Source organism: Pectinophora gossypiella, chromosome 20 (assembly GCF_024362695.1).
Source record: "Pectinophora gossypiella chromosome 20, ilPecGoss1.1, whole genome shotgun sequence".
Taxonomy (NCBI): Eukaryota; Metazoa; Arthropoda; class Insecta; order Lepidoptera; family Gelechiidae; genus Pectinophora; species Pectinophora gossypiella.
The window spans coordinates 1,223,291-1,295,379 of record NC_065423.1 but is presented as its reverse complement, the minus strand read 5'-3'; positions in this window follow the sequence as shown (position 1 = coordinate 1,295,379).

Genomic DNA, 72,089 nt, shown 5'->3' with positions numbered 1-72,089 from the left:
ACATAACGTAACATATGCCTACTGGGTACGACAGTGCGCTGTGTGTGTATCAGAGTTTATTTGTAGATCATTACAACTATTAAGCTACATTTTGTATAATGTTATAGATGTGATTCCTTTAAATGTTTACTGTATTTTTATTTTTTCTGTTTGAATGCGACAAGTGGGCCGAGACAAACCTCTGTGGTTTAACAGCATCATTCAAAACCATGTATTTAGGATTATTAAGGATACAATGAAAAATAAATAAAAAGAAAAAAAGTTACGAGTACATTAACGAAACGACGTCAGATAGTGGTCCAAGAAAATCACATGTACGACTCAGATGACATCGATAATATGGAGATAGTTGTCACTTCTAGTCTCTCTACCTAAAGAGAGAATAGAACCACACGTCAATTTTAGGCAGTTTAAAAAGCCCTTCCAAAATTTTACATTGGCCAATAATCCGATAGAATTAAGTTGACAGCACACGTCAAATGGGTTGCATAATATGAGCAAGATGCATATTTTATTCGCCCGGGTTATTCATTAATTTTAAAATTAAGAAGAAGAAGAAATTAACAGTTGTCAATCATCCGTCCCTTTCTTTATCGGCGGATAAAGAAAATGACAGGTATACTTAACTTAAAATAAATAAACAGCCTCCGTGGTCTAGTGGTAAGAGAGTTAGGCTCACGATCTGGAGGTCCGGGTTCGATTCCCGATGGGGACATTGTCGAAATCACTTTGTGAGACTGTCCTTTGTTTGGTAAGGACTTTTCAGACTTGAATCACTTGATTGTCTGAAATAGTAAGATGATTCCGTGCTTCGGAGGGCACGTTAAGCCGTTAATCCCGGCTATTAGCCGTAAAAAACACCAACCCGCAGTGGAGCAGCGTGGTGGAGTATGCTCCATACCCCCTCAGCTTGATTGAGGGGAGGCCTGTGCCCAGCAGTGGGACGTATATAGGCTGTTTACGTATGTATGTATAACTTAAAATAAAATAAGGATATGTCTGCAGGAATCGGAATTGTCTACTTATAAAGAAGGTAGATACGGATATTATGCTTCTACGAGCATGACATCTAAGTTTCTAACCATAAGTATGAAGTATGTTGTCGTCATTTTAAATTAGCAACACTGGAGGCACTAGTCTATTCTGTTGTTTGCTGATTGGTCGAACAAATAGTTCGCAAAAGCACCACTAGAGGTCTACGACGACGCGGCAAAATAACGGCTGAGCTTCGCCATTTTTGGCTAGGTCGTCGATCTAATAACTTGCCTGGAAGACCCCTTGTCGCCGAATTATTTAAGTTACGTATACGTAATATATATTTTAATATACAGGGTGTAACGGAAGGGGGGTATCAAGCCGAAAGGGGACAAAACTATACCTTATGTAGATCTTATCTTCAAAATTTCAATTAAAAAAAAACACTTTTGATATTTTTTTCAATTTCAGTTAAAAAAATATTTTAATATTTCCAGCATGTAAAAAACACGGCACAGCACTATTGAGGTCACTGTTCTTAATCCACTCAAATATTGGCACTACACAAATCTCCTAGCGCGTCCTGGTCGCCTGGTACTCGCGGCGCTCGCACGGCCGCGATAGGTACGAAATTCGAGCGGGCGGCGGCTTTGGCGGCAACGTCAAAAGGAGTCGGCGGCCGTTGGAACAATCCGAGTCGGCGGCACGTCGGCGACTGTAACAAACAAGAATGACACTAAAGCATCTAATAATTGGAGTCATTTTGCTTTGACAACTATTCTCACATTATTTTATGACGTGTAAAATAAGTTAAAATTACCTACTTGTTTAGGTAAGGTATTTAATTTAATAGTAAATAGGAAAAAAAGTGTGAAAGTGTGGGTAAGTAGGTAGGTAATTAATAATTAGACTTACGTTTTACAAGAAAGGTTCGAAATGTCGTCATCCCCGTTCGATGCACAGACCTGCCGCTTCATCTGTCCACAACACTTTCGAAGCAAAGTCTGGTGAGCTTTCCACTTGAACTCGGTACCATTCTCAGAATGCCACACGAGGTAAATAATCAGCAGGAATTAGCTCGGGCGTACGTTGCATGTGGTAAGGTTCGCGTGGTAGTCCTTGGGTTGGCTGCACGGCTAGTACGGCTTCTTCAAACTCCGGATCACGGGTCGCCGAGCGGCCAGTCTCGGATGACGCGTGGAAAGAGCCCGTTAAATGCAGTAGGCGATTGACCATTTTCCTGAAGCAATGCAGTGAAGGCAGTTGCCTGGCTTCATCAGCTGGTCTACCTTCTATGAATCGCTGATACAAGTTCCGTGCTTCACTTAAGTTGCCATCGCCGGCACCCACACACATCATCATTTCATAATAACCTACATTACTCAAAGATACCTCGAACTATCACTGATCACAGTTATCACAACAAATCCAAATTTCGAACTTCACTCCACAGACAGTAAACAAGCACTGACAAATAATTTGACAGTTTACTTTCGTGTGCATGTTTCTATCTCTTTCGAATGCTAGTATCCTGGTACTTACCTAAGGGTGTGTTATTTCTTTGTGCGCAATAAAATATTTTTATGGTATTGTTTGAATGAATGAATGTATTGTATTTTATGAAAGTAGGTACGTATTTTACTTTGAACCTAGAAAAGTAAAAAAGTCGTTTATCTAATAAGGATCACCCGCGCTCACACTCTGGCACTAACACAGAATTGCCACGTTTCTTCGCAAATATCCCGCGCAATAGCAGAAGGCGAAATTAATCTGTCAATAATAAGACATACTATCACTCTGCCCGTATCCCTAATGGGGTGGGCAGAGTCACAAGAACATCCCATTAGCGGTACGAGCATGATAATTATTTATGTACCTATGTTATGATTACTTGTGGCTCTGTCTGCCCCATAAGAGATAAAGGCGTGATATTATGTATGTATGTTTGGTACGGGCATGTAGCGATACGAGCGTGTAGTGGTAAGTGAAATTCCGCAGTCTCTGCCTACTCCAATGGGAAAAAGGCGTGATGTTATTGTTCACTGTTGGATAATACACGACTACAATTTAGGAAGGAAAAAAAATACAAAAAAAAAAAATATTTTTTATCATGGTTAATGATAACTTCCCCTTAACAGCACCGCCATTTTGAATTTCGGGTGCACTAGGGCTTGCCGATCAAAAAATGTCTATCGATAATCTATCCCGACCGAGAGTCGATCGATAGCAAGACTATTGATAACTCGGAAAGTGGGAACATTTTCGATTTTATTACCTAAGTGCAATACAATCGATAGTATCGTTGCGGATTAATAACAAACTATCGATAATTTTGCCCTCAGTCAGTAGTATTGCTACACTCCGATAGTATGGTTATTTTGAGTGGGCTGATTGTCTAAACTGAATTTCAATAACTCAAAAGTCCATGGATTTAGATTTTTTGAAAAGCTATTTTTTTATTTCTACCAATCAAAATCGTAGTTGAAAATGATTATGATCGATAATCGATACTGAACTATCGATAGTTTGAAACACTAGCGTGCCTTTTTCTATTCGCGAGCCCTGGCATCCTGGTACAGGGTATAAATCCCATTAACTGTCCCAATGCAATTTGCAATTCCGTGCTTCGGAAGGCACGGTTGGTCCCGGTGACTACTTACTCATGTAAGAAAGTAGTTATTACATGAGTCATGTCAGGGGCCTCTGGCGGCTCAATAGTTACCCTGACACCAGGGTTGATGAGGTTGGTAATCCACCTCACAACCCACACGATAGAAAGATTTAAAAAAATACTGTTATGTGTTTTTAATTCCTTGTACGCAATAAAGTATTATTGTATTGTACGAAAGTACTTATTTTAAGATTACTTTTACCATGTCATAGTAAAAGTAAAGTTATGTTAGGTAGGTACTTTACTTGAGAAATTGATTTTGTCTTTACTATGTTGTAAACGTAACATTAATGTCTCGTTAATAAGATACACAATCACTTGCAGCTGCTCGTATCCCTAATGGGGTGGGCAGAGCCATAAGTAATCAGAACATACTAACATAATATCACGCCCGTATCACTAAGGGGTAGGCAGTCACAACGGTACTTGAGAAATTTATTTTGCTTTTACTATGTTGTAAATCCCCAAGGAATTCTAAGAAGCCTCTGACGTTGCCGGTCGCCTCAGGGAGGCACCCCGTCTGGCCAAGGTGCCGGACCCGGTAGTTGGCGGCTCCTTCACACTCCAGTAGCACATGGGCCGCTGTCTCGTCCATGCAGGTTCTGCACAGGGGCTTGTCGGTGACACCTAGTGTAAACAGATGTTTGTTGATATCACCGTGACCACACAGCTACACCTGCTACCTGCAGCTGTTACCTGTATTAGTGGAGACCTCTTCACATTTAGAATTCTTTTGGAGAGACAACTATTGATGTTGGGTAGTGCCATCTTAGCCTGCCTGCATTTATTTACGGTGGTTCATAGTCTGGTGTGTTTGTTCATTCCCAAATACCCTAATACCGAACTAGCTTTATTTGCGGATGATACAGCCATCTATTCTTCGTGCCGTGGTCGAGTTATGATGACCGGAATTCTCCAACGCGCCAATGCCTTGGGCAAGTAGTTTCGCAAATGGAGAATCAAGGTAAACCCGGAGAAAAGTGCAGCGGTGTACTTTTCAAAGGGCTATTATAATACGTCACGGTCACGCTGTCAACTTAAGTCATCAAGATGTCTGGCAAGCCGATCCCTTGGGAGGAGCAAGTCAAATATCTCGGCGTAGTCTTAGATAGACGTCTTACTTTCAAGGCCCATATCAAACGTGTGCGCGATCGCGCCACGTTTGTAATGGGCCGTGTTCATTGTCTCCTTAACAAGCGTAGTAAATTATCCCTTTGGAATCTACACGACTTGCATCCGTCCGATCATGACCTATGCAGGGGTAGTTTTCGCTCACGCGAGTCTCTCTCAAATCCACCGTCTACAGGAAATACAAAATCGTTCGTGGTTCCATCGCAATGAAAATCTGCACATTGACCTAAGTCTGCCAACCATTGCCCAATGGCTCAAATTAGTTTTTTTGATTCTGCTCCGCACCAACCAAATCCCCTGGTAGTTGCGGCTTCCGAATACATCCCGCTTAGGAACGGTACTGAATAGCATCGGCGTCCGAAGTATGTAATACGATCCCGACGACCCGATTACTCTAGCCATAGAATCAGCCAATCAGCTCGCGACAACAAACATTTCAGGACCCCGATACCGACACCGCCGGCGTGGTCGACGACTTCCCTCAATCAGCGCTTATCGCTATCGACTTACTAGGGTCGTTTAATTCTTTCAAATATTTTTCCTCTCAGACGACGCCCTGAGCCGAGGTTCGCGCCCAACTGGGCACCCTCAGGCCTGTTGTCTTAAACGTTGTACCGGGTGAGAGCCTTCAGCGCTCCCCATTTGTCCGGCCAAGTAGTTAATGTCATTTGCGGCAAAACTTCGATAAGTCACGTCAAAAAAAGGTGTGTTTGTTGGCTGCTCTCGTTCGTAGCAGCGAGCGGACCTGTCCGAATGAGATCGGCAATATCGGTTCCGGACCGATGGCTGTTACCTCCCGTTCCCCTTCTGGCCAACTCGTCCGCCGCGTCGTTACCTCTTGAATCACTGTGTCCTTTGATCCATTGTAAAGTGAGGTGTTAGTATTTGCACACCTTAGTCAGTGATTGGTGGTAACTGTGTATGAGTAGTAGTAGTTGTTTAGGGCCTGCAAAACTCTGAAAGTATTCTAATGAAACTGTCCCGTACCTAGCTAGCCATGAACGCATTCGCCGCTAGTGTGATGCCCATTTGACCTGGATGACGGTGTTAAGGGAGCCTGATATTACGTAATCATAAAATAAAGCATACTACACAAGGAGACGAGATGCATTGTAAAGTACATTTCTTTATCAACTATTAATGTAGGTAATCGACTACATTTTTGGACAAAACTTGTACAACAAAGTGACTCTGCCCATCTCAGTAGCGCAGTAAGTGTGATATTAGATATGTGTAATTACTTGTAGCTCTGTCTGGTCCATTAGGGATAAAGCCGTGATTTATGTATGTTCACATCTTGTTCTATCCTATTGGTTGTGAGGTGGATAACCAACCTCGTCAATCCTGGTGCGAGGGTTATTATTGAGCCGCCAAATGCCCCTGACATGGCTCATGTAACGACTACTTATTACATCAGTAAGCAGTAACCGGGACCAATGCCCATTGTTTTTTTAACTATTGTGTCTGGAAATCTTGGCCTCACAAGGATGAAACAAAACAATTTAAAAAATATTGATTAATATGGCCATCACTGGCACGTTTACCCTTTACTAGGGCAGGCATAAATAAAAGAGGTGGTAGCTGTTCACTCAAAAGTTAAATACCTTGAACAGCTGATTGCTACGTAGTGTTGTGCAAATTTGAATTTATTACATGAAGACCTGGAATTCAATTGCTCATAACTAATGCAAATATGAATTTAGGCGGCCAATACTCTCGCATGTGATTTGTAGATAGTGACAGAGTAGGCACACTTCGGGTTGATACCCCCGTTCCGTTACACCCTGTATATTTATATGCTATGTAAATACTTTATGAGCCCAATAATTTTACTACAGTTTGGTTTATCGGGAAATACTTATAACCTTATTCTTAATGCTTATAAATTATACATGTTTAGCCTGTCTTTTTTTCAATGTAATTACTTACTTTATTACAATTAAACTTATCCTTACGTGTGTATTAATAGTTTTATTTCAAGTCCGAGCTCAACGTAAACTAGCCACATAATATAAGGCGATCTTACATCGTTACCGTGAACAGGTTTATAATTCCACGATTTATAAGACTAGACTCTAGTGATGATTCCCTCACGAATCGATTTTATTTCGAAACGATTAAAATCGAATTTGCTTGGTAGAGTGACTTTTTGATCGTTCTGATGTAACATTATGACGTGAAAGATAGGTCCATATGATTATCGTGGTTGTTGCTAATTTTATAATGACGAAGAAATGATTGGCAGGTGTGGAAGATATTGAATCAGTTGGACAGAAAGGTTTACTATGTGTTAGAAAGAGTAAGGGAAAGGAGAATAATATTGAGTAGAGTTATTGAGGACAGAAGAGACAAGATGATTGGACACATAGCACACGCTGAAAGAAAGGAAGGGGAAGACCATGAAGAGCTTACATGGAACAGGATAAATGTAGTAATACATACATATGTATGTATTAACAGCCTATATACGTCCCACTGCTGGGCACAGGCCTCCCCGCAATCAACCAGAGGGGGTATGGAGCATACTCCACCACGCTGCCCCACGCTGCGCTGAATACGGGCGTGAGTTTATGTATATATGGGTCATGTCAGGGGCCTTTGGCGGCTCAATCAACCCTGACACCAAGGTTGATGAGGTTGGTAATCCACCTCACAACCCACGCGATAGAAGAAGTAGGGTCTACAGTTAAAATTACTTGTATCAACATGTATCACTTTAGTCCCCTACTGGCAACGCTTTTGTTTATCACCCAAATACTAATACAAAAAGCACCTGATGTCGGTCTGTCTGTTAAACTCACAACAATGCCTTTCACATTGATTTGTGGGCATTTTTTGTTATCCCTAATGTGGGAATGGTAACGCCCACCAATCGACGCCACTTGGCATAAAAAAAGGTTAATTTTACGATTCAAATTATTGACATTTTCAAATTTCTTCACGATTTCATCACCTGCACTAATTAATTAAGTACATCAAGAGTTCAGTCACTGAGCTCAGCGAATTATTTGTAAACAGTGGTGAAATTATGAACCGTTACTTGTCATAATAATTATAAAATGTATGTTTTTGTAGGTGTTTTTGGTCTATTACAAAACGACATGTAACCGGGAGGTTGCACTTAAGTGCAACCACTTAATTTATTACTTTGCAAGAAACTGATTGGGCGTTTGCAATTTTAATTACTTATATATTATTTTGCTCGACTATAAATCTGGGCACATCAATAATAAAATAAATAATTTTAGTATTTTTTTCAGTCTCAAAATATAATTATTTGTTAAAATTATAATTGAAATATGTTTAGTAGTATTTTACATAGAAGATAAGTTAATTCAAAACTGATTTTTAGTTTTATCAATTCTATAAAGACATTGGTGCTAATTCCTGTAAACACACTGTCATTTTCTTATCCGCCGATAAGGAAAGGGATAACGGGTAATCGACAAGCAAACAATTTATGGACCACACGTCAATTTTAGGCACAAATCTAAAACAATCCTATAAAAAAATTGCATTGGCTAATAACCCGACAGAAGAAACTTGACAGCACACGTCAAACGTTTTTTGATTGGACTGGTTTATTCATTGATTTACTCATTCTTCTTAAAATTAAGAGATGTCAATCATCCGTCCCTTTCCTTTTTGGCGGATAAGAAAATGACAGACATAACTTAAAGTAAAATTGGGATGTGTCTGCAGGAATCGAGGCCGTCATATCCCCGCCTCAAAACACGACAGCATCCAAACCACAATACGAAAAACATCCAACAAAAGTTTCACAATAACTTCAACGCGATAATCCAACTAATTGACTACCAGATCATCTGTTCATACATATGACTTTGATCATCAATACACAACTCATCCCAAACAGACATTATGTACAAAATCATCGTACGCAAGTCTAAATCTTACCTCGCTGGGTTGTATGTCTAATTTTGCTTGTGTTTAAGTGGTTGTTAGGTTTATTAACGGTTGGTAGACGAGGTGACGGTTAATTACTAGTACATTTGACATCCGTTTCACGCACTGAGTCAACGACACTTGGAATAGTGTACGTTTAATTATCACCAGTAGTTATTGGTGCATAGGATTGGGTTTGGGAATAAACATAATTGTTTTATTTTTCTAATAATAGTTTTATTAGGAAAGCCGTACGCTTAAGTCACATAAACTCTTTATTTTTCACTTTCGTTCCACCGACTGTAATTGGAATACTATTGTATTTAAGTCTATAAATTATGTAATACAAACTAGATTTAAAAAAAAAATGAAAGGAAAACATGGAACAGTAGGACTAGAGCCCTGTGCTGGGAGGTTTTCTGGCCACGTCTTCCCTCAGCGTTACAGATTCCGATGTGGTAGTAGTTTTACGGCTAGTTACATAATATGTAAATTAATTTTTTGGACGTTCAAAAAGCGCTAACTTTGTAAGCCAATTTTGAAAAATAAATATTTTTGAATTTTGAATTTGCTTGCCTCTTTGAGGTTGCAACTTCGAATCCAGCACAGGCCTAAACCAATAATTGTCGATTTTGTTTTCGAATTTATGTTTGTATCATAAATGATTACCACGTGCTCAGCGGTGAAAGGTTAGTATTGAGCCGCCAAAGGCTGACATGACTCATATAACAACTACGTACTTACATCAGTAAGTAGTTGTTGTATTGGTTGATGAGGTAATCCACCTCACAACCCACACGATAGAAGAACAGTGGTGAAGGAAAACATCGTGCGGAAAACCACATTCTCGAGAAATGCATTTACGGAGGTATGTGATGCTCCAGGATTGGGTGAAGCAACCCTATTTTTTAGTTAGCCTATTCAAATAGTAACAACTATAAACTGGTCCTATCATAGTAGTCCATGATGTAGGGTTTCCTACGGTCTGCTCTCCTACTATATGGGGAACTGTCAAAGTTTAAAACCACTCAACAGTAGCGACACCTGATGGGAGATAAAGGCAGTTTTTCTCCTCATTCTATTAAAGTTTTTTGAATAAACCTAGCGGATAAACCCAATTCATAATTAAACATTTCTACAGCATCACCTACTTATGAATAGACACAGTTCAACCATAAATAAAAACTATCGCAAGCCACAAATCCTAATACAGTAAGATAATTATCATTCTATTCATTACTAAAAATGAAATTAATAGTCCATATAAATGTAAATAATAATAATAAATCATCAGATGTCTGTCTATACAATAGTTTAGTCAACCTCTATCTGTTGGTTCAACAAAAACTAATCTTGAGGACTTCAATACAATGGTAAGTAAAATAGAAATGGTACTCTTGGAAGTCGAATGCAACTCGATGTAAAAATTATCAGGTAAACAAAGAGATAAATCAAGTTATCACAAAGCAACTCATCATAATCATCAGCCCATTAACGTCCCCACGGCTGGGGCACGGGCCTTCCCTATGGATGCATAGGGAGATCGGGCCTTAAACCATCACGCGGGCCCAGTGCGGATTGATGGTAACGACTGCTAATGCAGCCGGGACCAACGGCTTAACGTGCCTTCTGAAGCACGGAGAAACTTCTTTTTTGTGGTCACCCATCCTATGACCGGCCTTTGCGAAAGTTGCTTAACTTCAACAATCGCAGACCGAGCGCGTTTACCGCTGCGCCACCGAGCTCCTCAACGCAACAACAAAGCAACTAACATTCTGTAATGAGCAACATTGCCCATTTGCTATAATGATGTATAAATTATACTACTGTAAAGTTTCATCAAATACAGTTCAGTAGATTTGTGCGTAAGAGTACCTAACATCCATAGATACTACAAAATATTATATAAGGTGTTAGTGACATCGTATCGAAAATCATGATTCTGAGTTGATATTGACATAAAAAAATGGAAATTATGTGATATCAAGAACTTTTAATTATTAGATTTTTTGCTTCTATGCTGTTCTGGGAGCAAATAAAAAACATAGAACACGTTCAGCTGCTTGTCTTCCCGGGCATGTCGTAAAAACCGACGGAGGGATTGTGTCCTCTAACATGATGGACTAATGTTATGGGCGATAGGCTGATCCCTTATCACCATAAGGTTCATCATATCCATCTTAGGACTTCGTATCAACAGTGGCTGCAAGTTGTCTTTGATTACTTGTGGCTCTGCCCACCCCATTTGGGATTACGGGCGTGAGTTTATGTATGTATATGTTTAATAATTAGAGAAATTAAATGGAGTTAACTGTATCGAGTCGACTTAACTTCGAGATGCAATGGTAACCCAACAGTCCTCAAAACACTATTATTTTCACCTCCTCAAACAATCAGCGTCACAAAGGACAGTGCAAGCTAAAAGAAATTCAATTCATACGGAATCATATCGCTATTGAAATTAGTGAATCGTACTGCGTGTGCGCACTGCGTTTTGTTATTTATTGTTTCTTTATGGTTTTGCTTGTGTAGGTGTTGTTGGGGTTAAGAATGATCGGACTAAGTTACATTATATAATAATATGTTATAGATATTTTCTTTCGACACACATCACAGCCTCCGTGGTCGTATGGTTAGAGATGTAGTCTTTCGATTTGGAGGTCCCGGATTTGACACTCCGTCGTGACATACATATTAGAAAAATAATTTGTTAGGTTAGAGGTATACCATTGTAGGCTTATCACCGAATTGTACGTAAACGATTTTTTTAATTATAAAAAAATAATAAGTACAGTTTTCGCTAACACAGTCGGCTCGACCATTGTAGACGGCGATACGACTCACCACTTACCACGTCGGTCTAACAGAAAGCTCGGTTAGGTGTTGGTACAGTAATAAGTAATATCATGTACCCACTTTAGAACCCTGTCTCTCTATCATATTTGACATTTAATGAGAGTTACGGTTTACATACATACATACATAAACTCACGCCCGTAATCCCTAATGAGGTGGGCAGAGCCACAAGTAATCAAAGACAACTTGCAGCCACTGTTGATACGATGTCTTAAGCTGGATATGATAAACCTTATGGTGATCAGCCTATCGCCCATAACATTAGTCCATCATGTTAGAGGACACAATCCCTCTGTCGATTTTTACGACATGCCCGGGGAGACAAGCAGCTGAACGTGTTCTATGTTTTTTTTATTTGCTCCCAGAACAGCAGAGAAGCAGTTACAGTTTAATTTGTTTAAAAAGTTAATGTGACATGGTATCAAAGTGTTTACATATTAGTACTCGTGACCGTACTTAGTTCATCCTACGATGTACCTCTGACTACCCCAATTGGAATATCATCGCAAGCTTATGTTAAATATCATTGCCCGTATATTTACGTGCAGGCCCTTCATTCAGTATGTTTCGTGTCGACTCCCACGCATTCGTATTGTCGCTGTGTGTTTTGTGTTCCACAATTTATGTTGTTATGATGACCCTGTCATTAATTGGAGGTGTTTTTACAGCTAATAGCCGGGACCAACGGCTTAACGTGTCCTCCCAAGCACGGAATCATCTTACTTTTTCGGACAATTAGGTGATTCAAGCCTGAAAAGTCCTTACTAAACAAAGGACAGTCTCACAAAGTGATTTCGACAATGTCCCCATCGGGAATCGAACCCGTTACCTCCAGATCGTGAGCCTAACGCTCTAACCACTAGACCACGGAGGCTGTGAAGATTTGACAGTCCGGTTTTTTACAGAAGCGACTGCATGTCTCACCTTCCAACCCGCGAAGGGAAAGCCAGCCCAATACAGGTTCGGTCACATACCTCCCAAACATTTCTCGGTTATGTGGGCTTCCTCACGATGTTTTCCTTCACCGCTGAGCACATGATAATCTATGATCCAAACATGAATTCTAAAACAAATTCGAAAATCATTGGTTTGTGGCCTATGCTGGAATTCGTATCTGCGACCTCAAATTGAGAGTCAAGCGTTCTGCCAACTGGGCTATCACGGCTCGTGTTTTCAAATTTTCACTCATTGGAAATTGCTGCATGAGCAATAAGGCCGCCTCTTGTACGTTTCTGTATCTGTTATCCTTATTTCTGTATCTTGTGGTCATTGTGCTCAATAAAGTATTTTATCTATCTATCTACGCCGGGAAGACCAGCTATTACACCATAAAAGGTCTACTCAACAGAACAGCGTCACATCCCTAGTTCAACCGTCATACATCATCCTGTTTGTGCGATATTTTTAAGTCCAGGGTACAGGGTTTGAGTCCGGACCCATTGTCCACATACAATGTAGTTCGCTAACGTCGCTTATAAGGAAACCTGAGTGTTTATTATGAGGGCTGGAACGTACAGTCATGAGCAATATAATGTACCCACTTTAGGACTCTGTCGCACTAACATATTTGACATTTAGTGAGACTTACAGTTCAATTTGTCAAAAAAGTTAATGTGACATGGTACCAAAGTGTATACATATTAATGCTCGTGACCGTACTGGCATGATTTAATTTGTGAATGTTGGTAAATGTCATTTTCTGTACGGTCACGAGTACTAATATGTATACACTTTGGGACCATGTCACGTTAACTTTTTTGACAAATCAAACCGTAAGTCTTATTAAATGTCAAATATGATAGTGCGACAGGGTTCTAAAGTGGGTACATGATACTGCTCATGACTGTACTCAAACACAAGCCTCATAAATATCTTTATTTATTCAATTTTACGCCAATAATTACGTTTTTTTAACAGACTTCAGCTTTTTTTTACATAAGTAAAAAAGTTACTCGAAGACGCGTGAATAGATTTGGAAAATTCTTTTTTATTCTACAAGGTAAGTATGGTTTCCAGTAGAGCTATATGCGCAACATGATAAATTTTCATAATTTTATCGATTCTGACGATATAATTTTACAATACAAATACACTTTATTGCACCAAAATAAAAAAAAAATACAAAAAGACTATAAAAAGAAGAGTTTTGTCGTTTTGTTGTTTGATGCTAATAACTGAACCCAAATAAGTCCTGTCGTTCTGTCAAAATACGAACCAAATCACGTGGCACGCATGTTAGGAAAAAAAAACAAAAAAAAATTAAATATGTAGATAATTTTATCAAGTTGCGCGTGTTAGCACTGCAGGGCACATTACCACCATGTCATGATCTGATGATGATCCCAGAGAAATCGAGGGCAACTCTCAAATCTTATAGGCACTTGCATTGTAATGTTGATTTTTATAGCCGTCCCCTGTGTTTAGGGAAACTGACAAAGAGAAAAATAGCTGCAAGAAATACTTGGGAGTTCCTGACATGGCTCACGTAACGATAACATAGTTCTTAAATATAATTAATAGGCGGGAGCGACCCTGCAAACGCGTGCCCTCCAAATCAAGGATACCCTTACTTTCGGACCATCGGGTGATCAGTCTGCAATGTCCTATCCAAACTAGGGATCAAAAAGTATTTTTTGTGATCATGTCTCCACCAAGATCTGATCTGAACCCGGGACGTCCGGACCATGAGCCTAAAGCTCAACCACACTATCAGGTTTTAGAATAAGACTAATATTCCCAATAACAGTTTACATTTTTCTATTAGAACTAGGGAATTATGAATATTACCAATACGGGCAAAAGGAAATGGCTCATCTTGTGCTGTGATGGAGCCATGCTATGGCTGGTTTTCAGTCATTTCCTCTTCCTGGGATATTGTGCAGAAGTAATTGTCAACGATTGGTAGACTGGTATGTTTCCGAGTTGATAAAATGTCATAGTATTTCGGAAACCAATAACTGCATGTCTGATAAAAATTAATAAGTACCATACGTACACGCATAACTTCACACTTCTTTCCCACTGGGGTAAGCAGAGACTATGGAATTCACGTTTATAAAAAAAAGAAATTTGCTTCGCTCAGTTTCAAATTGTTAGTAAAGCCCACAGTAAATCAATCATTTATATCTCAAAAACCTCTTAACACAAGACCTCTTTGCTCAATCCCTTCCATTCACATGAGACAAATAAGCCACAGACTAAATACGAATAAATAAAACACTGCTTTATTTGCATGGCAACATAAATCAATTCAACGTCTAACCTTTATGTGGAAACTGAATCTGTCACCGCTTCTAATCCTTTAAGACTTTTCTTGTGACTCTCTTTTTGACAGTATAAGTTAAATTATTAGATAAATCGTGGATGATTATAAAGCTAAGCTTTTGAATTTTATCCGTTTCCATTTTTGAACCGTGCTTCGAAAGGCACGTTAAGCCGTTGGTCCCGGTTACTTCTTACTGAGGTAAATAAGTAGTCGTTACATAAGTCATGTCAGGGGCCTTTGGCGACTCAATAGTAACCCTGATACCAGGTTTGATGAGATTGGTGATCCACCTCACAATCCACACAAGAGAAGAAGCTTTAGAATACTTGGGTCATATCTCACAAGGACAACATGGTCGCGAAAATACAGTCAAATATCTTGTTGGTTGCGTAATCAACAAAGACATCCGGGGCCTTAGCCAAGTTGCATAGGTTATCTATACAGGGTGTTAGTGACATCGTAACGAATACCGAGGGGGATGGTTCAGACCATGATTCTGAGTTGATATCAAGTGAAATTTCTTATCGGAAAATTCATGATTTTTCGTGTTTTTTGAAATTATTTTCTGTTCAATGCCTTTGCTACGAAAAAAAATCCACTTGATATCATCTCAGAATCATGGTCTGAATCATCCCTCAAAGTTTTCGTTACGATGTCACTAACACCCTGTATAATAACAGCCTCCGTGGTCCAGTGGTTGAGCGTTGGGCTCACGATCCAGAGGTCTCGGGTTTCGTATCCCCAAAAATCACTTTGTGATCCGACGCTTGTTTAGGACATTACAGGTTGATCACCTGATTGTCCGAAAGTATGAGTGTCCGTTGGTCCCGGTTACTACTTCGCTACTTCGGACATGTTTTATCTCCATTTTTACCTTTTACACCATTCTCATCCCACAGTAAACCCACTATGTTTACGTTCAATGACAATATCCGTCAGCGCCTCTCAATGTCGATTCAACCATAGTTTTTGTTACCTTATTAATACCATCAATCATATTCACAGCTTCTATACATTCTACCTTCCTTTACACACTTACATCGCCATGGTGATATGTCTCATTAATTAAAAGATTCACTTCACAAAAGGTAATCTTTGAATTAATTGAATAATTTAATTAATTAATTGGTTGGTTATTTGAATAGGAATGTATATAGCTCGTGGTTGAATCAAAATAATTTAAAGCTATGTGGTAAGTAATTTAGGTACTTATTTGAGTACAATGAGTTGTTACTAATCAATGTCTACTTTGAATTGAATAGTTGGAAGTAAGTCACAATAAATCTCGTAATATAATTAGAAAGTTAATCTGAAAAAAGTAATCAAAGTGGTTCAAAATTGTTATGCCTAAAATTTTAAACCAATTTTGTCATAAAAGAAAACATTTCTAGAAACGTAAAAGCTACATACATACATACATAAACTCACGCCCGTTATCCCTAATGGGGTGGGCAGAGCCACAAGTAATCAAAGACAACTTGCAGCCACTGTTGATACGATGTCGTAAGCTGGATATGATGAACCTTATGGTGATAAGGGATCAGCCTATCGCCCATAACATTAGTCTATCATGTTAGAGGACACAAAAGCTATGATGATCATAATCATGATGATGATAAAAATATCTATCTTTTCTATGTTGCGATTACTCAGACGTTTTTTATCATAAAAATGGTGATACAGATTATTTATTCCTTTCTTTCTTTCAGAAATCAGAAAACCATAGCATGGCCCCATCACAGCACAAGCTGAGCCATTTCCTTTTGCTCGTATTCGTAATATTCATAATTACCTTCTTCTTATAGAAAAATGAAAACTATTACTGGCAATAAATTTATTTTATTCTTATTTTATTTATTCTTAAACCATACGACTAACAAAACACGACAGTCATCATACAAACACAACAATAACAATTCTAAATGTCCCATAAGCAATAATATCAGAAATTAAAACGTCATAAAAGTAAATTCTAAACATCCTAATTCCAGAAAAGCCAATAACGACACGTCTCCTTAAAAACACTGATGATTGACTTCCTCAGCGTGGGTAGTATTGGAGACATTTGAATTTAGAATTAATAGCGCTTCATGCAGCGATATTCTTATTCTAGAAAATATTTAGGCAGACTATGAAAAGGTGGGACTTGTTGTAACAGGAGATTTTAAAATGCGAATCTAGAAATAGAAGCCATTTCCGAATTTGAATTACCAATTAAATAATAATGGGTACGTAGATGACCGTTTTTCTTGATGACGTCCACGGGCAGTATTTATTTTGAAATTTCGTAAAAAGTATCACGAAGTTGTAAGGGCAAAATGCACAAAAACTTTCGAATAATGGTCAAAAACTAAAAGAATTGCACATAATGAATTAAACAATTATATAGCATGATAAAGTGGTGGGTAACCTGTAAGTACCTGGGTAACCTGTTTTTTTTTTGTTTTTATAGCACTTACCCGTGCTTAGGCAAGAGCTGCGGGTTCAAGTCCCGTCAGAGTCAGATTTTTTTTCTAATTTTCTCTTTTTGAGTTCCTTCATTGTTCATTTAAGACCAAAAAAATATTTGCACCAGAATGCCTTTTTCTCCCATCAGATGTCGCTACCTCTTTATGTAAATGAACATCATTATTATAGTAATATTTTTAAAATGTGTTGTTGGCAGAACTGCGGTGATCACAGTCGCACCACTAACAAAATGTATCCAGTTGTCACCTGGTGAGTCCTAGTGAAATACATCCCTTAGGTACAACATAAAACTTCGTCTATAAGTAAACAAAACGATTATAAATCATACTATTATTCTCATCTAGATCCAGCCCTATCCAGCGCTTGAAGCCGTACACAGTTGCATGATATCGGATTAAATTAACAAGATTAGATTGGTGTTAATGGCTGTGAGACGCAAGAGGCGTCGATTGTCCATAATGAGTGACTCACAGCCATGTTTGACATGCTTCTGATCGAATTCACTTCCTAGAATGTATGCCAGGAATAGAACTTGCTTTGTTATGATTAATGGTCTTTGTTTGGAAGAATTTGTTGAAGAATTAAGAAAACAACGGGTGCAAAAGAAGGGCTTGAATGTTGACATTCAGAGCAAGATGATGAACCTGGATACTAAGAAAGCCTGTATAAAGAAGAAGAATGCGGTCGTTCACCTTCTCGTATATATTCTTTTGTTTACGCGGGAATCGAAACAAAACAACAATAAAGTAAGTACATAGTTCTAAATTCAAATTCTGATACACGATAAATATAGTAATTGATGAACATGGAAATTATGATTCGCTTGTATTCGAGAAGTATTGTCAAAGTCAGCAGAGCGAATGTGTCCACCCTAATTATGATATCCATTCACCGGGCCAAAATCCTGGAAACAACGTGACATCAATTACCTATGATCCAAACGAGAAATGAAACTCATCAAGTCAAATTCAGTGGTTTCGAGAACGAGCTGGAATTCCTACCCATGCGATATAAGTAATGCGTTCTCTAAACAGGGGGGTTAAAATGGCTACATCTAAGAAAGCAACATTGCTATTTGTTTGTTTTCATTTCGCACTTACTTTTATATGCGCAATATATGTCAAATTGCAATATTGCTTGCTTAGATGAATTGCTTCGATCTGGCCATTTTAACCACTATGTATGTGATTTTAAGTTACTAATTTGAATGTGTCTTGTCTTCGATACTTTTTAATTAAATGCACGCCAAGTTACCTGCATCTTCTCTGTGCATTATAACACAATCCAAAACCATCGGTCCATACAATTAGCCCGACACGGAAGGGTAGGAGGACCAATTTCCGTCACCTTGTCGCCCTTTGTGCGTTAACTGCCTCGTGTTAACATACAATGAGGGCCGAAATTGGTACGGATACCCTATCTGGTCATCTTGAAGATAAGTATATTGATGAGCTGATTAAGGTAGGAAATTGTCGGCTTAGAGTGTGTGGTCATTAAAGTCGATGTAAAAATGTTTATTTTTCTTTTTAGGTCGAAACCAATAACACAACATTATGTCTGCTATGGATTTTCGAATTAAAGTAGCTTTGCCCCGAAGGTTCAGTACTATTTACTCTAAACCGGCGCGGCGTGCGTGTATGAAACGATTGATGAATGTGGAGGAAGCAAAAGAAGTGTATCAGGATCGAAGTAAATGGAATTCCATGTGTATGTGTCTGGCCCGATAACGATGACCGCAATATCTATCGGGGTGAGCAGACTTTTATTCACGTGACTTTTTGTAGGTTTAGGTACCTCTGATGGCTTTAACTACTTGGCTGGACAAATCAAATCAAATAATACTTTATTGCACACAACATACAAAACAAATTTACACAAATGGACGAAAGATACAGCACAATCTGGCGGCCTTATTGCTAAGCAGCAATTTCTTCCAGGCAACTAGTGTAAAGGAAACATTTATGACAGTTTGGGAGCACTGAGAGTTCTCACTCACAAAATTTAAGATAACAGGTCTTTCAAATAAAAGTAAAAAAAAACCTGCACCTCAGCTATCTGTTAGACCAACGTGATAGGTGGAGAGCCGTGTCCCTGTCTACAATGGTGGAACTTACTGTGTAAGTGAATTAATAACTAATTATAACTCATTACTACAGCAGGGCGCATCGACAAAATAGCTTAACTGCAAAATACTCTGTTCTAAGACAAGGTTCTCCAAATAACAAATTGTTACTTAATTCCTTTAAACTCGGGACTTCGTCTCAGTGTGCGCAGTAGCAACGATCAAGTGTTGATACCTGCTACCGTAAGAATTAATCTTATTGATCCCACTGACAGCAACCAATCTGATATCCATTTTTTATTTTTTAGGATTCCGTAAATGAATGGGTTTTGGTAAGAGATCAGTTTTTTTTTTTACTTCTACACAATTTTTTTTAAGAGTGATAAATGGCTATAATAGTAATAAATATAATGTTATGGCTGTGTCTATGTCGTGGCCAGATCGTAAAATTGATCATTTCATGAAATCAACAGTGGCTGCAAGTTGTCTTTGATTACTTGTGGCTCTGCCCACCCCATTAGGGATTACGGGCGTGAGTTTATGTATGTATGTAATGGCCAACTTAATTTGACCATATCGTTGAAAAGTCAACGTTTAATGATATATCAATCAACATTTGGCCATATCGTTAATGTAGGCGGTGTCCATGCTATGTGGTGTAATAAAAGTGCGAATAGTCGATTAATTTCTTAGGTTCAAAATTATGTACCTATTCGATATGGAAAATTCAACATTCATCGATACATCGATTATATAATATCAATCAAGTTTTAAAAATATTCGACACCAGCGCCACTATCGGTGGATAATGTTACTAATTTTACGATATGATTACCAACGTTTGGCCATATCATGTAGTAATCATGCATTTAGTTGCTGATCAATTCTATGATCTGGCCACGACATCTGTCTAACTTACTACTTACTGATGTAAGTAGCCGTTACATGTGTCATGTGAGGGGCCTTTGGCGGCTCAATAACAGATACCAGGGTTGATGAGGTGGGTAATCGAGCTTATAACTCACACGATATAAGAAGAATTAATTTTACATTATTTTAATGTGGTTTTTGGAATAACAATATACCGCTGGCGGTATACTGTTACCCATATTGCTTGCGGCTTTACCCATATTGTCTTATGAGTGCTACAGAACCCTTTCTGTGTATAATCAATGCGTACTTGGCGGTGGTTATTTTCATTTTGCCATCTCATGACGTTTTAGGTCATGGCTGGTTGGGTGAGTTATCGAATTAGGCGTAATTTTTTTTGATATATTGATTTTGATTATCGAAGAACCTAAGGTCTTTGTGACGCAGTCCAGGTTTTTAAGTAGGTAATCACTTTTAATAGAAAAAGAAACTTACATTCATAATGCAAGCTCCACTAACCCACGATGGAGCAGCGTGGTGGAGTATGCTCCATACTCCATGCCCACTCTAGTTGATGGAGGGAAAGCCTGTGCTCAGCAGTGGGACGTATAAATATCTATCCGTGTCAAATCGAATTGTATGTTATATATTACTATACATAATTATTTGTGTATTTATTTTATTATTTATGTATCTATCTTTTATTATATTAAGAAAGAAGACGATTATTCATGTAATCGAAACAATCAATAATATGTGTTTTTTGAACAATAAACATTTATTCTATTCTATTCTATATTATAATATATCTTTCAATCTTTGCAACTTCGCTCACTAATAATTTTGACGCACCTGCTTATACAATATTAAATCTTAATAATCTCTATCGATTATGTGTTGTCTCCTTCTAATCGATGTATTTGTCGATAAATCCGTCCTTTTCTAACGGTCGACAGGAGCTGTCAAAACGTCAAATAAAATTACTACCGAAGATTAAGGAATTCAGATAGAGGCGTCAGTTGCTACAAGTATTAAGGTACAAACAAGAAATTGATTATTACAATGTCATTAGCATTGTTTTGGCTTCTGTGCTTAATTGGGAACTAATTAAAATATATAACTCGTTTAGCTGCTTATCTTTCCGGGAATCTATGCACGCCTATATCCCCGAATGGGTAGGCAGAGTTGATAATACACCTCTGCCTACTCCTCGCCAGCTATGTTTCAGTTCCATGAAATAGCGAGCGAGTCTGTTGACTTCTTCACTCAATCCAGCCATTCTTTCTTCGGGTTTTTTTTTATTCAGTGGCAACAACTTGTAGGTACTTTTTTACCTTTGATGGGTTTCTCTTGGCCCCAGACTTGCCTGAAGGCAATGACGAGGCCTAAGATGGAGCGAGCTCGCCCAGGAGATTTTACTTTTTTTATAATAACTTATTCAACAGAATTACTAAACAAAAACCTTTTACTGAGTTAAACTATAAAATGTCTTTGCCGCACTTAAGTGTAATTAAGTTTGATTCCTGATAGCGGTTACCTGGAAGAAATTACTTTAGAGCAAGAAGGCCGCCCAATTGTACTATATCCATGTATCATGTCTGTATGTTAATGTTAAGTTTTGTGTATTTAAATAAAGTGTATTTGATGTGATTATTTGTGTAAAGTTTTTATTTTCTAATTTTGTAACGTTTTTATTATGTATTTTATACTTATTTTGTACGATACATTCATACATATTCTCACGCCACCGAAGTAAGCAGAGACTATAGAATTCTATTTGCTTCGATCCTGACACACTTCTCTTGCTTCCTCCACATTCATCAATCGCTTCATACACGCACTACAATAATCATTGATAATATATATTATTGATAATAGGTACAGGTATAGGTAATAGGTAGGTAGGTTGCTTCTATGCTGTTCTGGGAGCAAATAAAAAACATAGAACACGTTCAGCTGCTTGTCTTCCCGGGCATGTCGTAAACACCGACAGAGGGATTGTGTCCTCTAACATGATGGACTAATGTTATGGGCGATAGGCTGATCCCTTATCACCATAAGGTTTATCATAACCAGCTTACGACATCGTATCAACAGTGGCTGCAAGTTGTCTTTGATTTCTTGTGGCTCTGCCCACCCCATTAGGGATTACGGGCGTGAGTTTATGTATGTATGTATGTATGTATGATAATAGGTAATAGCAATAACTTTGCTATTTTGTACGACAATAATACGTAATTAATCCAAATCAAATAAAAATATGTAACTTATATCGAAAATCGAAATTTGAATTTAACAAAAACATCTCTATCTTTTTACAAAATAGCACATCTGACATTTAATTCAGTTTTAATCTATGGCGCCTGATCAAAAATCGTTTATTAATTAATTGAGCTTAAAGCATGACAAACTTAATATTTTCCCGAGTTCAGCTGTGGATTAATTTTGCTTCCGAAGCCAATATTTGGGGGAGTTAATCGTTTACGGGTGACAATCTAAGCACTTAATTATTATTTATAAAATGAAGAGAAAATAATTGCCTACTCAAGAAAATACAAAAAAAATACTATGCCAGTTATCACCAGGGGTATAGCTAAGTTACTAACGATAATGACAATCAATTTTGAATTTTACTGAAAATTAATTTAAAGTTCATGTGAAGCTTACTTTAAGTACGTAAAAGAAATCAGAATCGTTTATTCAACGTAATTATCATGGATAAACTTGTAACATTTTTTATCTACATCATATCGCAGTGTTATGGCTAAGGAGAAGAAATTACAAGAAACTGCAACAGCAACGCAACTTTTAAATCAATGTAAATATACATGGAATAGTTTGCGATTTTTTTTTTCTTTCTACCTTTGATGGGTTTGCTCTTGGCCCCAGACTTGCCCGAAGGCATTGACGAGGCCTAAGATGGAGAGAGCTCGAACCCAAAAGGTGCCTGTTCACTCTGCCCTTGAAAGCACCCGGGATATATGCATTCGGAAATACAGAAGATGGCAGAGAATTCCACTTTCCACAAGCAGTGCGAATAATGAAGGACGATGCGAAGCGCGTTGTGTGAATAGTTGGGATATCCACCAGATAGGGATGGAACCCGGCCGTACGTCTAGAAGATAATATATCCGAAGATAAAAGGGGGATGGTGGAATGAGCTCGTGTAAATCGCGGACAAACTCCCCGAAGTGCAGTCTGTAGAAAGTAAATATTTTGAATTTGAATTACAAGTTATTTAAAAACTAGAGAAACATATTTAATACCATCTCTTCCATACAATCTTTTGGTATGGGAGATATTTAGTATACTGTTATTCATTCTTCTTAAATACAGTGAGCAATTATAACAATATTAATACAATATCAAAACTCGCTATTATTAATTTTGTCAACTCGTTACGGGTCATTGACCCCTTGTAGTTTATAGCTTTTGTATTTTTACGACGTATCTGACAGACAGGAGTCATCATTCGATGCCAGCCAATCTAACTTTCCCGGGACGTAGCAACACATAAATAGCGTTTAGACGTGTTGCAGGCACTTGTTAAAAGCGGGATTTTTTTGAAATGTCTACAATTTTTTTTATTATATTGTAACTGTTTTTTATATTAATAAATTGGCTATTTGGATTGGTAGGTATCTATCGTTTTAATTTTTTTTATAATCGATGAGAACGATACTTAATTCAAAAATATCGATTTTAAGAAATAAAAAAATCGGTGTTTTTTTTGGATCAAAGCAAATGGAATTCCATAGTCTCTGCTTACCCTGGCGGGAAATAGGCGTTAGTTTATGTATGTATGTATCGATTTTTTTTTTATTTAAACGATAGCTATACAGTATAGATAATGATTTTATTTATTAAAAACTAAGTATTTTACCTCAAGGTTTACAAAGCTTTTTCGTTTCCTTTAATTTAAGGGTATTAAATGATTACTATATTTATTTACGTGGGTATAGTTTTAATTGTGCGTGCAGTAAATAGCACAGTGTCGTGTAAATTTATTATGCAAATTGTTCATAAGTATATTGTGACTATTTGGTCTTTTCACACTTTTCCCTATTTTTACCAGCAACCCGCAACACAGTACAGATACAACTTATTTTAAGTTTTTAATGAAATATCCTTTGGCGGGGTTGATCTTGTGAGAGAAAGAATAATTTAGTGAGTTCTGAAGCCTGAAGTAACATTTCAAAGATTTGATTAGGTTTTCGAAGTTAGCTCTTAGATTATAATATTATGTCTCGGTGTTTTTGTGTAGGTACTAGACAGTAGACATTGTAGTTTGTACATTTAAAAAAAACAGTTATATACGAAGTGGACTGACGCAGTTAGGACCCGTATCACAATGCAATAGCAACTGTGTTAATTAGTTCTTGTCATTTTAAGTACCTACCTATAGCGAAATATGACTCAAACTTGGTTGGTTTTATTATTAATTATTTATTTTATAAATTTTATTTACCTTAAAAATTATAAAAATGAGCTAATAAAAAAATGAATAGTTATTATTTCACATTTACTTGTAAATAGGCACCTATGGTATTTATACTAAAACAAGACACACTAAAAAGCTCTTGGTAATATCCAATTCAAGTGTGAATTTTTAGAGTATTTATAACTAATCTAAGTAATTCTTTTTTTTTCCTTTTTTGTTTCTGTAACCTGATAGAGGGCAGCAGGAAAGTTATGCGAACTATCGCTCGATGGGCACGGCGTCCGACAAAGAAGTTAGGCACACATCACTTAGCATAATAGTGGGATCAAACGAGCGTAGCCCAGAGCATCACGTATAACTTAGAACCCTTGTCCAGGGATACGGGTGAAGACCTCAACGGCTGCAGTGGCAGAGATGGGAGCCATTGGTACGGCAATGCAGTACGTAACCTGCAACCGCATAGGAGCAGCACTGTCTGTACTATTCAGAAGCGGAGGACAGGTGTTCTAGTACGGCTTTGAAATAGACTACTCTGGACGCCATTCCACTCGCGTCATACAGAGTACTGCGGGGCGGAAAGCTAGAGGGAAACCATTGGCCTATTTTTCTCTAAAAAAGTAGCATGAAGAATGCTACACCGATAAAAGCATGGCTCTTAAATTATTGACGGTGAATCTAATTTAAAACTTATCTACGAGGTTTCTTAAATTTTCGGGCTTATAACTATTACACTGTTAATACCCTTCACTTCATTCGTACCCTTACAAAATAGCTCTCCGCCAATACGCCAATAAATAACAATAAAAAAACAAAAAACAGCATAAAAAACAAACACGGTAAGCAAATAAGCAATAACACAAATAAAAAGAGATGTAAATATCCCGATGTTGTCGAGTTCGCTATAAACGAGATAAGATACTTTGACAACAATCTGATTGCTATTTCGTATCATAGCTATATTCTGTCTCGAAGATTTACTTGTTTTTAGGATGTAAGAGTAGGACAGACAATCACTACACATGCCTATATTGGGAAATGCACAAATCACCAAAAGACAGACAAGACAGGTCTAACAGAAAGCTTGGTGATGTGTGGGGACCTACCTATTTTCTCATTACTCGGGGTACATGATTATATAAAAATATATGTAATATAACGACAGAGGCATATTAAAATAATTGTTGCTTGATATTTGGATCAGATACGTATAGAATTATGTTGCTACTTACATTTATTCTCTTTATTTTGATCAGAATAATAAAGGGTGGAAGATGTGTCGTGCCTGAGTGTAATAACAAGAGTCATCGCTTATACTCTAAAACAAAGATAAAAGATGCATATGTCTGTTATCCATGAAATTAGAAGGTTAAACGAAGACAACTGTACAGAGCCATTTACAGTGTTTTTGGGAAATGTAGACTGGTAATGTGGTGGTGGTGTGTGTGGTATCAGCACTGGTTGGAGGCCGAGGAAATGGATTCTGGTAGGGCTCTAGCTAGAACATCACCGATTGAGAAATTGGTCGGTGTGCTTCGGAACGGAGGGCGATTGGGGCAACCACCGTTCTACACGCCCTATCTATGGAGTAATGGCGATTACTCCACCGACAAGAGCGCAGCTCTTAAATAAAGAGAATGAGAGAGACTGGTAAGTCTCTCATTGGTAATATAGTCGTGTTGATATTTTTTTTCTGGAATTGACCCAACCAGAAATCAACCAGAAACCTGGAACCTCAATAAACACATCCCCTCTCTTATTATACCTACACTTCTCGTTTGCCCCTGTTTTGTTCGCCATTATTTATTCCTTGTTTTTATTCCCGAATCTTTGGGATACAATCAAAAGTTTCAGTCCTATCTCAATCAAACTTTTTTAAATGTTCCGCCTTTGCGCCCCTCGAATGTCATATTTCCTTTTTTGGGTACCGCGCGCAACGTTTTGAATTTGCTTCGTAGTACCCATGTTCGTACACCGATTTGGGCACTTTCAAGCTTGTTGTCTTAAATCTTGTGCCAGGTGAGAGACCTCAGTGCTCCCCATTTGTCCAGACAAGTAGTTAATGCCATATGCAGCATGTCAACAATAACACTTTAAAAAACGGACATGTCATAAGAAGACAATTTCCAGCCATACTTATGCTTGCTGTGTTGATGAAAACCAGAAATGTATTGAAAATAAATGTTTTATTATATTCTAAATAAACTTAGATGGAAAATACCCATGTCGTAAAATATACGTACACAGTCATGACAATGTAAGTATGTTAACGCCCCCCGTTTCAGTGGTTGGGATGTTGGGCTCACGATCCGGAGTTCCCCGTTTCATATCCCGGTGAGGACGAAAAAAATAAGTTTGTAATCCCTAGTTTGGTTAGGACATTACAGCCAGATCACCAGATTGGCCTTTTTTTTTTTGAATTGACTTATTGTAGATTTGCCGCAGATGGCATTAACTACTTGGCCGGACAAATGGGGAGCGCTGAAGGCTCTCACCCGGTACAACGTTTAAGACAACAGGCCTGAAGGTGCCCAGTTGGGCGCGAACCTCGGCTCAGGGCGTCGTCTGAGAGGAAAAATATTTGAAAGAATTAATCCACCCTAGTGGGTTGATAGCGATAAGCGTTGAATGAGGGAAATCGTCGAACACGCCGGCGGGGTCGATATCGGGGACCAGATTGTCCGAAGGTAAGATGATTCGTGCTTAGGAAGGCACGTTAAGGCGTTGGTCCCACTTACTACTAACCTGATGTAAGTTAGCTAACACCAGGGTTGACGGGGTTGGTAATCCACCTCACAACCCACACGACAGAAGAATTTTAAAAAGAAAAAGTTCTGTAATCTCATATATAAGCAATTGTGGATAATTGTATTTCGACAGAACCCTCGAATCATAGTCCGACACGCACTTCAAATATTTCTTTTCCTCTAGCAATAATTTCGTTTTGTGTTATCGCTTTTTTATTTTGCAATATAATACTTTTATTGGATGCCGAGGAAGTTGCGATGGAAGGCCCTTGTCGCTAGTTTTTTCTAATTATATGTTTCTTCAGCCCTCCTTTAATGGGTTTATTTTAACAGGAATCTTGGAGGGACCAAAACAGATGGATTGGCAAAGCTTTTGTGATGTTAAAGTGATATTTTATTGATACTAGTTATAGGAACTGAAACTGACATTGTGTTCGAATTCACATTAAGCCGTTGGTCCCGGTTACTACTTACTGATGTTAGTGCGTAGTCGGTACTTGAGTCACGCCAGGGTCTTTGGCGGCTCAATAATAACCCTGACAGCAGGGTTGATGAGGTTGGTCATCCACTTCATAACCCACACGATAGAAGACTATGGTGACCTAGTGAGACAGGGCCCTTAATAAAGGTGCATAACTATTAAAGGTTTTACCCTCAAAAGTAAGTATCTCTCGTAATGTAGCTACCTACTATAAATAGAATAAAAAGCAATGAAATAAACATACCCCGATACGGTCATTATGATATTCGAATTTGTATAAAAATAATTCGGATTCATAATTCTTCGGTTGTTTTTCGATGCGAGTTAAAGCGAAATGGCAAAATACAAATTACTGAACGAACGTCAGTATTGCATTCAAGCAATAATCGTCAGTTTGTTACTTAAATGACCTTTGGTGTGTGGCGCAAGTTATAAACTTTAACAATTACTAACAAGCTGGCGAGAACGGAAGCCATGAAATCTAAAACTGCACGTGGTAGGTAAAGAAACAAAAATAGACTTTCAGTTCTGTGAGAGTGATCATAACTCTGAACTATAGTATAAAACTAAAAATACTGAATCAATAATCATTTACTTGCTTAAAACATTGTATTTTGATATAGTAGCATTATAAGTAAGTAAGTTAGTACATGGTAAGGTATGCCTAAATACCGTGTCAGCACAGATTCTGCACATATCACGGAATAGAAGAAACAGGTTGGAAGGGCCAAGTAAGAACAAAACGCGCGCCATACAAGTAAGTATGAGCAAATAGTTCATACTTCAACTTTGGACTCCACTCGTCTGCAAACTTCGCGACGCACGGAGCTCCGCGATAGTACATTATAAGGTAAGGAAGATACGGTGATATAAACATAAGTTCTAATTTTGAAATCGTTACCGTACGAATGTTTTAACTAATCAAATAAGTGATATCTGACTTGATTTTGAATTTGGAACACTTAAGTTGTATAAGTCATCATCTTCCTAGCGTTTTGTCGTCGCTTACCTAACCTAAATATTTGACATGCCATCAAGAATACAAAAGACTCTTAACGAGGTACTTGGCAAATGGCGGCCTTATAGCTTAAAGCGATTTCTTCCAGACAAAGGCGAGGAAAAGGTACAGATTGAAATTGAAAGATTGCGGGTACAAATTAAACTTATTAACTAACCACTAGCGGGGACTAATTTATCCTAAACTAGCGACCCGCCCCGCATTCGCTCGGGTGCATTGCTGAGGAAAACATGAAATTATTTACGACATCACATTAAAAAGCTCAAAAATAACAGTATTTCTCCACTATTTAATGGATGTTATTATACATATAAACCTTTCTCTTGATTCACTCTATCTATTAAAAAAAACCGTTGCGTAGTTTTAAAGATTTAAACGTACATAGGGATATATGAACAGAAAAAGGGACTTTGTTTCATACTACGAGTATGTAGTGATGCACCTTTCTCCTTCCTCTTGACGCTTATGAATTAACCCACTCCCTTATTGTAATGTCCACTTTGAATTATAATTATGGCGCGCGTAATGTATGTCTTCTTCAGTTAAAGCTTTGGGTGTCCTTATTTTAGTTGTCATGTACTGTGGCTTCCCGCTGCTTCGGATCGGGAAATGTGTCTGAGGTGCAAGGTTCGATGCTTCGATACCAATGCCGAATGGCCATTGTTTTGTTTCCTGAATTACTATTTCGATCGCGCGGCCCATGTCAACCCAAGACCAGCGTGTTAATCACAACACCACCGGGTCCTCGTCCTAAGCATGACTTTTTTTCAATCTTTTTGACATTTAAAATAGAACAGAATAGATCGTTAGAGTTTTAGAGCGCTTTAAAAAGGCTACCTACATCAAAGCAATTCATCTAAAAAGTAATTCGACTTTTCCGCATATTAAATTAAGTATGCAACGCCCATAAATATCAAAAAGCAATATTGCTGGATGAGTTGCTTCGATGTGGTCCTTTTTAAACCCCCCAACCATGTTTACTTGTGACAGGTAAAAGTGAGTGTCTTAAATATGCTTTAAAGGATACACTACTCAACCGATCATAATAAAAATTTTGCTTACACGTTGTCAAAGGGTACCTACAGAAAAGGACAGATCGGGGTATATTTACTATCCACGCGGTATATTTTTTCTAATACCTAAGTAAGTATGGATGACTTATCCATCAACGACGGCCTTAATAGTAATAAAAAAGATATACAGGGTGTTAGTGAGATCGTAACGAAAACTTTGAGGGATGATTCAGGCCATGATTCTAAGTTGATATCAAGTGGAATTTTCTGTCCCAAAAGTACGGAAAATAATTTAAAAAAGCACTAAAATTTTCATGAATTTTCCGACAGGAAATTCCACTTGATATAGACTCAGAATCATGGTCTGAATCATCCCCTTCAGTACTTGTTTTGGTGTCACTAACACCTATACCTACTTTTATGGCTACCGTATATACTTGTATGCGGTGTAAGTGACATCGTAACGAATACTGAGAGGGATGATTCAGCTGATTATTCTGAGTTAAAATCAAGTGGAATTTTCCATCGCAAAAGTATAGAATTGAAAATAAGAAAAAAAATAATTTTGCGATGGAAAATTAACTCAGAATCATGGTCTGAATCATCCCCCTGATTATTCGATACGATGTCACTAACTCCATGTATAATGAGTGAACTGTTTGTTCACATATTTTTATTTGCCCATCGGAAACATTTGTTCCCGCGTTGTTTCATCGGAATGTGTTTATCCATCTTTCCAATCGGTCGAACATTGCTACTGGACTGGTCCAACCAATATCCAATACCAATTTACATTTGCTGTCGTAAAAAACATCTACTCTGAAACTTTGTTTTAGATCAACAATTTCAAAGACACAATCGTAACTTTGTTTTACTGTTGGAATATCAGAATTATCGACAAATACAATTTTATAATTGCCAACGTTAAAACAATTATCAGTAAAATATCAACCTTCGTCGTTTGGTATAAGACTGAGGTTATCGTTAACTGGGTTTTATCGATAGTTATTTATTTTCGATTATAACATTAGTTTCGATCGAACGCGCGCGTACGCATTCTACCGTGTGTGGGACGCGTCAATCGAATTCGAATTTTAAATTCAAACATGTCAATTCAACACTTTGTAAGATAGGTATGGGAGATAGGAATTAATGTTTGAATTATAAGAACATTCTTTTTCGCAATGTTTTGTAGCATAGTCCAAGTATGACCAGGGAAAAAGCAGAATATTGAATTTCAAACAATTAAGTATAGGTACTTTTTGTTTCTGTAATGTGGTACTAACATAATATAACTAAATCTTTCTTTCATTCTGACACGATTTGACCTAATTCTAAACCGGAATCAATTAGGTAACAAAAAATATAACTGATTAGATTTTGTTAAAAAATAACATCTATTCTCCCCTTAATGGACAAATTTATTACATTGTTGGCTGTTGAATGAAGCCATTAATTGTGATCGAGGTTTGGTAATAGGTAGACTGATGACGTTTGAGAACGATTGGAAACGCTGCATTTGAGAAAGGTAAAACGTGGTCCTCGTATTGGCAAGGTGTTAAGGCGGATTTATATTTGTCTGACTTGTTGTGACGTGACGAGTCAGAACGGTATCGGTTTCATACATTTAGTATAGTAACGTTCCTACTACAACACACGCCATCACAACACAATACGCATTACTAGTATGAACGTTACTATACTAAATGTATGAAACCGATGACGCGTCACGTCACAACACATCAGACAAATATAAATCCACCTTTAGGTTCGTATTTGACATAATAAGTTATATATGCGCATCTGATCTGAAAAAAAATAAACTTAAGGTGCCAGCAAAATCAAAATTCTTCGGCATTGTATGCGCTTTGACTCAATTTAAGTCAAAATTATATTGAATAATCAATTAATGATGAAATAGTCGTCGCACTATTGCAGGTACATTTTTTATGACGTACTTACTAACTTATATTGCTACCATGTCAAAATACAACGTTTTAAGCAAATAAATGATTATTGATTCAGTACTTTTAGTTTTATACTACACAGAGTTATAATTACTCTCACAGAAGGAACTGAGAGACGATTTTTGTTTCGTTAATTTGCATAAAAATGTACTATACCAACGTACAATAAAATTGTTTTCTGATATCTACATAATTTTTTTTCAAATTAAGCTGATGACTGATAGAAACATCCATCGAAAGATGAACTTAATACTCATGCTTCACTGAACATTATGTTAGATCAATGTGATAAGTATCCGCGTCGCAATTTTTTGTAATTTGTAGACGTAAGTTTTTTATTGATAGAGATAGATTTATATAAGAATAAGTACATAACCGACTTCAACACTTTATTCTAAGAAAGTACCTATCTTCCTTTTCAATGAATCTACCTCTAAGGTCAAACTTCTTAGAAGCAACGACCAAGCTCCTGATGGTAGATAGTGGTCACATCTCGATGTCACCGTCACGTACCGTCGGATGGTCGTTACCATCATGAATTTTAATATTTTATTATCCAATTGTTTTATTTTGAGCTCCTTGGAAATTGTTATCGTCGTGTCGTCGTTTCTTTTGATGTTTTCGCGCGGCCATCTTGGCTTGTTGACTGATTATTGAGATTGAGATTGGAAGTTTTTAAATGCAATACGAAATTATTTATTGCATTTAAAACATCACAAATGCATTTTCGGAAGTATGCGGCCTAACTTGTATTGGGCTGGTTTTCCTTTCGCGGGTTGGAAGGCTTGACAGGCAGTCGCTTCTGTAAAATTCGGTTCTGTCAAATCTTCAGGTTGGGTGAGCGGACCCTGTGAAAAACGGGACATTGCTAGGGAGATGATGATGACAATGTTAAAGATAAAGATAAAGATAATTTATTTGCTTAAACATGAGTAATATAAATACAGATGACAGTGTTCACATTATAAGTTCTTCATGTTTGCCTTGCGGCGCACAAAATTTTAAGAATCTAAATTCTAAAGTCGCCGCAACCAGTGTACTTCGCAACCTGCAAATGCTCCACAGTAGTTACTTATGACAACGGGTGGAACATGCAGTGTGACTGTCTTTCTATTGACACCGACTTCAAAATTTTAATTATTACATACATACGAAATGGTTCGATGACCTCCTTTTTTGAACTTCACATAGCTCAACACTAGATATAGCTATCCCAATAGGAGGGTCAGACGTAGATCCATCAAGATGAACTAAGTACTCACACCTCACCGAGCTTTCTGTTAGACTAACGTAATGGGTGGTTGTGAAGCTAGTTAAAAATATCATCTTATTCAATATTCCCTTCAATATCTCCAATACGATTTATCAAGCCCACAAACACAAATCTCCTGGCAATTTATAGGTGCAGATAGATCGCATTGGCCTGACATGTTATTATTTACGCCCGGCTTTGCTTGTCCTGCGGAACCCACGCACCGCGGTGTAAAGAAGTTACGTATTAATGTTGGTAATGCTACATTAAAGGCTGCAACTGGAAATGGCAGTTTTATCTTAAAATCTGGTAGAATATTGGCAAATATTGGGTAAATATGTATACACTTTGGTACCATGTCACATTAACTTTTTTGACAAATTGAACTGTAAGTCTCACTAAATGTCAAATATGTTAGTGCGACAGAGTCCTAAAGTAGGCACATTATATTGCTCATGACTGTACATCCATCGCAAGATGAACTGACTACCTACACCTCACCGAGATTTCTGTTAGACTAACGTGATACGAGGGTTAGATATAGAGGATGATTACACTTAGTTATTATCGAATGAGTTAGGTGTCACCACTTGTTTGAACAATTAGTGAATGCTATCTGAGTCATACATACAATAAGACTTTGAGAGAGTGGAAGAAACGAAAGTTAGGATCGTAGTAGTAGTTGAAAATAAAATGTATGCTGATTAGTCATATATAGCTGTTACTATAACATTATTCATCAAATCTTATCTACTCTTGACCCTTCTATTGGTTGAAAACTTCCCGAGCTCCCAATATTGTCGGATCAAGTAATAAAATTTACATAACACAGATTGAAACTTATGATTTCATGTGCAATAGACTGATTCTCTACCAATCCCTATTCGTGTTGGTCAGTAAAAACATTTTGTTTGATTTAAGTGAATGCGAATTAGCAGTGGTCAATTTTTTATCGAGCATTATTTAAATGTAGTCTATTCCAGCGTCTTATTATCTTTGTGTAACACAGGGCGGTCGCATGTGACCACAGTCCTTTTATTCAGCTCTAAGCCCCATTGTGCTATTAGTATTAGCTTTTGTGCTTCTTATGAATTGATTATAACTCCAAATAGCCGCTTAATTCTTTGAAATGGTCTCAACTTGAGGTAATGTTTCGTTTTGTTTGTTGGTCTGTTTGTTTGTCTTTGTGATATGTTTTATTCTTCTTCTTCTTCTAATCCCTTTTTCCCCTGTTGGGGTGCAGGGCTCGAATGATAGATTTCCACTCTTTTCCATCTTTTGCAGCCTCTGTGGCTTGCTCCTATGACATGCCAAGAGTTTTTCTTTTTATTGTTTTTTTTTTGTATCCCACTCTATTTGTGATCGGCACTAGTTTTCTTTCGTCTGTCAGTCATCTCAGTACCTTTAACACATATATTCTCTTCACGCAATTTATCCACACACACACTTTCTTAGGTCGTCCCCTGCTTCATATCCATGCACATTGGTACTCATCACTTTCCTCACTATAAACCTTTCATCTTTCCTCATCACGTGCCCATACTATGCTAACTTGTTGCTCTTTAATTTTTCAGTGACCGGCGGTACTTCCTGGTTTCTTCTAACGTGAATCTAAATGTATAGCGTAATATCACGTTACAAGATTTGGCTCTACATAAAACCTAATAAAGACCACGACAAACTTAAAAGAAAGTAAAACAAAGACAGGTAAAAAATAAAACAAAATATTTGAAGTAATCACATTTAGCATGTTTCATCTAAGACGAAGTTTCATCAGTATTCACTACAATTAGAAAAGAACTACATTTGATTATGACAGATACTTTGTGTGGCAGAAGCAAACCTAAACTCTTCTGTATTTTTCTTATAACGTCATAAGATGTATTATGACCTTAATATCTCTGGATGGCATCCGACTTTACCAAATTAGAAACGAAATAAAAATCGACTTTTCCTGTTCTGTGATAGTGATTATAATTCCATACAAATCTGAAAATTCAGATTCTGATGTACTTTCAGCTCAACTCAGATTCATCCAAATCGTATCGTATCCGCCTCTTTAAAGGTCTTACCACATCGATATCGGGTCGTCTATTGTCAAAACACCAGCCTCGTGTTGGGTCGGCAATAAATAAATATCTGAACGGTTGACAAATGAGTGGACACTGCCTTTATAGCGGCGGTTTGTCTGAGCTTTGGAGAGTATATTAATAAAAATGTACATATCGTTTTGCTGTGGGTTTAGTTAATTTAATATATTTTTTTAATATTGGAGAGATTGAGTGTAATGTGCTGAGGATAAAAATATTTAAAATATTGCTGAACCTTTGTAAATAGGATCTAAAACTGAGACGAACATTGTGTAAGAATTAATAACTAATAATCTCATAGGACCATTATATAGCTTCATAGGTCCACTCAGAGTTTATAAATTGATTTATTTATTAGTTTTGAGAAAGGCTTACGGCTATAAATATTTCACAATACAATTGGCAGATATAGCTGCAGAGTCAAAGTTATAACGATTTAAGCCATTTTAACAAACTAAATGTTGTAGCCACTTGTCATATCCTGACTAAGGTTAACGTGACTACTATCGTACTTAAGCACTCTGGATTAAAACTTCTACGATCTTGAAACGCTCAGAAAAACTCTACCTCAAGTAGTTAATAACATTCTCCATAGCTGGTTTGCCGATCACTTTCAATCACCAAAGCCCATTAACATAATAAACACCCATAAATCGAAGATACAAACGACCATAACGCGATACAAAAACACCAACACCATTAAAATCGTACGAACATATCAGATTTTATCAGACCACGCACAGAATTCATATTAGCCGATTAATAAATTCTCAGAAGTTGGATTAAAACATAAATTTTATTAAAACACACCATAAAACATTATCGGTGCCATCTTAACTGTGGGTAGTCGTGTCTTATGCATTGTCTCAGGAAATCCAGAGATTGAAGATTGTCATACGCGTGATGCTGAGGATATGCTTGGAAATGTAGATGATTTTATTGGGAGTAAGGTCGATGACCAGATAGATGGAGGTATTGTAGTTGTGGGTTTGGTAGTTTATAATATTATGACGTAAAGTACTACAGAGAGTCTAGAAAGATCACATTTAAGTAATTCATCTGAGAAGCAATATTGCAATTTGACATTTGCGCATGTAAAAGTAAGTGCGCTTGTCAACAAATTTAATGTCAAATAGCATAAGCTCTCAAACTTTACATGGTTTGAGATACAGTAGTATATTATTGTGTGCACTTATTATGTCATTGCAATGTATGAAGATAAAATGTGCAAATCTATTGGCACAATTTTTACAAAATTAACTACTAATCCGCGTCGGCACCAGATCACAATAGAAAATAACAAGGCAAGCGAATTCTCACAATTATCAACATAAGTCGATTAGCAACCACATCTTAAGATAATCAAAATAATAACAACGAAGGACCACCGCATTTCGATTTCATTCTAATTAATGCTTCAGATAGAGTGGAAAACGTCTGGTGAAATTACGAGAGCCCTGAGGTCTGTATCACTGTGAAATCATGGTAATTGCAGCACCTACTGGTCTTACGCCAACAATTCAATGGCGACATTGCTGTCACTCTCTTTCTTGTCTACAAGTGTATCTCTATCTCTTTTTGATTTTTAGATTTATAAAATTTGGTCTTTAGCTAAAACGTCGTCTGTACCATCAATAAAATTTTCAACTTTGACTTCTATACCAGTGACGGAGGGTTTAGATTACAGTGGGATAAGAATGGAGTTAAGACAGAAGTCATGAGTGAGTATAAGATGATTGTATAAGGGCAGTCTGCACTTTCATGCAAAGATTGGATTTGTTTCTGTATTAACAATGAGCAGCATTATTTGTAAAGATTATTTTAAACTACTTATTTTAATTTTCTTTTAGAATAATAATCATCAATTTATAAATAAATAATAAAATTGATGTAAAAAAAATGTTTTATAATATAGACTTCTATGTGTACGTGTTCAATTATTATCGCTATATCTTATTAATGATACTTATATAAAGTTATATTTTAAATGGATTCCATTTTTATTTTAATATTATTATTTATGGATTTTGCTGATATTTTAATTTTATTTCTTCCTCTCTTACATTTTTTATCTTTTTAATGCATTTATGTTTACTAACATTCATTAATAAGACGTTTCTGAGCATCTATAAAAGTCCGGAATCGAGCAACCACCAACTTTTTGACTAAATTTGACAGCACTAAAGCTCTATCTGTTTTTTGCTCTTATTGTAAGTAAAGGATGGCAACAGTTTAAGAGCTGTGAGACAAATTAGGTAAAGTTTGTGTCAGTTAGAAGGCATTGACATCATTGACATCAGCCCATTAACGTCCCCACTGCTGGGGCACGGGCCTTCCCTATGGATGGATAGGGAGATCGGGCCTTAAACAATCACGCGGGCCCAGTGCAGATTGATGGTTATTAACGACTGCTAGTGCAGCCGGGACCAACGGATTAACGTGCCTTCCGAAGCACGGAGGAGCTCGAGATGAAAACTTTTTTTTTGTGGTCACCCATCCTATGACCGGCCTTTGCGAAAGTTGCTTAACTTCAACAATCGCAGACCGAGCGCGTTAACCGCCGCGCCACCGAGTTCCGCACTCAGAAGGCATCAATGTACACCAATCCCAACATAAGATCAGCTGTATCAGATGATTTCTTTCCCTCATCAAAGGCACCGCCATCGATGCTGATTCGGAGGCTGCATCGCATTGTAATTACGTTGTTCCAACTTTATTTTATTCGATTCAGAGGTCGTTGTCTTAATGGTACTGTGTAATTGCGTCATTACATGATTCATGAATGTAAATACTGTATTGGTTTTTGATAATTGTTTATTTGGCTTTATACAACGTTTTTGGTAACTGCAACACTAATTATTTGCATTTTTCATAACATATTTTAGATAAAATAAAATAAGTATAGTGAATGTTGTAATATTCGCTTTAATTAGTTGCTACATCATAGCGTTCTACCTAACGTGATTAGACTGCTACAAACAAGCATTAAATTTTGTAACCTTATAGCCAAAAACAAAGTAAGCGCCGTTTTGAAACTTCACATTTAGATGTGATTTTTCTTAGAATTTGTTAATAAATGTTATAAACAAAATAGGTTCATACCAAGTAAAAAATGTAATTGAAAGAAATTGAGGATATATAAAAACAAAAACAAAAAAGCGCTTACGTGGTTTTCACTATAAGGTGACGATTTTTCGTTGAACATCACATCAAAAGCAGCAAAAGTAAGGACAATAAAAAACACCATCCCGAAAGCAAATCCTACGAAACGATATCACTACTGAATAAAATAATTTCCATATTCATAATAAACAAATAAAAGAAAAAGCGACGACAAATAGGAGGAATAAAATGATTTCCATATTAAAAAAAGTAAGAAGGCCGCACGGTAGCCAGTGGTCAATGGCACTAATAGATGGCGCTAGGCGGTTCAATTTACAAATTAAAGAGCGTGCGCGCAGCGGTGGCGCCGCGTCGGGCCGCGGGCGTATTCTGTGCGGTTGCGTTTGAAATTGGAATTCGAAATTCAACAAGGGGGTTAAAAAGGCTAAATCAAAGCAATTTTGCAATTTGACATTTGCGCATATGAAAGTAAGTGCGCAATGCGTACAAAATGTCAAAGAGCAATATTGCTGTTTTAGATGAATTAGTTTGATGTGGCCTTTTTAATCCCCCAGATTTAAGTTTTCAACAATACAGAAAGGCATGATCTTTTACTAAAGCATTTATAATCCAACTTGCACCAGTAGGTCGTTAAGTGCAGTTTTCACTAATACAGTTGGCTCGACCATTATAAGTTCACCACCTATCACTGGTCTAACAGAAAGCTCAGTGAGGTGTGGTTACTTAGTTCATCTTGCGATAGGTGTACCTTTGACTACCCTTCTTGGGATGTAGTCGTGAGCTTATGTAAATTCAACTTAAATATATAAGTCATGATATGCAGAAGGAGTAGGATTTCCGACTTATAAAACAGACAGCCACCTGGAATTTTAAATGTCAAAAGAGACATTGGCCATCTTCCACCGAGTGGCTCTAAAAAAGAAATCTATACACAATGATTAGAAGGAAGTTTTATTCATGGCTATATAAGCCAATGATCTCGAAAGCTCGGTGAAGTGTGGGCACTTAGTTCATTGCGATGGATGTACCTCTGATTATCCCAATTTGGATATAGACGTGAGCTTATGTTATTAGAGTTATAATTAAATTTACGTCATTTCACAAGGTGTTATGGCTGAGGAGAAGAAATGACAAGAAAGTGCAACAGCAACACATCTTTTTAATCAATGAGACATTACAAGTTATTTAATAACTAGAGGAACATATTTATTATTTAGGTAATCATTAATCTTATAATAAGTTTTTTTACATAAAGTAAACTTCACATGAGCTTTAAATTTATTTTCTAAGAAATTCAAAATATCATCTGGTATTTTATTGTGAAAACAATTATTATTATACATAACCCCAAAAAAAGATGATTTTAATTTACTTAATCTGTCATTTTGGATAGCAATTTTATTTTTGTTCCTTGTATTCCATACTTTGCATTTCCCGTCCTTAACCAGAATACTACCGTATTGGAGATTGAACTTTTATTACTCCCAAACCACATTACTGTAGATGGATACAATATTGATTTTATGTAATTTTTTGTCTGAAGGGTCTATAATGGAGGATATAATTGCCAATGCTGATGTGATTGAAATGATGGATTGAAAGGATTGCTCTGAGTATCGACATTAATTAAGGATTGGACTTTTTGTTCGTCCAAAACCTGATGATTGAAATAATGAAATCGAAGTTTTTGTTTTAAAGTTAAGTAGCACAGGAGTGTTAAAAAGGCGACATCGAAGCAATTCACATAAAAAAAAGCATTTTTTATTTTGGTAGGAACTATACTATTTTAATGAAGGACTATCCAAATATGGAATAGATGGCGTTGTACATGATAATTGCTCGGGTACATAATTACTCAAAAATATAATGTGTTGTAGCTGATCTGCTCCAGTGGGTTTTTCGGGTACTTTTCAATAAAGATGCTTGTTGTTCGATTTAAAGATGTAATTTTACTTATTAAGATGTTTAAATAACAAAAGAAGTTGACTAAAAGTTAAGAACAAAAAAAAGATGCGTCGACGTCACAAGATGATCAGAAGTAGTTTTTTCATTATTACTCGCCGCAAACGGCACGCTCGTTTCATTGAGCGCCAACATAATGTAATGGCTGAATCATAAATAAAAATAATTGTTGCTAGATATTTGGATCAGGTATGGTATAATTATGTTGCTACCTAAATTGCTTCTATTTATTTTGATCAGAATAATAATGGGTGGAAGATGTGTCGTGCCGGGGTGTAATAACAAGGGTCATTGTTTATACCCAAAAAGAAAGATAAAAGATGCATATGTCTGTTATCCATGAAATTAGAAGGTTAAACGAAGGCAATTTTTTTTTAAATTAAGATGGGTTTTCTCTTGACTTCGTTCTTCCACAAGGAGAAGAAGAGATCGACGTTGGAACGAGCTTACCCAGAAAATGCCTATTCACCCGTGATTTAAAGGACCCCAGGTTATAAGATTCAGGAAACACCGACGCCGGCAGCCCATTCCGTTCCTTGGCTGTGCGCATTATGAAGGATGAAGGGAAGTGCTTGGTGCGGATTAGTAGTATGTCAACCAAGTAACGATGGTAACCCGCCGTACGTTACGACGTGATCGATTGTAGATTTACCGCAGATGGCAAACTATCGATGGTTGTCGTTAACTACTTGGCCGGAGAAATTGCTAATGAATTCAAATTCATCATCATCAGCCCATTAACGTCCCCACTGCTAGGGCACGGGCCTTCCCTATGGATGGATAGGGAGATCGGGCCTTAAACCACCACGCGGGCCCAGTGCGGATTGGTGGTTGTTAACGACTGCTAATGCAACCGGGACCAACGGCTTAACGTGCCTTCCGAAGTACGGAGGAGCTCGAGATGAGGAGCTCGGTGGCGCAGCGGTAAACGCGCTCGGTCTGCGATTGTTGAAGTTAAGCAACTTTCGCAAAGGCCGGTCATAGGATGGGTGACCTCGAAATTAAATTATCAAGAACAATTACACCTTTCCCTAAAATAACGAAATCGTCAACAAGCAAATCACCCAAGATGACTAATAAAACGAATAATGGCTACTTATTAAAAAAAATGTGTTTTATTTACACCACCAACGATTTACTGTATGAAGCTTAAAGATTTATTTGATGCCCGGGCGCAATAATAAATTATCACTTTCGGCGCGTACGCAGTACTTGGAACTCTGGAGTTGGCTTCTTGTGATAGACTTTGATGATTTCCGATGAAAAACTTTTGATGATTCCATTTTGTTTTGTAATTTTTTTGATCTTGATTGACGGGTTGGTTGGGTAATTATTATTTGAAAAGTTTCGTGTTACGGAGTACTTTGCGTGTAATAGGATGTGACTTTTAATTTGAGAATATTTTTTACACACATATTATACAAACAAAAATCTGAAAAAGTAAAATAAGTTTAGAATAAAGACACTATTTTAACAATTTCTTCTGACTGTACTATAAACCGTTCTTCAAAACATGTCCATTCCATTCACAGCTAATTCCAATAAAAAAAATCTTGATATAAAAATCGACACAAAGCAATAAAAGTCACTTGAATCGATACCTGTTATTTACGTCTCCCACGATCTCCGAATCAATAGGGATTGTCAACCTTTGGTTCTTTATAAAAAAACAATCTATTGTGTAGTACCACCTTTTGTGATCCCTGGATTTCTTCTAAGAGGATTATAATCGGGATTCTGTCATTGAGACTCATTCGTCGAGAAATCTACAGTACCGTTTTGTTAAGAACGGAAAAAGTTTATTTACCTGTGAGATTTGATGACTTGTTGGTATTGGTTGATTTAGGAAATTGGTTCTACAGTGATACAGTTACTTTTACAGTGTATCTAATTTTATTTATTTATCCACGCTTCAGAACCATTTACTGAACAGTTCACCAGAAATACACATAATATTATTATACAAATCCCAAATTAAGTACAGTTAATTCTATATAACATAACATGTAAGTATATAATTATTTATTTTAAATTATACCTGTCATTTTCTTATCCCGCTAAATGGAAAGAGACGGATGATTGACAGCTGTTAATTTTAAAAAGAACGAGTGAAGGAATGTACAACGCGGGCAAATCAAACAGGTATATCGCTGGTATACAAACCGGTTAACGTGTACTGCCAACTTCATTCTGACGGGTTATTGGCCAATGTGAATTTTTTAGATGGTTGCACAAATCTAAAAATTGACGTGTGTTCCATAAATTTTATCCCTATTGATTACCCGTCCCTTTCCTTTTCGGCGGATAAGAAATTGACAGGTATAACTTAAAATAAAATTAGATAGTATGTGCTGGAATTAGCACATAGCAGTAGTAGCGAATAACTACACTATCAATCTCACACCCATCATTTTTGTCAGTCTTTTATATCTGAAAGTCCTCTTACCAAGTAGACAAGTAACAGCTGCGATTAGTATTGAAGACCAAGATGAGAATGATGAACCAGTATGGTGCCAAAGATACTAAGCCATCGCCTATATACAAAGATAGTCTATCATGCTGAAATAGACACAATCCCTTAGGGTCCTATCTCGCTAGGATACTATGGTGGCGTTACCACAGTCGCACCAGGAACAAAATGTAAGCAGTTGACACCTGGAGAGGTTAAAAAAGCTACATGTATAAATAAGCTCTAAAAACACAATATTGAAATTTGACATTTGTGCTAATACAATCAAATAGCAATACTGCTTTTTATATGAATTGTCGAAAAGAGCATATCCATCGCAAAAAGACAATTTCAAATGCATTACAATGAAAATCTAAAGGGAAATACATTGTCGTAATGAAAACGATCAGTATAATGTCTTCCATTCACGATTTCACAGAAATCTATCCACTGTGGATCCATCTTTTCAGATTAAACGACAAAACACTTGCAAACCAATTCGGTGAGAAGTACAAAAATGATTTTACTCATCAACCAACTTACCAACACCTAACAAAACTGTCTTTGGAACCTAAAACAGCTTCTAATCTGAAAACAATAAGGCTGATTCAGATTGTAACAATCATTTTAATGGCTGCAAACATAAAATTGCCTATGAAGAGACTGAAGGGCGTGACCAATTTGATTTTGCTGACGACAATGACCGGCTAGACCTTAACTCTCGGAAATAAGACTGAGAAGGAATGAAATTGATTACAAAGGAGGATATAATTTAAGTGGTTTTGCGTGAAGGAGTGTCGTATCCCCACCGCTTCTTTATCAATCACGTAGACAGACAAAAAACTGTACACATCGAACTGCGAGTCACTTACGTTAATGGATGCAACCCTAGTACTCGAAGATTTGTCAAAGAATAAAATTAGGAAACGTCACAAGAAAATATACTACGACTCAACAAAGAATGAAAACACGGAGTAAATGTTTAATGTTTTTAAATCACTTACTCGTACCATCAAGTGAGATAGTTAGTGGTCAAACGTGAACATGTTATCAATATAAAAAATTTATATATATTATAGATTATAGATAACTCAACTTAAATTAGCTAAAGGAAAATATTTTTAAATGCAATTAATTTATACATTTATTAGTCTTACATATAAAAATAAGTACTTACTGTTTGTTAAAAAAATAATTTCAGAAGAGTATCGTTTCTGGCTTTACTTCTACTCTTTGACCAATCGTCATTTGCGTATTAGCCATTCTCGAATCATTTGTCGATTGTCCCCATAATAATGGCAGGCACACTACACTCAGGAAAGGAGCTATTTTTTTTCTGCCATTGTCTGTATGAAGTGTTGAGTGAGACCCGTGAATTTGAGACAATAGTACTTACTATAGATACTTGTCTATTTAGAGCGATTTTATGAAATGCGTTCAGAGTAGCTTAATATACCGGGTACTCATATATCGTGAAAGCAAGGAATATAATTATTATGTCTTCTCAAACGTTATAGTAATATTATTGGTATTAGCATTGGACTGGTAAGTTTTTATCATCATCATTATTATGTTTTATAATATCCATCTCAGGACTTCAATGTGAAATCTTCCTGTTGTAGCTTATCTTTCTTTTTAATTTATTGTTTTCAGAACAATTATGATTTTTACGACCGCGGTTAGATCCTCTTCTTCTTTTCGTGCCTCTCTATTGCTGGAGTTTGGTGATCAGCTCATGGAATGTATGCCTGTCTCTAGCCACACGATTAGATAATAGGTGAATTCTGTCTGTCGATCTTCTTCATACACCATATTCTCCTATTCACTACATTGACAATCAATCATACAGGCGCTTCAAAATAATAAAGCCGTGACCTAAAAGCAATTCACGTCTAAAATGAGATGTTTCAATCTTAATCCAGATTAATACGTTTGCATATTTTACGTCAGAAGTCGATAAAAGCCGCTAAAATCTAACAACACAAGTCATTTGTAACTCGAAATCGATTCTTAATGATTTGGACGCCTATTTCTCAATATCAGTCTCACATACCGAAACCAATTTATTTTCTGTTACCAAAGAAACATTTGAAGATTATTGAGCTTTATATTCAAGGGATAAGGAACACAAGTTTTTTGAAGAATTTAAAAATGTTATTTCAATAGGTGTGTCGTCCATTGCAATCGATTTGTACGAAAGGCCGAGCGAGTTTGAAGCGACAAAAAAGTGATTCGAAGCTTTCAATCAAAATAATGACTTTATTTAAGATTGACAATAAAATATCGCGGTTCCATTGTATGCGGTGAACATAAGTAGGAGGAGGAAAAAAGTGGGGTGGAGTGTAATGTTCTGGCGTTGGAACTTTTGAACTGAATATTTGAAGCGAAATATGAAGCTCTTTCTCCACCAACCCGCAGTGGAGCAGCGTGGTGGAGTATGCTCCATACCCTCTCCGGTTGATTGAGAGGAGGCCTGTGCCCAGCAGTGGGACGTATATAGGCTATTTATGTATATGAAGCTCTTTAGAACATTAGTACTGACAAAACTAATGCGGTTTTATGATAATCTACCTACGTAACGTTTAAGTTGAGTATAAAACTATTTGTAATTATCGGTAGGACTTGTACTACGATGCTCCAAGAAGTTCTTAAAATTATATTACTTCTTCAAAGTAGTAATATTGAATATTCTTTTTGAATCCAAACCCCATTGTTTAGCTATTGTGTCTGGAAATCTTGGCATTACGTGAATATTACTTACTTGATACATTGTTTACGATTCAAAAACTACTATGTCTGCTTTAGTAAGTTAGTAGCCCTTGTCGACTTAAAATTTGGGACCTTAGCCAAGTTGCAAACAATTACGAAAAATTACAGTGTAATCGAATAAAATATAACATCAGATTGATAGTGACATGTCAATCCTTATTTCGCAATTGTTTGCAACTTGGCTAAGATATCTGCTGTTGTTGATCGCTTGGCAGTAATTTCTGCTCTTCTAGTTCTTTCACTGCCAGCCTTACCAAAATTCTTATTCATTCTTTACAATTTGAAAGATTAAAACTTTACAACTCATACCGTCTCTATTCACCCTAGTCCCAACAAACCGATACAAAGCTCAGGCCAGATGGCTTAAGCCGACTGATTGGTCCCAATAAAGGTGCCTATTGAGATATCAGTCATTGCCGAAACAATGGTTCCTTTTCAATGACTGTACGGATGACAAGACATCGATATTGTCGCCTGTTACATATTTATGAAGATCACGACGTAGTTCTGAGTCTATTTAAGGTGCTTGAGTTTAATATTTTTGAATACATACATGTTTAAATTCACTGCCGTAATCTTTGATGAGGTGGCCACAGACACAAGTATTCTGAAGACAACTTGAAAGCACGAAGTCCTTGGATGAGATCGATGAACCGTATCGTGATAAAAGATTACGCCTATAATTCATACAAATAGTTCAACATATTGAAAATGACACAGCTGAAAATGTCGTATGTTGTCGGAATAATCAATTTTCTATCCGTCTGTTCTTGTTCTTAATCAAATCAAGTCAAAAATTGTTTATTGCTCGTGGCGGCGCCATGATATGGTAGAGATATGATATGATATGACCCTTAGCAACTAAAATGCTATTTCGTGTTAAAGAAATTGTTCTCGGTTAATAAAACTAACATAGTGAGTGGATGATTGCATCTTGAATGTTCACGTCTAACCTTAAACGTTGCATTTTAAGTCGAAATTACGTGACTTTACGATGTAAGTCTAAACAGGGCTATCACGAGTTCAGGGGGGGGGGGGGGGGGGTTAAAATGGCCACTTCGAAGCAATTCAACTAAGAAAGCAATATTGTTGTTTGACATTTGTTTGCATTGCGCACTTATAGCAACCCAATATATGGCGCTTCTTTTTCTCTTGTATGGGTTGTGAACTTGAAATCGTCCTCGACAACTGAGCTTTTTAAAAAAGCTTTCAGTATGCTGCAAAATACACCAATTTTTCTCATAACCCAAAAGAGTTAAGCCTCCAAATCCTGAGGACCTCCGCGTGGTGTATAAATTAATGGTGTGACAGGCCAGTGGCCGGCCATCGAACGCTGTTCGATCCCAAAGATTATCTATCAAAACGACAGTATCGAGAGCTGAGATCTTACGCGCTTCGTGGGTACCAGTACAGGGTGATTAGAAACTTAACAAACGAGAAGAAAAAGCAGCATTTTTTCACTGAATTCAACTTTCGGAATTTTAATTTATGTTTTGATAATTGATATCACGTGGTTTCCAGGATTTAATGTAACATTATTATGTTCACGCCTATTTAGCCCACAAGTTTAAGGTAACTATACAATAACTCACCAAAAACAACTTGCTTGCTAAATTTTACTCTATCGACTGTGTTAAATTGATTAGGGTCAAAAAGTTCTCAAAGGTATGACTCCACCCTACAACTACACCCTACAAATCGAATTGTTTTTAAGAATTCAAAAACACAGACTACAGCAACCTCGTTGTGGTGTGAGTTCATTTTGCGGTGGATGTACCTTTGACTACCCTAATTGGAATAAAGTAGTAAGCTTATGTTATGTTGTGCTGTAAATCTGAATGTCATTTCCAAGCACCCTATACTCGCTAAGCCAGTGGCAGGCGGATCAGGGCACCGATCGCGTCATCTATCGCCCAATACCCAGATTATCTTGATCTTGAAGATATCTGATCATCTACCGGAGCGACGGAAGTACAACATTGATGGATCGCTATCGACGGCTCAGATTTGTCATGATTGTGTTTGGTTTTTGGTAATTGGTCGCCTTTTTGGGTATTGATATTGACAGTGGCTTTGGTTTTAATGGTCTTTTGGTTCTGGTCTTTAGTGTTTGAGACTGGTAACATTATGCATTATGGTCTCTATAACTAACTGTCTGTACAGATTATAAGCTGTTTTGCCATTAAATGGAGCGCTGCCTGCTCTTTGACATACATATATGTATATACCTATGTTATCATCATTAAATTTAAGAGCCATTCTCTTGTCGTTGTAGAAATCACCATTCTTGTCTATCCAAGATTAATTCTTTGTTTTCTGTGTAAAACTGTTTGCCATCTCTTTATTTGTCCCATGTTTCTTTCCTTCTTTGTTTTTTTGTTCTATCTATGACGTTTTATATAAATTTATCTTGTCTTATTAAGTGTCTTATCATCTTGCCTCTTCTGTCCTCGATAAGTTTAAATATTTGCTTCTCACACTTCCTGCTTCCTAATCCTTTCTGTTCAACTTATCCTTCTATCATCCATCCTTCTTCATATACATAATAAGAAAAAGACGATTCAATTTAGGAACCTACATCGAACTGTTCGCGTAAGTACTAACAGCCATAAATACTTAACTCGTGACGTCACACGATGACGTCACATTCTTTAATTATAGCCAAAGTTCGATTCTTGCGATTCATGTAATTATTTTAAGATATTTAAGCCGTTTCACATTATTTTGACACAGATGAGTAATTGAGTGCGGCCCTGGCGGATGTCGGAGATTCATTGCGATGCCAGGGCCGAATTCCAACTTCGTATAAATAATATTGAGAGAGTTGATTGGAGAAATGTTGTAACCTAATTTGTTAATAGTTTAGTGTCTGAGATTATTAGCTCTGACTACCTGAAAAGGTTGTATTACTGAGTCAAAGATAAATTATAAAATGTTTACGTAGAAATAGAAGTTCGTTTAAGATGTTTAAAAATCAATTTAATTTTTGTACTGAAACACGAAATTGAATTAAGAATACACATCATACCGCATCTAACGCAACCCTCAGACATGGGGGTTAAAAAGGCTACAACGAAGCAATTCATTTAAAAAAGCAATATTGCAATTTGACATTTGTTTGCATTTCGCACTTACTTTTTTCTGCGCAATTGTCAAGTTTCAATATTGCTTTTTTGCATGAATTGCTTCAATGTAACCTTTTAGCCCCCCTGTTGTCTCAAATTAAAACCCACTTCATTGCGCCAAAATAAAATAAAATACAATAATGAATATTAATTAAATAAATTAAATCACATTTATTTTTATTTATAAATATTTTATAATATGATATAATATCAGATCGCTATACCAGAGGCTTCATTAAAAATAATTAATTTAATTTAATACAAGATTATAGAAGTTTTGTAACGCGGAGAGCCTTCAGCGCTCCCCGTTTGCCCGGTCAAGTAGTTAATGCCATTTGAGGCAAATATCTAACGCACTTTCTGTAGGACGGAGCTTGACATACGTCATAGTTTCATCGTCATTAATTTAAGAGCCACGCTCTTGTGGGTGTAACATTCTCCATGCTACTTTTTTTAGGGAAAATATCGATAGAAAAAGAAGACAAAAATAGGGCAGTGGTTTCCCTCTTGCCTTCCGCCCAGCAGTACTCTGTCTGACGCGCTTCCGTCCTGCATTACCGTACTTCCCAATGGTTCGCATTGCCATCGTCATCATTACGTCATAGTCTAGACCATGAGAAATACACTTACATACAATTTTTTTTACATACTTACATACATTTTTATTTGCGTCCTAAAAACTCAACAAAATTTAAGTTAGTTCGTTTTACCAGTACCACACTTATATATTCAACGATAATAAATACGACAGCGTGTAAATCAATTGATGGACGATCTGTCTCTATAATTGCCCCAGCTCTGCCCAGTCCGAAACGGAAGAGCGGTATGTAGTGTGTTTCCTTCATTTCATATTTTATGTTGAATATTAGGGTCCGTTATGTTTTACAATTATCAATATAATTATTATTAAATAATAAATAAGAGGCGGAATAAAGTCGTGAATCTGTGCCACGACTGTATTAATTTTAATTTGACACTGGCAGATAATTTCTTTTGTTTTTACTTTTGAATTCTTCTTTTTCGAACGGGAACGTTTTCGCTCCTTTTTTGAAAACGGCGATGGCCATTTCTTTGGCTGTAAGTACCTAATCCAAAGAGTTGGAGTTACCATTGGCTTATGAAAATACTATAAAATTGTTCAAGAAAACGTCTCAATTTATTGATTATGGCAATCTCCACTTATGAGCTTGTTATCACAATGGTTATACTAACGGCCTCTGGGGCCAGTGGTTGAGCGTTGGGCTCACAATCTGGAGGTCCGGTTTCGAATCTCAGTGGGGACTTATATCACAAAAATCACTTTGTGATCCCTAGTTTGATTAGGACGCTTTAAGCCGTTGCTCCCGGTTACTACCTACTGATGAACCTAAGTAAGTAGTCGATACATGATCATGTCAGAGGCCTTTGGCGGCTCAATAATGAGCCTGATACCAGGACTACTAAAGTTAGTAATCCACCTCATAACAAACACGATAAAAAAAAGGTAATACTTAGTACATAAATATTACAATATGATATTGATTTGAGTTATTAGTTTATCTTAAGTGCATTTTTCACTAACACAGTTGGCTCAATTGTCTATATTAACTAACTCCATTCAGTAGTTCTCAAGATTAGTACAAATACGCATAGATTTTTTTTTTACTTTACTTATTGTAGATAGCATTAACTTGGCCGGACAAATGGGGAGCGCTGGGCTCTCACTTGGTAATGTGGAGGTAACACTTCTTACTCTCAATATTCACTGTGATGGTGTACATCTGATACTTCTTTTTAATAAAAGATTTGAAGATGAGGTTGGGACTCCACCTTACAACTCACACGAGAGAAGAAGATAAAAGTTTTGTTTGCGTTTGACGTTCCAGCCTGGTCTTAAGAAGCGATGTGGTCTAAGGTAGAGCACGCAAACTCAAATAGTGTCTATTAACTCTTGCCTTGAAAATACCCAAATAATATTTATTGGGAAACAATGACGCAGGAACATAATTCCATTCTTTCAGTTCGCATAAGGAATACTATAATAATTATCATCGCTTAAGCGCATTTATAATGAGTAACTTAATTTTAAACAATCTTACCCTACCCGATAATAATCACAGGCGCAGTTTAGATGTTTAATTATATAAGTTGTAAATATTTTGTACAAGCCCTATCAAGTAAGTGTGAAAAAATAAAAAGACACATCTACTTGCTCTTCAAAAACCTTCATTGATACATTCGAATCGAACACGCATCCGTCGACAAAAAGCTTAAAAACTTATCAATGGCCAACGGAAGTTTTAAAGTTTACAAACTTTATTTTTCACCTATCATACATCAGATATATCAGACATCCTATACTTCATATTAAAGAATAACATTATTTCAAACGCAAAATAATTTTGTCGCTTTTCGAACCTACAATGTTATCTTTTCACATTCCATAATAAAACTTCTATACTCATTGTAAGGAAATAATATTTTTGTAACTGCAATGTTAACTTTGTCGATCTCCAAAGAGTTTGATTAATAGTTCTGCCAGCCAGTAGCAAAGGTGTTTTTCTTTTTATTATATTTTTTCTCACGTCCGGCGATGGCCAGTTCGATTCATTTGTCAAAATGTTTCATTAATGTCTTATCGAATCGAAAATAATATCGATTCATTGTTCGATTGGAATGTGCTCATTCAAATTTTTGTTTTTTATTCGTTTGCTACTGGTGATTCGGTCGTGTATTTAAGATTTTTTTATCATTTGTGAGGAATGTAAAAATATAAAACTGTTCATAATCATTTAGATACTTAGAATCGTAGATAATACTATTTTAATATTTTTTACTCGACGTGGGTCGGCATTTTCTCCTTTCTCCCAAATTGCAATATTTCTTTCTTAGATGAATTGCTTTGATGTAGCCATTTTAGCCCCCCCCCCCCCCCCCCCCCTGTTTCTGCATTATAAGTAAGTATGTTTATATCTGCGTCTAGTTGGCGGTAATATCTATATAAACTTTTGGCTACTACTCCAGTCGCTCCTATATAAAGAACAATATACTTATTATTATTTTATATTATATTATTATTATCATATAATTTTAGTTTTATATCATTTTATTTTTGTTTTGTTTGTTAAGTTTATTTCTGTAACTGTTTGTTTCAAGGCCCACTTACTAAACTTATTGATAAAAGCAATTTTTTTTTACAGAAGCAGCCACCATATCGGACCTTCCGAGCAGAGTAGAAAACCAGGTCAATCAAAAGTTTTCCCAACTTTTTTTTTTACCTTGCAAGATATTCTTACTTTGACCGTTAAGAAAGTTTACAGTAATATCGAAATAAAAATACATTGTTGATTTTATTTTCTAAGTATACACCTTTGCCTACCCCTTTGGTAATACAAGCGTGATGTTGCGTTACGTAATGTTTACGTAATTTTTTTGGTGTTGCTCGATTTCGAGGGCATAACATTTTATTTCTGTAGTATGTCATGCCTATACATATCTATAGGTATAGATACAGTATAGATACTGGTAAAAACTATTTAAATAACATTCGTGACAATAAAAATATTAATCTGAATCAAAGTCAGCTATTTTAGTGTACAAAAGACGTCTTATGACAACCACCTCCCACGTACTGTCGCGCACGAAAGCGTCGCTTTACCAATAAGCAAAATAAAATAAAGTTCGATTGAATAGGGAGTGGTAAAATGGCGCTTTATTTTATTAAATTCGCTTTGCTTATAAGTAATGATGTTGTGATGCAGCCTGTTTCAGCAACGGCGACTACATCAACTCCGATGTTCGGTCACGAGTACTAATATGTATACACTTTCATACCATGTCATAAAGTAAGTGATTAAATAGAAGATATGAATGCATGGGATTAACTGTTTGAGAATTGATATTAGACAACTAAATTACTCAATTGTATAAAAATATGTTTATTTTTATTTTTTTAAAGAACATCTAGGGCCCTGTGCCGAGGTTTTTCTTGCAGCTTCTTTTCCCCGGCTATACAGGTTGTGAGAAGCTGCTGTAGTTTTAGGCGGATGAGACGTTCGTTATGTAAAAATTGACGATTCAAAGTGTAACTATAATATTACCTACTGAATAAAGATATTTTTGAATTTGAATTTCTGCCCAAAGTCCAGCAAAAAGCGCCAAGCTACGTCCCTATTGTGAGTCCCGATAAAATATGCCTCCAGAGTAGAATGCTGGTGGAGGCTGAGATTACGTCACACGTCAACGATCGGCACCCGTTGAAGGTTCAACCTAATTATGATTTATCGCAGGTTCGATCCTGGGCTGGCGAGGCGAGAAGTTTTTGTGATATTGATTTTTTGATGTTTTTTCGAATGAGTTGCAGTCTTTTTTGTAAAAGATGGGATGCTTTTGCTTTTAAATTTTGAATATTGAACAACTAATATTAATTACTTATGGTAGGTAAGTACATAAATACTTAGACAATAAACTATCTACCTAGTTAAGAAACCATGAATTCAACTTTAAGAGTTTGAGTTTTATTCATGTTTAGATCAAAAATGTGGTTTGGGTAATTAGGGACTTTCCATACTACGTTCTCAAAAAACTATATAGATGGCGCTGTACAGATTTAACGTGATAATTATAATTAACTATTTTCTTATTGCTCGGATACATAACCATTCAAAAATATTGTTGGCGTCAGATCTGGCAACCCCCGTTGCCTAGGTATTGTTGTTTATATGGCGCATAGCAACGGGGGTGTAAAGTAAGGTTTTTTACATTATTACCGAATATACCAATATTGTTTCTTGGCCGGCACTTCACATTTTCACCAAAAATGTATGAAAATTCATGTTTTTTAATTCGAATAAAACCGAAGATATTGACCCTACAGCTTTGGTGCCATAGTAATAAATGCTCAGATGGATAAGATCTAACGGAATATAGCAAAATTATTTTTTGGCCGGCACTTTGACTTCTGGGCCGAAATCCGATGATCTCCTTTGTGATCTTTTACTCTTTATTACACGTTAATAAAGTTGTATAGTAAATAGAGTTGGTCATCTTTGATTTCGCTCGCTAATAAATATGATGATATAATAATTTATTTTGATCAGAATAATAATGGGTGGAAGATGTGTTGTGCCTGGATGTAATAACAAGGGTCATCATTCATAGCCAAAAACAAAGATAAAAAGTGCATAATATGTCTGTTATCCAGGAAATTAGAAGGTTAAACGAAGGCAAATATGTACAACGCTATCTACTTTTTGTTTGAGGAACGTCGAGTGGAAAGCCCCTCGTTGATACCACGCGGTTTTCAGGATTTGTGCCCGGCTGGCAATGGGCTCGCCTGTATTAGGTACCTATATAGGACGTAAACATAATTAAAAAGCAGTGGGTATGTACGAAGAATTATAGGAGTGATGTATGTACGTGTGTATGTAAGAGTATAATCCTACAATATTGTAAAGAAAATGCTTTGTATCAACCAAATAAAACAGAATAAAAATACTTACAAAATTCCGTTCGTTTCGGTTGTCTTTCTGACCCTGGGGTGCTCCGAAAGCTATTGATGCACTTTTCAAATAATATTGAACGTCAATAATTGTTTATATTTGTTTTTTAAGAAATTATTATCACTTTTTAATGTACTCGCACAAAACGCGCGCGATGGCGGTACGTCAACTGAACTTTTTTTTAAAGACATGTGGAGTTTTTGGCGGGAATCAAAGACATTTTTGGCCAGGAATAAAAGACGGTTTCTTAAAAAAATATATTATTTTGTGAATTTGTTTAGAACAAAAGTGAAAATTTGTTAATTTTTATTATAATTCCATGCCGTTTTTAAATAAAATACATCATAAGTAGTGCACTGTGGGACGCCGGAGTTGTGGAGTTAAATAAGAAACGTGTGTCTTCTAAGACGGTCGTTTATTGTCTGTCCTTGGATATGATATATAACACAGATATGTATATAACATAGGTGTGGAGGTACACACTACACCTCCCTCCTTTTAGAGAAAAAAAATTAATACAAGTTAATTTTTTTTACACATTCATACTTATATAAAGGCAAATGTTACTATGACTTACAAATTTAAGTTCAGTACAATATGTATTTTTTTTTCTAATTTACCTTTTTTTATAACCTCATTTGTATTATTGTCACCTAAATTTCATTTAACAAATCACAATATTATGCAGTATTACGTGTATATTATGAAAGTGTATTTTTGTTCGTACATAATCAATTCTTATTCATTTTATAAAAATAATCCTTAGTAACGAAAACAATAATATGATATTGATGATAAGTAACATTTTCAAAAATTACACATACAAAGCAATTACTTAAAGCAATTTTAATAACTGTAATGACAACTGTTTCTTATGAAAATTGTATTATTATATTTGTTTCCATACGATACATTATACCTATACATACTTTATCTGTCATTAAGACCTGATTTTGTTTAAAGTAAAATTAACTGGTCTATCGGAAAAATAATGGAAATGTTACCGCCTTAAAATCTTAACACTATCATAATTATCTTAACATTAGATTACAATAATATTCTTACAATATAATAATAACAACAATGCATAGATATTTACTTTTATTTTTATTTATTTTGTTTCTAATGGTGTTTTATATTTATTTATTTAATTACTATATTTTTATTCATATTTATAATATTGTTTTCATTGTAATGAATATATACTTATTAAGATTATAGTATTAGGATTACAAAAGACGTAGGTACGTTCCGTTCATGATCTATTAATTTATTTTGTCAAATCTAAAATCAGATTGAACACTTTATTATTTTAAACAATTCTATTATTCTATCCTTTGCTGCTTATTCAACTTTTTTTTCTTTCATTTTTAATATTCATTATTTACTTAATACTTCTTTATCGATACTTTATGCATTATCGCAACTTGCACAGCCTCTCCTTCTAATGCAGTATCGCACAACCAACTCACACAACCTGGCCTTTTAATACAGTTTGCAACTTCCACAACCTCGCCTTCTAATGCAGTTCGCTACGTACAAAAACCTTTTAAAGTAATATCGATTCCTATCAAACCCTTTAATGCAATATCTATTCCTATCAAACCTTTTGATGCAATATCGGTACACTTAATACCATCCCTTTGGTATTTTGTTTTGAGTAGCCGGCTACTTACTCGTATTATATTTATTCATTTATTTATATTAATATATTTATGAGGTACTCTTCTTTCATTTATTATAATTATTTATTCATTTATTGGCAACATAGTGCTCAATATGGATTGTGCGCACATCCTTATTTACAATTGTGGTCATTTTTAAGTCTCATTTGGACACCAACTTATCTCACGGAGAATACTCGATTACACCATGATCGAATGGAAGGATCTGACCCACAATGTATTATCTATAGGGTCAGAATTAAGACAACTACATAAAGGTCTCCAACAGTATTCTCAGAGGAAGCTCGTTCACACTGTGACAAACGGAAGGACCTGAACCCTATGTACCTCATACGTGTACCGCATATTGAATATCAGTTACTTTCTTTTTACGTTTTACTCTCATTCCTATTTTGAGCTTTCAATTTCATATCATAACTTTTTCAATTTATTCATTCCATTAATTTTAAATAACGCTTTGGATAACAAAACATTCGTGTTGCATTTGGGTGATCAGTCCAGTTGCTTACGTAAGCTTATCTACCAAAGTGTTAATACCATTTTGAAGTCATTTCGCGAAGCTAACTAAAGCATTTTTTTTCTTTTAATTCCACTTACTACATACATTTTTTTTTCGCATGAAAATGATTATTTTGTTTAAAAACATCAACATTCCTAAATTGGAAACGCGTCTCTACTAATCGAAAGGACGAACGGTACCTACTAAATAAACACAATAAACATGAAAATCCAAAAAATATTTAAATATATATATTATCTACTGATCACGAATACACATCATGATTACTTTCCCAGTTACTTGAGCTGGAGCGAAGTAGAAATATTTCTGATCGTCAGCTAAAATCAAATTGCGACGTTACTAAGCTCTATCCCTTTTACGGGTGAGTTATTGTACATATACAATACACACTAAACTGATATATTCTTACTTGTATTTAATAATGTAGACCTTCTTGTCCTGACTTATGAATTTGATAATGCTGCTCAGTTCGAAGTGAGTACCTATATTTTTTACAGAATATTAATGGATAACTAAATCAACTAGTTAATTGAAATAATTCTTTAAGTGTAAACATTTAACTAGAAAAAGTAACTGTTCTCAAAAATGAAGAGCTGAAAAATACAACAGGAATCGAACCTGTAACGTGTAGCCATTTGCAGGGCTATTTTAATCAACCAGCTATTCGAACTTCTATGCAACTATCTTGCATACAACTGCAACGTAAGCGAATTGTTCTATTGCAATAACAAGTATCCAGTGACGCTTTAAGCAGAATGATAAACGATGATATATTTTTGTATCATTGTACCTACTTATCATGTTTTATTTCTAATTTTACGACTTTTACCTGCTTAATAGTTTTATTGTTTCCTAAAGTTCTTCATGCGTTTTATTGCTATACGTGTTAAATTGATAGATCAAGTTATCTACGTATGGTTTTCTGTAGTAAAAGTAATAATTAATGAATAAGTTAATAATCAATCACGAAATAACGTATATAATATTATTTAATGTAATAAAGTGAAATTGAATTTATCTATTCGTCATGTTTAAGTCTACTTAATAGATTTGATTATATCTACAACGTTAACTGTGAATCAGAAAATGCTGGATAGCTCCCAATAGTAGTAGTTGTATAGAAAATTAAGAATGTTTTTGTATTGTTTCTATTAATATTCGTTACTAAAATAATAATCATTAAACATTGTATGAAATAACAACATTCAGTGGTATAAAAACTGTAATTGCATACTTATTGAAATTATTTACTTCATTACGAATTAGAAGTGAATGTAATCTATGTGTGCTAAAAAGTTATTTAGTCACATAAAATAGAATAATGTTAATATATTTGGATAACTTTTAATAATCGTCACGTACTTATAAACAAAAATGCCAATTCTAAACAAAATGATGAGCTGCTGAATATTTACTGTTTACACTTACCTTTTCAGGAAATACTGTTAGTCTGTAACTCAAAACACAAGATTACACAAGTGATAAAATCAATGTGCCTAGACTGATAAAGATCTTTCCTATATTACTTATTCCACTGCTAATTGGTACTTAATTGGTATTACTTCGTGAATTATCGAAATTGAGAGAGAGAGAAAAAAATACAGTAATAATTATGTTAAAATATTCAATTCTGTAGTTTACGTTTTGAAAGTAATTCCGTACTACGTGTATAAATTTATTAACGTTTAAGGATTGTTAATTCTATATATTTTTTTTAAACCGCCTACAAAAGCAAACGAATCCCCAAATCGTAAAGTATATATTCGAATTGAGTTTCTAATATCTGAAAATAAAATGAGTTAAGACAAGAATAATAGTTTTTCGCTGAAGATATCAGTACGATATAATAAGATGTAAGTACAATTATTAACGAAAATTTGTTTTACATTTAATACTAATAGCATAATTTTAATAACGTTATGAATTAAAACTATGCATTGTTATTATAAACGTTAAGCACGGAGGCTTATACTACGTATTAGACTTATATTTAAAATAAGAAATGATATACGAATATGCAAAGCAAAATAGTCTTCAAATGCCCTTAATAGGGTCAGGTGCGCACCTATTTAGATTAATTTTATAAATGCTTAAAAATAATTCGATTAACTTGAAGCTTACAAACATTACATCATATTTTACTAAGTGAATTAAAAAAATGTTCAATGAAAGTGGTGATTTTCAAACCAAGAGTCACTTTTATATATTTTTAAAATAAATCGTAAATACCTCTTCTTCATTCTTGATAAAATTTAAAATAATGTGGTAGCCGCATCTGAACCGAATTTATAAAATGTTGTTAACCACTTTTCCGTAATGACAAACTCGCAAGCCGATGATTTCGCACAACTCCCGGCTGCCTCCTCATCAGACACCATCTACACCATCACCCGGCTGCCTGCATCTTATCTCCTCTTATCTCCGACTCGAACAATACTCCGCTGGATGGCTCTCTGATCTTCCTTAATTCCGTCTTCCATCACCATAAGTTGATTACCGCACCACATTTTTACTTATTATATTTATTTAATTTTGCCAGATGTCCAAATCTTCTTGTATTTATTTGGTATTTTAACGCTGATCATTATATTTATTTTCTTGATTAGTAGTTATGTTATTTTATTTTAAGTATTTAAAGTATTACTATCCTATATTTTCTTATGTATTAAAACTTAATTTTAGGTGCACTATATTTTTTAATTGTTCTTTGTGGGTCCCATATTCATTCCATAAGTTTAGTTTTGTTATTTTATGATTAGTTTTTATTTATAGTTTTTCACACTTTTCACATTTCACTCATTTCTAACTCGTGCGCAGCGCCGCCGTAAGGCAGCACTGGCAGGGTCGCCATGCACTGTGGGACGCCGGAGTTGTGGTGTTAAATAAGAAACGTGTGTCTTCTAAGACGGTCGTTTATTGTCTGTCCTTGGATATGATATATAACACAGATATGTATATAACATAGGTGTGGAGGTACACACTACAGTAGTAGACGCAACGATATTTACAAAAAAAAATACCTCATAATTTTATTAAGTATACTTCACTAATTAATTGTTGTAATTGTACTGTATTCATGTGTTTTGTCTGATTGTTGAATTTTTAGTTCTGTGCAATAAAGTATATTTGATTTGATTTGATTTGATTTGATTATTTATTTTTTTGAAAAGAAATTTTCGATATACCTGGCGTGGTTAGTTAGGAAATCGACTTCGATTCCAGGCTAAAAACTGCTTCTATTCCCGATTTAAGACTTTTATTCCTGATATTTGACAAAATGATAAATGGATGCAGACAAATAATTAAACAAAAGAAATGGCTCCGGCCTTCGAAAACAATTTACTGAAGACAAAGAAAACAAATTCAAGAAATAATACACGAAGAAAAACTTCATTTGACCAGGCTGTATGGCTATGTCCCTTTGCCTGCTCCATCTCGGGGCAAATTTAACAAAAAAAAATGTCTTTGGTTCCCGCGTAACAAACCGTCCACCACAAGCTTTAAAAAAAAATGTTAACGGCGACGCGACGGCGCGGCGGCGCGGCGGCTGATTGATTCCTGCCAAAAACTTCGCCTAACCTTTATAAAAAATAAGTTCAGTTGACGTGCCGCCATCGCGCGCGTAAAGTGCGAGTACTTTAAAAACGCGATAAAAGAGTGTTAAACCAAATAATTCCGTCTAATATTAATTGAAAAGTGCATCAAAGGGTTTCGGAACACCTCAGGGTAAAAAAGACAACACGGGAGAAATTCTGTAAGTACCTACCCTTCCTTTTTCAATCAGTTTTAAGTATTTGATTGAGATATTGCATTTTTTTACAATATTGTCATGTATTCTTACATACACAGCATCACGCCTGTATCCCTGAAGGGGTAGGCAGTGATGTATAAGGAGCGAGGCCCAGGCACAAATCATGGAAACCACGTGATAATGGCCCCGATTCCTGCATACACCTCTTATCTATTTTTTTAAGTACTAATACGCGTCATTTTCTTATCTAACGAAAAGGAAAAGGACGGATGATTGTCAACACGTTAATTTTAAAACGAATGAATAACCCGGGCGAATAAAATAGCCATCTCACTGGTATGTAATCCGTTTGACGTCTACTTAACTTTGTCGGTTTATTGGCCGATGTAAAATTTTTAGACGGTTGTTTTAGATTTCTGCTTAAAATTGACGTGTTCTCCATAAACTTTATGTCTGTCGATTGGGTAATCACTTTTCTTTTTCAGCGGATAAGAAAATGACAGGTATAACTTAAAATAGAATTTGATGGTGTCTGCCGGAATTAGCACCAATATATGAGTTGTCTATGATCAAAACATGCGTTCAAACTCATCATCATCTTCATCATCATCAGCCCATTAACGTCCCCACTGCTGGGGCACGGGCCTTCCCTATGGATGGATAGGGAGATCGGGCCTTAAACCATCACGTGGGGCCCAGTGCGGATTGATGGTTATTAACGCCTGCTAATGCAGCCGGGACCAACGACTTAACGTGCCTTCCAAAGCACGGAAGAGTTCGAGATGAAAACTTTTTTATTTTTGTGGTCACACATCCTATGACCGGTGTTTGCGAAAGTTGCTTAACTTTAACAATCGCAGACCGAGCGCGTTTACCGCTGCGCCACCGAGCTCCTTCTTCGGTTCAAACTCATGAAGTCGAATTTGACGAACGAATTTGATTTGTTCGGAGTCCGAGCCGGGGTTCCTCATACTTCTTCTCCATCATGAACACTTTTATTCGCAACTTTACACGAATATTGTTGCCAAAACCCGTGGGCGGTGTGTCGATTGCTCTCGATATATGTCCCATTGAATTACGAGATTGTCCACTATAACTGATGCGGTCCAAATTGTATTGCCAAAGTTACAATAAATGTATGAACAAAAATTATTTATAGAACTCTCAACATAAGTCCCTTTGGGACCAAGAATCTTTGGATGGTGAGATAAATACTATGCTAGGGCCACAAATAAATAGACGTCAGATATTTATACATACGAATACATACATAACGTGGCTGATTTTGTAAACTGACGTATCTGCAACATTTTGCTTTAATAATTTGTGTCTTATTGATTGACTAGCGACCCGCCCCGGCTTCGCTCGGGTGCAATGCTGAGGAAAAATTAAATTTACGACATCATATTATAAACCTCAAAAATAACAGTATTTCTCCACAATTTAATGGATGTTATTATACATATAAACCTTTCTCTTGAATCACTCTATCTATTAAAAAAAACCGCATCAAAATCCGTTGCGTAGTTTCAAAGATTTAAGCGTACATAGGGATATAGGGACTGAAAAAGCGACTTTGTTTTATACTATGTAGTGATGATTCGCCAAAAATTTTACATGTTTTTTTATTTACGTCAGTTAGCGACATCACCGACGATAAGATTACACTTATCCAATGATAGCCCAGTTGGAAGAACGCTTGACTCTCAATGTAAGATTGCAGGTTCAAATCCAGCACGGGCCTAAACTAATGATTTTCGATATCGTTTTTCGAAATCATGTTGGATCATAAATGATTATCACATCACGTGCTTAGCGGTGAAGGAAAACATCGTGAGGAAACCCACATACCCGAGAAATGCGTCTCGGAGGTATGTGACCTTACCGGATTGGAAGGTCAGACAGGCAGTCGCTTCTGTAAAAAATCGGACCTGTCAAATCTTCAGATTAGGTAAGTGGATCCTGTGAAAGTGGGATAACGCTAGGGAGATGCTGGCATAAGATCACGCTTATTACCCTTTGGGGTAGGCAGACACCACGGCATTCCACTTATTACGATCCTGATATAAACTTAGTTCTCTCCGTCAATCCTACTTATTACTACCGCTTGGGAATACTCAACACGTTTTTTCAAGGACTCAGTTACGATGAACTATTACAAAGGGCCCTATCTCAATTAAACACCATGGTTGCATCACTAACGGGCTTTTTTCGGGATTTGGTTGCCGTCAACATATTGGTTGCGCAACCAGGGACCTTAGTCAAGTTGAAATCGATTATGGCAATCTTCAGTGACAATGATAAAAATGTATGGGATTGACATGTCACCTAATGTGTGAGTGAGCTAGGGGCTTTTGTGATATTTGATCGTAACTGAGTCTTTGAAACCCCTTATAATTAAAACACATAAAAACGGGTTCTTACCGCGTTTAAATCAGGGATATGAGACTCCCGATATTTCGACACTGTTGCAAGTGTTATGTGTTTTAATTATGATAAATAATAACCGCGTAAACCTAAAACAATTGCGTTATATTTTGTTGGTGGCGCAACCTAGTGAGATAGGGCCTAAAAAGTGATTAATCTTTGTAACATTGTTATTATTAGTGCAGAAGTCCAACCCAATCTGCATCAATGTACAAATGCTCGAATGTTGGCTTCGGGCCAAAGTTTGTTACCGTCCCCAGTCACAATATTGCTCAAATATTTCAAATAACGCCGGGTTTTGTCATCTTCTATCGTGTGGGTTGTGAGGTGGAGTACCAACATCATCAACCCTGGTGTCAGGGTTACTATTGAGTCGCCAAAGGCGCCTGCGACTACTTACATCAGTAATCAGTAAGTAATAACCGGGACCAACGGCTTAACGTGCCTTCCGATGCTCGGATCATGTTGTTTTCGGACAATCAGGTGATCAGCCTTTACTGACCAAAGTCATCATCATCAATTTAAGAGCCACGCTCTTGTCGGTGTAGCATTTTCCATTCCAGTCTATCAAAGGCCAATTCCTTGACTTCCCTATAAGACACGACGTTAACCTTTTCTTTAATCTGACCAAAGTAGGGACTTCAAAGTCATTTTTGTGGCCAATTCCTTGACTTCCCTATAAGACACGACGTTAACCTTTTCTTTAAACTGACCAAAGTAGGGACTTCAAAGTCATTTTTGTGATATGTCCGGGAATCGAACCCCGGACCGCCGGATCGTCAGCCCAACTCTCAACCACGAAGGTCGTCTTAAAGAGGAGTGGTTGTATCATTCTATTGGTAATTTATAAAACAGAAAAGTTTTATAAGAACATTTCTAGTGTTGCCGTTGGTCCAGTAACAGTAATCTCGGTAAGGTGTGAGTACTGAATTCATCTTGTGATGGATGTACGATAAGATGCAAAAGTCCAATCAATTTCTTGCAAAGTAATAAATTAACTGGTTGCATTTAAGACCTTCTGTTTACATGTCGTTTCTGTAATAGACCAAAAACATACATTTTATAATTATGACAAATAATGGGTTCATAATTTCACCACTGTTTACAAATAATTCGCTGAATTCAGTGACTGAACTTTTGCTCTTTGATTGTACGTCTGCCTACCCCTTCGGGGGTACAGGCGTGATCCTATTTTTATATGTTATAATAACAAAATAAATTATAACGACCGCATGAAAAATCCGCGGTAAATCATAAAAGCTTCTTACAAAAACGCTGAACAACAATTTTCATTTATAAACGAAGAATCGGCGAGTGAAATATTACCTTTAAAAGAAAAAAGGCTGTCAAGCGATCACCGGCCATTTTTCAGTTTTCGCGCCAAAATAATGGCGGTATTAACGTTTGGTTAGTGCTAGTTGCTTGCAAATAAATCATGCGCGCACGCTTGCTACAACCGCAACGACCGCGGTAACGAAACGCAAAATGGGAAAATTCGTTGAATTCAAATAATTGAATTCGTTTTTTTTTACATATCAAATCTATCTGCAATCTACACAGCCTGTATCCACCCACTGCTAGGTATAGGCCTCCTCACTTTCACGCCATCCTTTCTGGCGTATAGGGAGGAGAGAGACTGTGGAAGTCCCATCCATTGCATTCCGGCGTACCTCACAATGTCATCCGACATATCAAATACTTCATTGAACTCCTGTTGTATAAAATTATATTTATAACAGCCTTGGACAAATTACTTTGAATACTCATTTTGACCACGTGGAAAAAGGGCGATGAACTCTTTACCGGCTTCTAGCATAGAAAACAAAAGCATACTAATCAATCGATTTCATTCTCGCGTGAACAACACAAGAATTAAAAACCTATTTAAGAGTTCTGAATTCAAATTCTGATACGCGATAAATCTAACAATGAGGGCATTTACAGGCTATAGATGGCTTTGTACAGAGTTGCCTTCGTTTAACCTTCTAACTTCATGGATAACCGACATATGCATTTTTTATCTTTGGTTTTGGGTATAAATGGTGACCCTTGTTATTACACCCAGGCACTAGACATCTTCCACCCATTGTTATTCTGATCAAAATAAAGAGAAGCAATATAGGTAGCAAAGCATAGTTCTATACGCATCTGATCCATATATCGTTATATAAATTGTTATATAATATGCCTCTGCAATTACATTATATTTTTGACTCAACTTCAACTTTATGGTTGTATGGCAACCTATATTTTTGATTGATTACGTACTTCAAGCAATGAGAAAATAGACAAGTATCACGTGAAATCTGAACAGCGCCATCAATATTTTTCTTGGAGGACGTAGCCTAAAAGTACCTCATTCACACATGGAAATTAGCATTAGCAATTTGTAAATGCGATGCGATGTCCGAGGGGCATTAAGAAAATATTACAATTAAATAAATTATAAAAATAAAATATATTGTCTTAAGGGGCCTCTACGTGTTGGCTTCGGCCCCACCACGCCTTCCAAAAGTCCGTGACTCCATAGTCCCAAGATATGGCGACGACATAAAATAAAAATAATTTGCCAAGTTTTGGGCCGATACTATTTAGTTTCCCATCGACACGATACGAAAAAATAATATAAATAGTATAATAGTATTACCTGGTCCAATGCCTGTCAATGGCTGTGCAACGGGGCAATGCCGCTAGTGTAATGGGTTCGTTTGGACCAGGTCAGATTCAGAACACTTAAACGCCTAGTTGGACGTGACGAAGTTACGTATCTTTCTGATTATGCGACAAATTGTATTATTATTATAAATAATATATTTTTTTAAATAATAAATGTATAATAGTATAGTAAAATAGTATGGTATAATAGTATAGTATAATAGTAGTAGAATATAGTAGTAGTGTGTAGTAGTATAGTTTAGTTGTCGTCTGATGTCACTACCCTTATAAATATTGCAGGAGTAAGTTTATGTATGAAAAGCGGCAACCAATTTACAAGGGAGACATAAAACCAAAATAATGTTGTGCCCACGCTGGGTGGTATGGCTGATCAAAGCCGTCAGGACATAATACTGTCTCATTAGATCGCTCGCCATTATTGTTGTAAACTAGTAATATGACAGCACTTGCTAATGTACGAGTTAAACTGATGATTGGTACTATGGGTTCTCACTTATAACTCGCCAACTTCATCATCACCATAGCATTATCACGTTTTTCACAGGGTCCGCTTACCTAACCTAAAGATTTGACAGGTCCGATTTTTTACAGAAGCGATTGCCTATCTGACCTTACAACCCGCGAAGGGAAAACCAGCCCAATACAGGTTAGGTCACATACCTCCAAAAATGCATTTTTCGGGAATGTGGGTTTCCTCACGATGTTTTCCTTCACCGCTGAGCACGTGATAATCATTAATTTATGACCTAAATATTAATTCGAAAATAAATTAACTCGCCAACTTCACACCTGGTAATGTAGCTGGAATTGTTTTCGCGTGTTAGCTTTGTACAATCTTGGAGTTAGGGATTATCATCGTGGTGACAGAGTTTGCTAATCTCAAATTACTCACCATACCAACAGTGATTTTGGTATTTTATATATCCACACTAATATTATGAAGGCAACGCTCTGTCTATTACCTTTTCCCTCGTAAATCACTGAACCTATTAAAATGAAATTCGGCATGGCAACGACGAAAAACTTGCCATAGAACATTACACAAAATACTATCTATTTATCTTAGTGCATCAATGTCAACAATGTTTTGACATTTTATTGTAAATCATTTAAATACAAACTCGTGCTGGTAGTTTCTACTGGTAGACAAACACAAATTAAATTAAAGAAATACGTTTTTGTGGTTTTGCTTCACCTACTGTGAAGCAGCGTGGTGGAGTATTCTCCATGCCCCCTCCTATTGATTGGAGGAAGCCTGAAAATAAAAAGTACAAGTCGTTAAAAGAAAACTCTTTTTTTATTTTCATGCACATTAATGTGGATAAGTACCTATTTATCACGAAAAACGTACATAACATAAAACATAAACAGCCTATGTACGTCCCACTGCTGGGCACAGGCTTCCTCAAATCAATCGGAAGTTGCATGGAGAATACTCCACCACGCTGCTTCACTTAGGTTGGTGGAGAAAAACTACAAAAAAATTTATTTATTTATTTATTTGTACACAATGAAACAGACACAAGAAACATACAAAGAAAACAGATAGTACAGGCAAGCTTATCTCTAAAAAATGTATTTCTTTAATTTAATTTGTGTTTGTTTACCAGTAGAAATTACCAGCACGAGTTTGTATTTAATAATTTACGATTAAATGTCCAACCGACCAAATTAAATTCTAGATTAAATTCCAAATCGAGTTCTCGTAGTAGAATCTCTGGACTCATTCCAAAATGGCCGAACAGTTTTCTTAAAGGGAACTCTAATTTTAGCCTTAAATTGAGATTTAAGCGGTTAATTAAAAGCCACGGTCGCGATATGAACTATATTTATTATAATTTATAACTACTACGCTGGAAGCCGTCATAATTCCTGAATGAACCTCTCCGTTGCCGATTTGTCTCAAGAAGACGTTTTTGAACGTTCGCGACAAATAGAAAACGAGTGCTTGTGAGAAAGCAGGTTTTAATTGGATCTGGATACTCCAATTGTAATGCATTAAGCCGTTGGTCCCGATTACTAACATCCTCCGTAGTCTAGTAGTTAGAGCGTTAGACTCACGATCTGGAGATCCGGGTTCGATTTCCGATGTGGACATTGTCGAAATCACTTTGTGGAACTGTCCTTTGTTTGTTAAGGAATTTTCAGGCTTGAATCACCTGATTGTCCGAAAAAGTAAGATGATTCCGTACTTCGGAGGGCACGTTAAGCCGTTGGTCCCGGCTATTAGCCGTAAAAACACCTCCACCAACCCGCAGTGGAGCAGCGTGGTGGAGTATGCTCCATACCCCCTCCGGTTGATTGAGGGGAGGCCTGTGCCCAGCAGTGGGACGTATATAGGCAGTTTATATAAGCCGTTGGTCCCGGTTACTACTTACTAATGTAAGTATGTATTCGTTACATGAGCCATGTCAGGGGCCTTTGGCGGCTCAATAATAACCCTGACACCAGGGTTGATGAGGTTGGTATTCTACCTTACAATCCACACAATAAGAAGAAGAAGATTGTTAAGGGATTTTCATAGTAAGTAATTTTAAAGGTTAGTATGATCTATAAATAAAGTTTGTAAACTTTCGAAACTTTCGTTGGCCATCGACAATTGATAATCGAACTCCGTTCCGTTGACAAGATTTTAAGCATTTTATCAACCGAGGGGAGTTCGATTCGAATGTACTCGATGTAGATTTTTGAAGAGCAATTAAGTACATATAGATAATTATGTCTTTTTATTTTTTCACACTAAGTTGATTGAAGGCTTGTACAAAATACTTACTAATATTGATGAATGTGAAGGAAGCAAGAGAAGTATGTCAGAATCGAAGCAAATGGAATTCCATAATCTCTGCTTACCCCGGTAGGAAATAGGTATGAGTTTATATTATGGATTTGATACCTGATATCTTATTAGTTGCTTTAAATAGCTAACTAAAAAAAAACCTCAATTTATCTCTTGATGTTTCATTATTTTCATTAATGTAGTTGTAAACCAAATCAATCTTAAGATATGTACACCAATTAAATCAACAAAGACTTAAGAGACGTCATAAGTATGAAAGAGACACAAAATATCTGCTTCTTCAAGTATAAAGGAGACAGAAGGCATTAGCATTCAAGTCGGTAAGTGCAACTTGATCCGATGCGTGCGCACTTTATGGTTTTAGATTTTTCTGTTGAACGTCACAGTTGCCGCTGTATGTTCAAGCGCAGGTCATAGAAATGTATAGAGCTTTTATTTTAAAAAAGTGTTAATTATTTTTAGTACAAAATTTACTTATTTAAATATTTCACATATAAATACTCATTACAGATAATCTAAATCGACAATTAAAAATCGATCAATCGATTATTTTTTTGGTTTTAGATTTTTTATGTTATGTTGTTATTTTTTTTTTGGAAGGCTTTATGATAACCTTTCACTAAACAGTTTATCAGAGTAACCATCTTAAAACGAGGATCTGAGGTCATAGCTAAGTTGCAAAACGATTAAGACAATTGGGTAATGTCCTAGGTCAAAGTTTTTTTTTAAAATAACGTCTAAGGCCCTGTGCCGAGGATTTTCTTGCAGCCTCTTTTGCCCGGCTATACAGGTTGTGAGAAGCTGCAGTAGTTTTAGGCGGATGAGACGTTCGTTATTTAAAATGTGACGATTCAAAGTGTAACTATGTTACCTACTGAATAAAGATATTTTTGAATTTGAATACTTAATATTACTTAGCTTTTTCCCGGGGCTTCGCTAATAACAATTTTTAGCTCTCTACCTTGAAAATTGCGGAATGCTCCATACAAACTCAAGCTCCGTACAAACGTTTAAAATGCCTAAAATCTAAGTACCTAATGTTAAAATACCTATACCTAACCAACTAATACAAAGTTCTTCGTATCGTCGGGGTAGGTGTTGTGTTATGTATAAAGGGTATTTAGATTTTAGGTATTTTAATCTTAGGTGATTTGACGTTAGGTTTTTTAACTTTAGACATTTAAATACGTAACCCGTTCATAATATGAACGTTACGTTACCCGTTTAACGTGTACCGTCAACTTTTGTCGGGTTATTGGCCAATAATATATAATTTTGGAAGGGTTTTTAAAATTTCTGCCTAAAATTGACGTGTCCATAAATTTTATGCCTGTCGATTACCCGTCTCTTTCTTATTCAGTGGATAAGAAAATGACAGCTATAACTTGAAATAAAATATAATGATGTGTAAAGAAATCAGCACAAATGACAACTTTCATATAGATATAATATAAAAGCGGTATTTTTTAACCCTACGATGGGTACACATAAATTATTAAAATGATTTCAATGAATCAAAAACGATCAACAAACAATTATCTTGTTCGAAACACTGTCACAAGAACACTTGTCTTAGCACCAACAGATAAATCGTAAATTAATTCCGCTCCGGCGCACACGCCGCTCGAATACTAATAAAACTATCGCGACACGGACAGACAATATTTCGCTATGTATGAGATGTAAGCGATAACCGATGGATTTGTGTGAATATGCCTTTAGTTTTGTTTATTTTAGAGGTAAAAAGTGCATGGGAATTTGATTTCATTCTGACAGGTATGCAATTCACGCTTGCTTACTCTAACCGGGCGGACAGAGCCAGAAACTCACAAAAATCCTTCATATCCCTAGGCCAAGATATATTATAGATTGAATACTTTCTTAAGCTCCGGTTGATTGAGGGGAGGCCTCTGCCCAGCAGTGGGACGCATATAGGCAGTTTATGTTTATGACTTTCTTAAGCACAATTGACACAAGATATAGACATAAAGACAATAGATAAACTACACTAACTATATTATTCTAATTTAATACAGAAAGGCACAACAGGCGGCATTATTGCTAATGCAGCAATTTCTTCCAGGCAACCTTTGGGTACAGGAAAGCTACTTATGATATCGTACCCAGCCGGCCTCCGTGGGCCAGCAATTGAGCTCACGATCTGGAGGACTGGGATTTGAAACCCGGAAAATCACTCTGTGAGCCCTGATTTGGTTGGGACAATACATGCTGGTCACCAGATTGTCCAAAAGTAAGATGGTTTCTGATTCAGAAAGCATGTTAGGCCATTAGTCTCGGTTACTACTTAGTAACCGAGCCTAGTCAACGTAACGTACCTAGTCCTCTACGTATGTTTGGAGGCTCAATACTAGCCTTGACACCAGAGTTGCTAAAGACCTCCGTGGTCCACTAGTTGAGCATTAGGCTCACGATCCGGAGGTCCTGGGTTCGATTCCCGATGAAGACATATCACAAAAATTACATTGTGGTCCCTGGTAATTAGTTTGGTTAAGACATAACAGACTGATCACCTGATTGTCCGAAAGTAAGATGTTCCGTGCTTCGGAAGGCACGTTAAGCTGGTCCCGGTTACTACTTACTAATGTAAGTAAGTAGTTCTTCTATCGTGTGCCTTCAGTCATCGTGTGGGTTTGTGAGGTGTATTACCAACCTCATAAACCCTGGTTTCAGGGTTATTATTGAGCCGCCAACGGCCCCGGACATGGCTCATGTAACGACTACTTACTTCAGTAAGTAGTAACCGGGACCAACGGTTTAATTACATTAATTACATGAGCCATGTCAGGGGCATTTGGCGGTTCAATAGTAACCCTACCAGGGTTGATGAGGTTGGTACTCCACCTCACAATTCACACGATAGATGGAGACCAGTGTAGCTGACACATAGAAGATTGTACCCAGAATACCAATACAAATAACTGTACTAGTATACTAGTAGTATGTTTTCTGTGACACTAGTTAGCATTCAGTGTTGACTCACCGGTCACCTTTCATCTTGTAGATACGTATCGCTGATGCGTTTGCGCATAAACTGTGTTGTCGTATGATAGGAAATTATAAGTGAAGAGTATTATGGAGGTGTAAGGGACACATAATATAATTATACTATATTATGTATCGTTTTGTATTTTTTTTTTGACGTGACTTATTATACAGGGTGTTAGTGAAATCGTAACGAATGAGGGGGGTGATTTGAAACATTATTCTGAGTTAATATCAAGTGGACTTTTAAATCTAGATTTGCCGCATACGGCACTAACTACTTGGCCGGAATTAATTACTCCCAAAAATACCTTTAATAAAGTAAGGTACGTGAGCACAATCAGATCAAAGCAGGGACATTAGCCAACAGTGATAAAAATGTATGGGATTGACATAAAGTGACACAAGTGTGACATATCAATTCCATACATTTTTTAACACTGTCACTGTCATTTTTAGAAATTGTTGGAACTTGGCTAACCTCTCAAGTTGCAAGATGTATTTTACCAGCTTGGGCCCTTAGTATCAAGTATTACATTCATAAACACACGCCTATCTCCCATCGAGGTAAGCAGATACTATGGAATTGCATTTGCTTCGATTCTGACATACTTCTCTTGCATTGTCATTCTTCAATCGTTTCATACCCGCCTGTTCAGAGTAAATCGTACTAAATCTTTTCTAAAGATATCTCCAATTTGGTCAATACAATATAATATAAAAATTATAACTAAATAAATTGCCATAATTGAAATCCTAATTGTGTGTGAGTATTGATGAAGCCAGAGCCACAAGTTGTCAGGAGACACTTTGCAGATACTCTCCTTCTTCTTTATACTTCAGCAACCCACCTTATTTGTCCGGCCAAGTAGTTAAGACCATCTGAGGAAACTTAACAATTAGTCTCCTCAAAATAAAAGCAAGCATTCTTGGTGCTTCTATGCTGATCACTGATCAAGAAAAGAATAAAAAACATACAAATGTTCAACTGCGTTTCCAATACAATACAATATCGTCAGAGCCAAAACAACCATCGCAAAACACGTCTTCTATCCTCACCAAGCTCATAACTCCAGTATTTATGTCTTACTTTCCACCGGTGGATTAAGTT